Source organism: Ptychodera flava, chromosome 11 (assembly GCF_041260155.1).
Source record: "Ptychodera flava strain L36383 chromosome 11, AS_Pfla_20210202, whole genome shotgun sequence".
Taxonomy (NCBI): domain Eukaryota; kingdom Metazoa; phylum Hemichordata; class Enteropneusta; family Ptychoderidae; genus Ptychodera; species Ptychodera flava.
The window spans coordinates 7,078,072-7,150,160 of NC_091938.1; the positions used below are offsets into that span (position 1 = coordinate 7,078,072).

The following is a 72,089-nucleotide window of genomic DNA, read 5'->3' on the forward strand; positions in this document are numbered from 1 at the left end:
GTGCCCAGTGAAATGCATCGCGCGTCCAGATACGACGACATGAATTATGTCCATTGTGGTGAGAAGGGTCGTCTTTATCCCCGTTCGATGACCCGGTAGTTTGTTTACCGACCGGGAAAGGGAAAAAAGAGCACTAGAGTAAAAAAAACGAGTAAGAGACAAAAATTTACGACTGCTGGGGAACGCTGACAGGAACGCATGCTCGTGTAATAGATACGAGTTTGGGAAAAGACGAGCATGTACATATCATTGTTATTACCTTGTCAATTTCAAACGCGCTGCTCCGGCCGCCCCCTTTTGTATGGGAAGTCGTCCAGCAGGCCAGTTTTATTGAAATCTTAGGGCACTTAAAAGTGGACTTTCTCTTATCGATTCAGTCGGAGAAGCCAGCTTGGTGACTCATCAGGCATTTATACTGAGGATTTCTTAACGGTCTGCAAGCGTGAAATTTGCACCATGGGACGAGAGAACATCTTAAATATATGACGCAGATATCAGCCTAGGACAAGGAGGGGACAAGAGTTTCGTTACATTATCATTACTTTTTTTTCCTCCGCCTCCCGCGAGTGGTTCTCCAGCTATCATGCGAAGAGGGTGGCGATGCAGCATATTCACGTGAAAAGTCGTGAATTTTAATTACTTCGAGAAAACCTTTAAGGCTGCGCCCAACCAGCCAATATGACGAATCGTATGGTTGTTACAGTCCAGTCCTATTCTCATTGATATTACAATGATACTGTATTTCCAGTGGGTGTCTGACTTGTGAGTGTGGCCGCACCAACGGGACTGTTACTCCGCTACGCTGACAACGTCGCTACCGCTGACACGTTTTTTAAATAAGATAATTCGTATATCTCCGGTGTTAACCCGACGGATTTTGAACGTTTATCGGGGAAGTTCAACGTAGCCAAGACATGGTACTTGATCTGGTGTTTTTCTCGGCGCTACTCTGCTGGTTGCCTGTTGTGGGGGCTCCCAGCGCAGGCATGTGGTGGTATGTATTTCCCAACCGCTAATTTACGTGGAGCGTGTTTGCGTGTGTGTTATGTTTGCGTGTGTTGTTGAACTGGCATGAGGTGACCACCACTTAACTTCTTGGGCTGACAGATTAGCTGGCATTATAACTATCAGACAGTTCCAGCGTCGCGAATTTTTCACGCGGATCGACGTGTTTTCCGAATACCTCACTCATAAGGCAGTGTGATTTATGTACTAGGCAACCCGCCAATGTTTAGCTAACCCCAATTCTTCAGAGAAAACCCCAAACAACTAGCGTTACGTTTCTCCTCCCATATACCGTTCAATAGTACGTGAGTATATTTTATCATTTTCTCGAATGTGGTTCGGAAACTGGCCAGACTAGGCCCTGAGAAACACAACACTTCTGCAGGTAGGGTTTCACTCGAACCCGGCACCTGTGCGTGTGTGCCACGTCCGGGGTCGATCGGTGTTACCCCGTTGCGAATCGTCCGGTTCGGCAAGATGAAGAAAAACACGCTGGTCGAGCGCCGGGGATCAAGCCTCCACCACGTGTGCCTTGTACTTCTCAAGTAACGTTTAATTCGATACATGGCAAGCAGGTTTTTTCAAGCATGTCGTGTAATGATGAGATTTATTGCGCGTTTCTTGTACGCGATTAACCCGGCCCTTGCCCCGTGACGAGAGTACGCACGAAATCGATCGTAGGCTCCGACGTTCCTTGGACGCCAGACTCGGTCAAGAGAGATTCCTGCCTCTGCTCAGTGCGAGGAATGCAGACCCAAATCTATACCTTGTCGACAGGGCGAGCGCCGTCGACACTACCAAAGAACGCTGTTTAGATGGGGCACTTGTTAAAGCCTGCCAACTTGTTGGATGATCTGTCATCTTTCCATTCCCACACAATAAATAAAATGTGCCTGGGGAAACCGACTTGGCCACTCAAGTCAGCCATTAGGCAGCGGACCATTATGAGCCTGACATAGCAAGTGTTTAACGTTCTTTGGCCACCCATTATTTTTCCTCTTCGAAGATATAAAATAATTTATAGGCTTACATGCCTTCTTTATAAAATAATCACAAGAACTCTGCTTGTAAACAGTGATAGTATAACTTTCAATGTTTTCACCACTAACTTCTGAAGATAAATGTCGCTCAGCCCGGCGTGAGAAATGACACATGCCAGTGATGGCAAGGTCGCTTCTGGTATTGAGCGGGAAATGATAGAAGATCCCGACAATGTGGATTTCATTTTTCAGGAAAAGAGATATGGATAGACATCGAAAATAAAGCAGACTCCTCTTTTCCGGGAGTGAATAGTTGAAAACAACCTGAAAAGTTCTTCAAAGACAAGAGAAGGGCCCTCAGACGGCGACACCGCCTGAATAACGCATAAATATCACCAAAGGCACTTTAGTTCACTATACCATTTAAAGCCCCAGTGCTGCTAACTTTAAATGGTTTTTTCATTATTTTTATTTCATAAATCAATTGCAACTTCTTATTCTACTCCCCAAAGAATGTTGAAACACCCACTATTTAGCTTGTCAACTTAGCGTCTATATGTGTAAAATGCATGAATATTGTTTACATTTGAATTCTAGTCCGGACCAGAAGTCAGTTTTCAACAATAACAATGCACTTTACAACCATAGCGGCTGAGTTGACAAGCTGGATACTGTGTATATCAACATTCTTTGGGGAGAAGAACAAGGAATTATGGTTCACATTCAAAATAAAAATGGTGAAATTATCATCAAAAGTTAGCAGCACTGGGGCTTTAATGATGTATTGAAAACTTATAATGTCGCCTAATATTTGAAGAAGAATATATCTACATCTTTTTTCCTCCTTCGGTTGGTTGTCAAAGTTCTTGCACAAAAAGTTCCTAGCAAAAGATTGAGGCGTGCGTGTCAATATTCTAGGTCTACGCCTGTTTTCACTTTCTCTTTAGTACACGTGATATATGTTATTGTGTGGCCCGTACCGCATTGCAAGTTTCAGTAAGGTTACTGAAGTAGTTCATTTAAGTCCCTCCTATATATATATATACCGCAACAGTACTCTATATGAGTTTTCCTAAGGTTTTGGAACTCGATTTTGTTTACAGATACATAAGAAAAACGCTAAAAACAAAGCATGCTTGCAAACAAGCATCGGACAGAATGGACAGGTTGACATTTTACATCACTCGCCACCCTGATCTTTATACGTTCCCAAACTTCAGAGCGAACGCAAAGAACTAGCTTTAAAAAACGGTGCAGGAAAGACAGTGCTCTCAATGCCTGTGAACTTCACTGTGAGAGGGCGGGAGGGGGGGGGGGCTTTTTGTTTCGGTAAGGTTGAGTGGTGCGTGTACAAACATGAAATGCGAGAGGAAATTAACTGGAAGTGACGATATCTGTATTCTATTTTGTTGATGACTATGCAGTCAACTCGTTTTAGGGGACGTCATATGGGACCAATGATCTGAATAATAACCAGGTATCGGTGGGTTACGCAACTGGGAGCAATACGCTATAGATTGAACGTTCTCGGCGATTGTGCACTTTGAATGGGAGGAACTGTGAGGGAGGGGGGTTTCAGTGCCTCTAAGAAGTCTCTTTTCTATCGACAAACACTTGTAGCCGATAAGGCAAAAATCCTATTGTACGCCGGGCTTTTTACCAATTTGCACGATGAGGTGTCATTGAAAAGTCGATTCTATTCAAGAGACGTGGGAGACAAGCAAAGGCCAGAGCATTATAAGGGAGCATTCGTTATTTACGGGGAGGGGGGGGCCGGTGGAATTTGAGCGACAAATGAAACGTAAAAAGCGACCCCCCCTCCAAATCAAATTTCTAAAATTTGACCCCCCCTCAATTCATCAATTGTAAAATGTGACCCCCCCCCCATGAAAAAAAAAATTCATCAGATTTGATTCATTAACCCTTCGCACCCTGTGGCCCCGGGCTGAAAAAGTTTCCTCACATACTAGAGAATCAACATTTTTGGTGAAATGCCAAAATCAAATTTTCGCACACACATGAACTTGTAATCGCTGTAGTCTAATCAAGTACACTAATATCAATAATCAAGAGTACATAAATACACAGATTTACCTAGTTTTATATTGGAAAAAAATTATTCATAGTTTCCATATATACAAGATAGTGAATCAACATTTCGGTGACATTCCAAAATCAAATTTCTTGCACAAACATCCACTTGTTACCACCCTAGTCTAATCAAGTAAATTAATATCAATAATCAAGCGTACATAAATACACAGATTTAACTAGTTATGTTATGGAAAAAAATTATTCATAGTTTCCTCTGACAAGATAGTGAATTAACAATTCGGTGAAATTCCAAAATCATATTTCTGCTCACACATGCACTGGTAACTACCCTAGTCTTATCAAGTACATTAATATCAATAATCAAGAATCTATAAATACACAGATTTAGCTAGTTTTGTATTTAAAAGAAATTATTCATAGCTTCTCATAGATTATGTATGGAGGACCTGTGTATTTTCTATTTTGCCTGGGAGTTCTTGTGTGTTATCACTGTATACCTAGGGAGTCCAATACGGGAACTTTCCAGAGAGTACTGTTTTACGTTGCATGCTGCACTGGCACTGGAAGGTTTGAGTGTCAGCGTGTGCTTTTTAAGTCAGATATTTCTCTATTTTGAGTCTTACTCAAGTCAGCAGATATGTAAAGAAACCGGTGAGTGGCAGAGATCGAATTTTGTGCGGATCGGACAGTTTATTTAAACCCTACGCCATGCTCTACTTTAGTCGATGGAACGAACATTGCTCACACAAGTGAAAGCCGTGCCGTATATTTGCAATATACGCACTGCTAAGATGATAATATCACCACAAGTTGAAAGCTGATCTTTCTGCAGCAAATTGTGTGTTAACTGTGAACTTTATTCCGTTTATGAGTTCAGTCAGATGTCTGAGATTGTCATGAGAACATTATTTATGATTGTTCCACTGAACTTTTGTCGATGCGCGGAGTTAGCAGAGTAAGACTTCAGATAAGTTCGGCATGTCCCGACCGGAAGTAAACAAAGATCTAAGAATATTAGTAAGATGGCTGCTCCCGTGGTAGCTGAACTGGACGCTGCTTAGCAGTGAATTGCGTGTGTTGTCGCCGACTTTCATGTGCAGACATTACACGGGACTTACAATTGTGCTCATCATCGAACATTAGTTAAAGTCGCGTGTGAACTATTTGTGTTTCCCAGCCGCGTCGTCAAGTCTGAGGTACCTCTGCGGTACCGTTAAGTTTCCATAGAAATTGTTAAGCATTTAGAAAGGGTTTGAACAGAGTTTTGTTCTGAAAGTGTGTTCGACTCCTGCCGTCGGGAGGTCGATCAGTACGATTACTGTTACCATGGAGTAATATTTATAGTTTTGGGTACGGTTTTACTATTTTATATGTAGACCCCGATATTTGACACAATATATACAGAAGTTGTTTGTTACATTATATGACTGTGTGTTGGTTCCTCATTTCGGCAGATCGTCCATGTAGCCGACACGAACACGAAGTGTGTGTTACCGGCTATCAAAAACTATGAAAAATAGGTAAAGAATGAGCTACAAAATCACTATCAGTTTTAAGTTGCAGGTAGAATAAGTCTGTGCCTTTGTAAAAAATACTAAAAAAATAGTAGAAAGTGAAGAACCAGCTGAAAGTTAGTTGAGGAGACCTTGACCGCATATCATTTGCATCTCATTGTCGGCTACATGGACTGTGTGCCCTCATTTTGGCAATTTTTCATGCCCCATGCTGTGTAGCCCTGCGTACAGGTGTGTGCACGTGTGTTCCCAGCATTATATGGCCTCTACCACAGCCCTGCAATGGTCTTTGAACAGACTTGAGGTCTCTGCGGCCTGGATCTGGACCGCAATGAAGACTAACGGTCTTTTTGGCCGAAATTCTGCTCTATTGGGGCAAAATCCTTTCCCTGCCTACCTTTACCTCCTAACCGATCCCAGAAAAGATGCGATTGACTTCTCCTAACGTCCAAAACCGCTCATTTTCTGAAACATAACATACTCGACAAGTTGTTTACCCATGGCGATCCCCATTTTGAATCTCGCTGCAGAGACCCCAGTTATCTCCACAGACCGTTGCAGGGCAGCGTGGTGGAGGCCGTATACGCCAGGAACACACAGACCTGTACTCAGGGCTACATGCTCTGTTGCTGCTCTAGAGAGGTTAATGCCAGTCTCGGACTTGTTGGCCCTGCTAGAGAAATAAATTTGGCTGAGCTTCGGTCGGTTATTATTCTGCCGTCTCGAAACATCGGTTACACAAGCAACATTTCGGTGAAATTCCAAAGTCAATTTTGTTTTCCATAACTCAACACAAACCTTTGTAAAATTTGACCCCCCCTTCAATCATTGATTGTAAAATTTGACCCCCCCTGAAAAGCGGTTTTGTAAAAGTCAACCCCCCCCTGATTTCCACCGACCCCCCCTCCCCGTAAATAACGAATGCACCCTAAGGCGTTGTTTAAGTGGCCCTTTCAGAGTTGATGCGCTGTCATGTTTGTTTCTTGGCTGTTACAGTACCATTGTTTGTGTGTTCTGTCGGATTATAACCTATAGCTGATTGTTCTAAATTGGCAGTTGCACAAATACGCGTGAAAACACGGCCCTTCGGGTGGCTATAGGCCATTCAAATCAACTTGAGATGAACAGGCACTCCCAAACACATATAAAGTTACGTACATGTACATAACTGAGCGTTGAAAGAGACGAGGACTTTCAGGTGACACCTATGGTAAATTTCAAGGAAAATACGAGATCGGGCTTTTGCTGGGTTGAGCAAACAAACAGGTAAAACAAAATAAAATGCACTCTCAATAAAATTCCGAATTCGTCCTTACTCGTGATTTCGGCCCCCTTGCCGTAACTTAAGCTGTAGGGAAGAAAGAAAAGTAACAGGGTGTGAATGAGCGAGTGAGTGAGTGAGTGAGTGAGTTGGTAACTGGAAGTATGAAAGTGAAGTCAGTAGTTCAGTTAGCAAGCAAAGCGTTTGCATATGTATGTATGTATGTATGTATGTATGTATGTATGTATGTATGTATGTATGTGTGTGTGTGTGTGTGTGTGTGTGTGTGTGTGTGTGTGTGTGTGTGTATGTATGTATGTATGTATGTATGTATGTATGTATGTATGTATGTATGTATGTATGTGTGTGTGTGTGTATTTGTACATAAACTGATAACAGTGACTTCGAAAAGCATCGCTCGGCCTGAGTCAGCTATTCGTAATCTACGTGTTCCGTCAGACAGAAAGATGGAGTCAGCGAGCGGTACATGCATGTTATGTTTTGTTCCGTCAGACAGAAAGATGGAGTCAGCGATCGGTACATGCATGTTATGTTTTGCAACAACCCCCCCCCTCCGTCAATACGATTATGGTAGGACCCTAAAACTCACAATCAATGAAGAGAAACACGACGTTTGTACTTTATTCCGAAACATTTAATATAAACAGCATCGGGCACATCTGTGTGATTTAGGCCATCAGTCGAGATGTGACGGCTTGGTCAAGTCCCCTTTGATCTTTAGGGTTTACATATCTCATCGTTCACAAACAATTTAACTCCAATCTATGAAATACGTTATAATACCAGGCGTCCGTAGTCTCGCAAAAAGTACGGCCCCCAAAATAATTCAAATACTGACCGTTTCCATACGTAAAATATTCGTTTCATTCCGCCTCTAAAGGATATTATACACACTAAACCATATGAAACAAAGTGTGAATTTTCCACTAAGTAATGTAGACGAAATATAAGGAAATGTGCGAGCGAAACACCACTTAGACTTTTCACAACGCATATTGATATTTATGGGTGGTATCAATTATTTGGGGAATTTTTAATTTCATTGTTTGTGCGGAAGCTTGTCCGCATTCCATGTCCCTACTTGCAGCTAATGGTGCAAGCATGCAATGCATGTTAATTGTGTGTTAGTATTTACTGCACCTGGCGACAAAACCTCCTTTATGGTCGCCCATGTCAATTATATCGATACCTATTAATTCTATTATCTTACCGATGCAGATATGCGGTGAGTCTGTCACCGGACAACATTTCAACGAGTATGATAGCTCTTCACGTAGTTTTAAATTGGCCATCAGAATTTCACCTCCCTGGTTGCGGCACCTGGTTGCGATGAATGCCTAAATAGTTCAAATGTCGGAGTAGTGACGTTCGACTCGGGTGGTTTCGGGGAAAGAGGAATCGGCGACAATTGTTTTATTGTATTCCAGAAAAATGCGCGGAATATTTTAATTAAAATCTAGGAGGAAAAAACAAATGTTTCTAATTGTGACATGCTGATATTACGCTGTTAAAATCGGCATATCGGTATACCGTAGGAGTACCGTCCATTGTGTGCGTCTATTGCAGTTATTTAGTAAGCACAGTCTACCTAAGATAAGCTTATGCCTTTGACCCACTGACCCTTCGATACATCGCGAACTGTCAAGGTCGCAATCAAGTAAAGACATCCTACATGTACGCATCGCTACACGGCTTCTAGAGATCTTTACAGGAATATGTGATTGTCGAAAACGTGTAACATGATGGTGTGTATGTCTAAATAGTTTGTGTATCAAAGTGTTCTCGGGGCAGCTAAATCACGAAGACTCAGCACTTTAATATTATTCAATTTAGTAAAGATGCCAATGTAAGCAGGCAGCGGGACACTGTAATTGATACATACATACATACATACATACATACATACATACATACATACATACATACATACATACATACATACATACATACATATATATATATATATATATATATATATATATATATATATATATATATATACACACACACACACACACATACACAGAGGCAGGTAGTTAGCTACATAGTGTATATACGTAAAGACGTATGACACACACATACACTTTATATATATATATATATATATATATATATATATATATACACTTTATATATAAAGCGTTTGGTTGGCAAATAATATTAAAGCTTTAGTTGGCAAATACAATAAATATCAACATAGAACATGATGGCATACCGGAGATGCCTGTACAGCAGGAGAAGTAAACAGTGCTGGGTTTGGCACCCAGGGCAGGGCCTGGTACGGGCACCCAGCCGTTTAGCAAGAACACGTGAGGGCACGTAAACTGGTTTTGTTCCAGTTTTTTTTTCGCAAGACACGACCACCTTTACAGTGCACGTTTTATTGCACTTTTGGAGTTTAACATGTAAGTGAGTTGAACGAATTAAACAATGCACTTATCTACAGCGATTACCATTTTAATTAAGTGTATTCAAATTGACTTTGATGACCTCCTTAACGTGATAAGATCGTTACTTAATTAACTGTTTGTGTGGTACTTTTCCACTCTAAATCGCACTTTGTTGACTTCGAAGCTATGTCAGATCAATAACTTGGACATCAAGACAAGTTCGGTTCTTGCGCTACTTCCTCGGGTAAACTCGACTACATTCGGTTTATCTTGGTTCAAAGATAGGATATCTAGGGCAGTGGTATACGGAGGGTGTCTCACGTTTCTCCAACAGATGTGTTCCAGTTTTCCCGACTCGTCTCTCCGCATTGGTCGTTTGACGTCCATCTCCAAGCCCTCCCCCCTACACCTCAAATGCTCTCCTTATAAATACTAGTCTCACTGACAACCCTGTCGAGGCATACTGAAATTTGCGAGGGTTTGATGTATAAATCCGTGACACTCCACTCTAAAGTGGCATGTTCTTTATTCAGGCGTAATCAAGCCTCCCGTAAGCAATTACAAAACTTCAAGCAATTACGAAAGTGGCGCCTATTCGGAGTCCCTTTTCATCGTCTCAGGCAAGTCGTTCATTTGAATTTGTAGAAAAAAATTCTTTCGAACATTTTTTCCCCTTTCAAAAATAAAAGTTCATTAAGCAGTTGCACGAGTAGACTCCTCTCGTTACAGCAGCACAATCCATCAGCATGTGACCCCAGCTCCCTCTATAAACGGTTCCCACTTGACGTTATCTTGTACAAAACGAAGGCTGATGACTTCTGGTGACTAGTGGATTAGAAACGTTTACTTTACGCTCGGGTTGTCTCAGTTAGGCCGGCTAATATTCCCTGCCCCCCAAAATTCCTAAATGACAGGACCCGATAATATCACTCGCACCGAACAAAAGACAGGAACCTTTGAAGAAAGCAGCTCCCCTGGGTCCAATAAGGAAAACAGTCTCGCCCTTTGAGTTGTTGTTGTGCCTTTACATGTAACAAAGGGTAACTCGAAGCCCACGTGAAGATGAAGACTAGCCGTCTTACAATAACTGTTTTCCTTTCTGACGTTTATGTCACGAAGATTACAATTAACAAAGATAAAGCCGTTTGTCTTTACATGCCTCAACGGTCAATCACTTTGGCTCGGCCGACTATACTCTCGGCCTGCTGACTCTGGGTTGAGTCGGCCGGCAAACCTTGATCACATTACTGTACTCGGAACAGCAAAAAGTTTCGGTGGAAAAATTATTTCATGAAAAGACAAATCAAAGTTTTATCATAACCGAACAAAAGTATACAAATAACATGCTCCTGTTTGTGGTGCCTTTGTTAGCATCGGCGAGCAATCAGTTTACGTTCTCAATTATTAAGATGGGATGGACGCCCTGTATTAGCACGTAGACACATTTTTGAGCAAAAAATTCATTATATTTTGGAGTCCAGACAGCAGCTCTTCCTGACAACATCCCTGTTTGATGACTTCAATTCTTTCACATTCATGTAACGAGCACTATGAAGAAGAATACAAATTTTGCCATATGTCCCACAAATTTACTATCGACTTCAAGAGATTTATCGAGGATGTTCGTTTCATGCTGCCAATACATAACGTGGTCTTTCAAGGAGTCGTCGGGTGCATCGGGTTTCAGTCGATGTCGTTTTCGCATTTTTTGTGGCTGTAGATAGCTCATTTATCTCCTTCTGGCGAAAAAATATGTCGGACATGCTAAATCAAGTATGGAATGCGTACGTTGATTTATGCGGAGTGGTACGGTACTTAGCAAAGCTTGACGCCCGTGTGTGGATGACTTCAGCCCATCGGTACATCGATAGTTTTCTCTCACTTGTCTCGCACACTATCACCGATAGTAGCAAAGCGGCAATCGACATTTGCGACCAAAGTCGATCATCTCGGTTTACAACGTGACTTGTCGCAAACGAATAGATACTTCTGCCCCCTCCAAATTTCATGTAACTCACTGAGATTTCTGTTTGGGTCGACTTGCTTGTTAATCACTTGTATGCATGTCCTATGTGAAGATATCTGGCACGGCGCATTGTGCAAATGCTAGTTATACGATTCACATTGTATTTAAAGTAGTCACTTTTGATCTCTAACAAATGCAGGAGAGACGAAACAGGTCTTAGCTTTCGACCAAGTTGTGGTGACTTGATCGGCACGACACGTTACCGAAATTAAGAAGTCAGAGCGACTGTGCTCTCCACCCGTGCCTCTGACCGCCCCAAATATTATACTTTGTCATTCAACTCGATACCAATCTGACACCAGTCGATACTTTACGGAAATATCGACTGCCAAGTACATTATCACGGGCCTAAGGAAGAACGCAACTATAATATTTATACATCGGAACGCGTCGGGCATCTCGTAGAAACGCACATATCGAAAACGATTACCAATGTTTGACACGGAAGCAAATCTTTGATGCATGACTATTTTTACCAAAGTTTCCGCGATAAGCCGAATTTCATTGATGTTTCCTTGTTCAGTGTGATATGCGGATTTTGATTATGACCGTTTCCGTCTTCCAGTTTTTCTTTTCCTGTTTCAGAATATTTTGCTAGCTAACGGAGCATGCTAGGCTTATACAGCTGCCTGTGTAAAAGAAAAATATTTGCATTAATTATTGAAAATGATTGAAAAACCCCACCACTCTGCTCTGTCACAAAAAGGCTGTTTTTGTTTTCGTGGTCAAGCCAAGCCGAACGGCTAGCGTTTCCAACCACAACGAATGTACACACAAGTTTCGATATTTTCCCGCCGCGGCTTTGATGACGTTTACACATAATTTTGTATGCTTACGAAATTCTTCACAAATACATCTAGTTTGAACTAAAACGAGTCAATTCTTTAAACTTGGGAGCAGGGATAATTGGTTACATGCTGGCGTTAGATGCATACAATGGAACTATGGGTTAGTGATTACGCATTAGCGGCACAATCATTTAATTAACAGAAGCTTTTTAGAAATGGTGAAAATGGTGTGTATTACTTTATTGTGATTCTGAAGTCTTCGACAATTTTTGTGGAGTGACCGCCGATACATTGTTTTCGCGGTGGCTACTTCGAGGTGCCTGCAAAGGAGAAAACTGCATGACTTACGTGATGAGCAGAACGTTACGACATCATTTATGGCCTGCGGTGATAGATAGTTTGAGGCGGGCCGTCCTGAATGATTTTACGGAGCGCCACAAAGCTTGGAAGGTGAGGAGGTGAACGCGACACGCCAGTCGAAACCTGAAACTCGAGACAGAACCGTCAAGATCCTAAAACGTTACAATGGTTCTTAAATTCCTAACATTTTAACCTACTCGTTCAGGGAACATTATCCGAGGCTGCGGGAGATAGGTGTGAAAATACAAGAGTATGCATATTTCGCGCACTTGAAAACTTGTAAGGGAACTTGACACGCCGACACATATCGCGCATACCGATTTACTCCGGCGGTCGGAATCGGGTTGCCTGGTGCCATCATCCCGACGTGCAACAAAGAAGGTGCGACAAGGAAAGGGAAGTTCGGGGCCATGCTGCCGTCATTACCAGGTGAAGAGCGACTCTCTCGAAACTCCGGGAGAAGTGTTCGTCCTCACGAGTCGATGTTGTACCTTACAATCTGTAACAATACACACAACAATCGATTCTGTGTCGATCGCCCTGTTCAAATGCCGCGAAATCGTATAAAAACTATACACCAAGTTATTGTATGCGGACAAGAATCCCATCACAACCGGATAAATTGTTCGAACCCCAATGTAGCTAAAAGTCTAGACCATTAAAAGTGGACTATTTTTAGCTCTGTATATGATATTCCTTTAATGCGAACACGTAATAAAATTTTACATTTACTGTCGGTCGAATATCACATTTCGTATGGGGGATGTTAAACATAGGCAAGCGTTTAAATCTACTCAACGTTTGTCTTGGTTTCATAAAAAATAGAGAAAAGATTAACAAAGCCCTCTAACTTACAATTCAAGATTGAGATCACCAGGTTGAAGAACTCGCGCTCTTTGAACGCGACTTTGTTTTCATCCGACGTAGAAACGAATTTTAACTGCCAGCTGCATTGGATATCAGTCGCATCTTTATCAGGACAGTCAGCCTGTAGTTCAGCTCACATCTTTTACAATGTTCCTCAAAAAAGGTACGAACTCGGTTGCGTGTTCCGAAGCAACTGAATGGCATACTTATGAAAAAAATATGTAACCATTGTTGGATACCCCCAATCACAGGGGATTTGTTTAAAAACGATCATGTACGATAATTTCATGAAGTTCACGTGTGATACATAAGTAACACCTTCAGTTGCTATGAAACTGCACTGTCTTACAGTCACGATATCACGGAACCACTCTACCTGTTTCTACTCTATACGTGAAATATTTAACACGATTGGAACTATTTTGGGATAATTGGATCTTCATATTTTCCAAATTTCTCAAAAATCTTAGGTGCCCTACAGCTAAATGTCTCAATATTACAAATTACTCATAAAAACAAGTGTGTAACGTAGAAAGAAAACAGATGAGCTTACATTTGCAGATTTTCAAGACATTACTTCAGCATCTAATTATCCCAATCGTGTTATTTGTAAAACTCGGGAGTGAGCATGAATGAAGGTGGGGATATTTTACCAAAGGTTCCGATATTTGTTTTCTTTGTAGGGGGAGGGCAGTCGATTATCTAAGTTTACGAATTCAATGATGTATTTCATTTTTCAGAGCTAAAATATGTTACATAAATTTCTCCTGTGCCTGATTTCATTGTGTTGATGTGGTGGTCCTGAGTTATCGTCACTGGAACAGTGTGTTGGTATTTAATGTAGACGGGGAATGATTGAGAATTGAAAAATCAGACGGATGGATGGATAGATGGATAGATAGATGGATGGATGGATGCATGGATGGATGCATGGATGCATGGACGGACGGATGGATGGATGGATGGATGGATAGATGGATGGATGGATGGATAGATAGATAGATGGATGGATGGATGGAAAAGTGAGTGATCACACATAAGAAACGTTTATGACGATTCTCTGTGTTGATAATTGGTTTAACGACATACGGAAAACGGAACGGCCGAATTGAAATATAAACGTATGTAGGAACGAATGAAGGAATTGATAGATGCATTGAATGAATAAATTACAGAAAATAAATAAATATTGAAACAAACAAACAAACAAATAAATATTTACTTAAATAAATAAATAAAAATAAATAAATAAATAAATAAATAAATAAATAAATAAATAAATAAATAAATAAATAAATAAATAAATAAATTCATGAATTGATAATGTTCTCGACACAATTACAACACAACAGTCTTGGCAATATTAGGATACCAAAGCATGATTCCAAGTTCACGGAGACAGTTTCATACTGTTTGGTTCCTACTACATTCTAGTTTGGCAAACATTGTTTTGACCGCTTGACACCCATGATGTTTTATTTAATTCGCAAACAAGACTGCTGCCCCCTCCTATGTCCCCGCTGTTTACTTTTGTGTGAATGCACACATGCTGGGGGAGAAGATGAAAGAAATGGCGGGGTCGAGGCATGACTAGCCCTTAATTCTCCGCCATTTTGTCTCCTCAATGAGAGCAGTGTCTTTCTCAGTCAGCACAAAAGCTCGTATTGATCAACCACTGTGTTTCGGTATTAGACCGTTAAAACACTCAATACTTCCTGTGTTAATGCGATTTTCCGCTGAAATGGGTGTAATCCCTTAAGCTTGGGATTATAAGTCGTGATATTCACGTTGCAAGCAAGTCAGTCACTTTCAATGTCACCGGGCATGCGTCACGCGCCAAACCGCGTGCGCAAAAAACACATCGGAGCATCAGAAGTCACACAGGGTAACCTCTTAGAGTATCTCTGTCGTTTGATATAAACCATTTATTACTGATATGCTTTCTTAATTGGTTCTCTGTTGATTTATTCATCATATGATAAGTTTTGACCCACCTGAAGTTCTCTTTTTCACTAAGTCCAGCTTGGGTTTCCCTTTTCTCAAAAGAGAAAGGTCGGGTTCCGTTAGATCATTTTTCAAAGTCAGGAGAAGTGCGTCTCCAGCCTTTGTTAATGGAACCAGGGATTTCCGTTTTCAAAGTTTAGCTCTAATACCGCTATCTTGCCGTTGTTAAAGAGACTCTGTCTTGCCATCGAGTGCATTATTTTTTGTCAAGGATTACCACCAAAGAGAGGCAGTTCTCATCAGTCGTGAAATACGCCTACTGCCGCATCTCTACAGAAACGGAAGCATTTAGTCGGTACAGCTATGCTTTCTACCTGATTCCATCAAATGGCTGACGAGTTCGTTGCGCGATTTGACGTTAGTAAGTCTGGTAGCTCTTCGTCTGAGCACTTTCACTATTCAGAAATGGCTTTCATGGCACATATGATAGTCTGGCTGAATACCTGGGTAAGGGCTACTCAGTGTGGCAGTACTTTGGCGCCGCCAGTAGAGGAGGGTGTCTCATTCATCGGTCAAAACCTGTGTAAACTCAAGACACTCAGGAGAGCGATCATCTGGAAAAAAATACCGGGCCGCGTAATATGAGAGAACGCCGGTCTTGCAATCAAAACAAAACGCGAACAAACAAACAAAAGCACGATAAGAAGTGATGTGGTATGCGTTTTCGTATCCGTCGTACTCTTACACCTGTGCATTAATTTTGCTACTACAAACCCATGCACCGAGTCAATCAATCACGTGCAGACATATTCGGTCGCACATGTGCACGCGCCAAGCACAGATTCGCTTTTGTACGGGAGACCAGTGTCACAATATGTTCGGTATTTAAAAAAACTACTTTCTTTCGAAGGAAGATATAAGGAGTTCAACCTTCATCAAAGACAACTCTGTTTCTCTATTTCTTCATTATGTTTGATTATAAGATGCTTCAGCAATACCAAGCACACAACACATGTACATGACAAATTCAAATAAATCGATGTTGTTTTCGTTGAGAGATCTTGCCACCATTCTGGTCATCCTTGATAATACAAGGCAATGGTATTTAAAGTGACCAAGGAAATGTCACCTGGTGGCGTTACCAAACCACTAACACATTTCGTCTCCCCTCCCACATGCCCCGTCTCATACACGGCCAACATGCGCTAAAAACTTTGTGTGCGATTCGCCAGTCTAGTGAAAAAGTCTCCCAAATTTGACGCAAACCCTTTGTGACAACTTATCGTCACCTGTCGTAGAATGTTTAAAACTGTTACGGTAACAGTTTTAAACATTCTACAGAATGGTCGACCGGGTTATCAGGTTGTCAAGCCACTCTGAAATGACAAATTGTATTGCTAGCCTAATTTTGGGTGAGAAACCGGAATGTTTCTACGTTTTATCTGGGACAATGTTTTCATTATATCATCATTCGTGAAATTGTACGTGAAACCTTGGTCACAGTGCTTTGTGCGCGGGGAGATATATGTTATGTGCCTTTAAGATTAGAATGGTTCGCAAAAACGAACCAAAGTACACAAACTTTTATTGCGGACAGTCAAGGTCAAAGAGAGTTCAGCGGTGGCTTTTGCACAGGTTTACGGATCTTATTTGAAGAGGAGGAATTTATGTCTTCCTCTTCATTCAAATTCAAAACAAATTTGCAATTCACGAAGATTTTGTGACTTGTGTGTTTACGTTGACCAAAACAACACGAAGGGACTAATGTTGGATCTTGTCCACACCTGTGAATGGGAAAGTCTGTTTCATCCAATTCAGCTTGCATGGCAAGCTGTCTGATTACCACTGTCCTTTGTCAGAACATGTTCAAAGACCGTGATACAATCTTTGCATAATGAAAACGGCATGTTGTCAAAGTAGCAATAGGAGTGATTCATTCTATTTTTCGGCTGCTCATACATGCATAAATTCACAGTCTTGTTGTCTAGCCCCATATATGGGAGTAAATTTGAATGACGTCATCTGACTTGCCATTATCTTTACAGAGATGTTTAAAAATTACGTTCAATTAATAAGATAAAGTCAAATAAATACAAATTACGGGGCATGAAAAGACATGCCATTTTGAATAAACAGAAAAGTTCTCCTTAACCATCACTGCATCAATTGCATAAAAAGTAAAAAGAGTGCATTCCTCTGCCTGGAAGTCATCGATAATTTTGGCAATTTGGAGTCAACATTAAAACACCCTTCAGTCTAAACGGCGAGCTACCTTAAGTTTTGTTGTACCTCCAATTAATTTTACTGTATTTGCGCGCAGTTACACAGAATTACGTAAGAGCTACAAGAAATGTTATGTATATATATATATATATATATATATATATATATATATATATATATATATATATATATATATATATATATATATATATATATTCTTTTGGGCCAGCAATGATGTACTTGACGCGATAATTTCAGGTCTCAAATTAGTTTCTGGAGCCAATTTTCTAGGCAAGCAGCGTTTAAGTGCCTTCTGATTCGGGATGACTGCCAACAAAGACAAGAAAACAAATAAAAGTAAATACAAAGGGATTTGAGATGTGTCCCACGTGTGGGGTATCAGCAGTTACAAAACAAAATAGCTTCATCCGGTATTTCTGAGAGCAAAACAAAGTCGTTAACACCGAATTGATTGTTTAGTGTCAGAATACGAACAATTTGGACCACAGGGGTAACCTCTTGAGGGTCCCTCCATATATACATCCATGTATAGTCACTCGTCCAGAGTTGTCCGAATTTCACACCTCATCGTAAGGTACAACAGGTGACCATGAAAACCGAGCGTTACGCCGATAACGGGTGGCTTGACGTTCAGCCTCTCAACAATTGACCGGTGGTTTTTACCTACTCAGAGATAACTCCGTCTACATTACACTCGTGTTATTTAGTCATAAAGTCGGCGAAGGCGTGTGCCCTTTGATACATTTTTGACGACTGTTTTTTCACAAGACTGTTTTTCCTGCAAAAAAAGTAGAAACGGTCGCGAGAATGTTTAACAACAGTGCAAAAATGTCATGCTGGTGTTAGATGGCATTCCATTGTCTTTTGAGCGAACAAATATTTCTCATACAATAAACCACCGATGATTTCCATACATTTTGTTCCTAAAAACGATATCATACGGCCTCTCGGTACGTAAAGTAGTGGTTTTAGAAACAGAGGCGAAGTTTTTGCAGACCGTATCCCTCAGTAAAACCAAAAACCGTTTGGGGAGACAAGTGTGGTAGAACTATCCCTGGCGTCTTTAGATCATGATCGTTTCAAATGTGAATCCAAGATCACGCAATACGCGATCAAAACCTACATCTTGCCATTAGATAAAAACAACTTGTTGGAAAGACGTTATAAGTTAAACATACGTTGAACCGTGTAAAATTATTGGTGGTGAAAACCAGTCCATTGAGTTATTGGTTTACATATCAAATACGAACATGTTTATGCTTAAATGCTTTTAGTACGTGTAGACATTTTAAAACGATCTGGCTCCTTTTCAAATAAAATTTCCCATCCTATTTTCAACATACTTGGACGAAAAACAATGACTAGATAATAAATATCCACGTGGGTAAAAAGTTTGGTATGCTCATTATTAGGACAAACGGGAGAGCTAGAAACTTTGACAACAAAGTGCGTCAGCAGTAATCTGCAGGCTGTCGATTTGCGAAGTTGCACTGGTTTGACAGCCTTAAGTTAAAACTCAGGAAAAGCGTTGATGTAACAATCTCTACCTTTAGATCTTACTTATATAATGATATCATCCCTTCACTTCGGCAGCACTTGTCTTTGTTACCATTTTCAGATTCGGAGAGACTTCCCTTTCAGCTGTGAAAAATAGCATTTCTTTCACGAATATCCTGTGTGGTTATACATTACTTGATATGTAACATTTTACACAATTATACGTGCCTGTTTAATTAACAAGTGGTCCAAATTGTACAAGCTGTAGGAACAGATGACAATAACATCCACCACCATATATATAAGTGTCTGTCACCTTTTGTATACGATGTATATATATATATATATATATATATATATATATATATATATATATATATATATATATATATATATATATATATTTTGAAATGGGATTCATGACCTCCGATCAGGTTAAGCTGTGATTATATTAAAAAAAATATTATATTAAAATTATATTAAAAAAAACGACCTGGATCATGTCTGCTATTAGTGAAAGAAAATGAACAGCTTGCCCCAAAAAGTTACATTTCAAACGTCTTCTAATATTGAAGGCCCTTGGAAGGTGTTTGTGCCAAAACAATTAGTTCACCAACGCATAATAAGCGTTCATTATGTAAAAAGTTTATGTAAAGTCAGGTTATCGCACTTAAAATGTCTGTCATATATATAAACAAATAAAGTACTCACTATATTTTGACTTGTGCAACCTTTACAATATCTGGAAACTCAAAAACATATATAATTAGATCCCTTCAACATAATCTGCTTCATTATAGAGACGCAGGATAAAGCATAAAAAGGAGGAATTACATTGTAAAGTATGATAAAATTTATATGCGGCTTCCATGTTTTTATTCATCTCTGAGGGTAACAGAATTTTGCTCATGAAGCTAAACCATGGCGGTAAAACAATAGATTTGCCTTCATGGTGGTACATTTAATATCGATGTAAAAGGTATCCAAAGCATGTTATCTTCCGTCTCGATTTCATACACGGCGGAATAAACAACTTGTGTACAAGAATCAGCTGCATTTATGTACTTTGAAATTGCATATTGGTGTGCTATGAAATTTAAGTAGCTGTTTTGGCGGTTTGTCAACCGCAAACGATGTTCTTTTTCTGAATGACGAGGCAAGCTTGTAGAATACGGACACGGAGTTCCTCTGTTCTGGTAGACGCAACCATGTCACCAGCCGGTGGTTGCCGACGAGCGAAACCGCTCTGTAAACTGTGGTTTTTGTGGTCAGGCCGAAGAGATTAGCCTCGATGACAGGACAACAATACAGGGGTGTCAATTAATAACCAGAAGACTGGATCCAACGGCGAAGCTGTCATCGATCAGCGAGGATGAAAGAAAAATTCTCGCAAAATCGATAAAAACGTTTACCCCCTAAATTCAACTTACAAGGAGAGAGTTAAAGGAATTTGCTCGGACCCTTCAGACCACACAGAAGTCAAAGAAGGTCTCTTTCACATAGGACGACGCTGTCGTTTTTCCAGCCTTTTGTCTTGTCGAAAGAACGACCCTCTCCAGTGGCCCAAAAGGAAAAAACACAATATAATTCGAATGGAGAATGTTCAACTGATGAGTGAAATACTGACATATTGTGTTGCTTTTTGGAGGACACAATATCGATAAAAATGTCTCCCAAGTTTACTACCGCAATTTAATCGAAAAATAATGCTAAAGGAAACAGACAAACGTTTACATAAAATCGCTGATTGCTTGGGAAAGTAGCTTCTCTAGGCTTTCTTATTTTTTTATTATGGCATTAAGATAAAATTGAACCAGCCCTTTTAAAATCCTAGACAAAGAAATAGACCGACCTTATGGCCAACGTGTGAGGACGTTTAAATTCTGTTAAAATATCTTTGGCCTTCTTAAAATTACCGACTTCAATGATGTGGCCGCGTCCGTCGCAAATTAAGGTAGTATGCACCTCGAAAGTGAAAGACTTAAACTTTTGCTCTAACTTTCCTCAAGGAATCTTTCAACCATTCTTTCTAAATCAAGAATAAAAATAGGGGGTCACCGTGCAAATTTTGGTACTAGAGAAACAAATTACCCAAGATTTACTGATATTAGAAATTCAAAATGGCCGCCATCTCTGTGTTAACTCTATGGAGCAAAATAAAAATTTTCGAATTTCGAAAAACTAAGGCGGTAAAAAGTTTTCTTTCACCAAGAGCTTTAAAATGAGCCCCCACATGTGGTATATGAGAAGAGAATTGTAAAAGTTTGAGAGTCCGAATGTCTGTCCCCGAGGTGCGTTCAACCTTAAGGTAGTTTGCGCCTCGATAATGAAAGAGTGAAACTTTTGCTCAAACTTTCCTGCAGCAACCTTTCAACCATTCTCTTTGAAAATCAAGAATAAAAAGTAAAAGGAACACTATCCAAATTTTTGTATTAGAGGAACAAATTATCCAATGTACCGATATTTGAAATTCAAAATGGCTGCCATCCCTGTGTCATTACTTTGGTTGAAATTTCATCCCCGATTTTCACAAAACTAAGAAGGTGACAGCTTTTTTATACTCCATAAGCTTCAGAACAAGCCCCCACTAGTGGCAGGCCAAAGGAACGCTGTAAAAGCTTGAGAATCAGAATGTCTGTCCCCGGGGCGCGGGCGTTCTACCTTAATAAAAGACACTTTGAAGGAAGTGCTCTGTATTCTTCATCTTCCCAATGTTTCAGTTTCCGAAAGTAACCCTATTTTGGTGACTTTAGGAATAGATATATATATGCCTTACAAACTTGGCGAGGAAGAACGTTTAATTAAAAGACTGGAAACATTTTCATCGGTTTAGGTTACCCTAGACCCTTGAACACATACAACTCACACTCACTCATTCATTCATTTATCCCATCATTTACTCATTTCCCTTCTCCCTCCTCCTCCCCCGCCTCTCTCCCCCTTGTATTTCCATATAGTCACGAAAACAGGTATATTCCTTTGTAATATGGAGCCTCAATTTAAAAAATGAATTACGAGTCTGCAAGTTGAAGAAAAGGTTTAGCTCATGAGAAGACTTGATTGAAACTGTCAAACGCGATTTCTATCTACATAGAATTTATTTACATCAGACATTGACTCTCCAAAGAATGTTTCATCTGTTCAATAAACCGAGAACACGATTGGAACTAATTTGGGATAATTGGATCTTTATATTTTTCAAATTTCTCAAAAGTGTTTGGTGCCATATAGCTGAATGTTGCAATATTACAAATTACTCATAAAAACAAGTGTGTAACTTAAATAAAAAAGCAGATGAGGTTACATTTGCAGGTTAAAACGACCTTACTTCACCATCCAATTATCCCAAATTAGTTCCAATCGTGTTCGAGTAAACAAAAACAAAAACAAGATTCGCCTCTTCTTCAAACCTATCATTAAAACTATGATTCCAGATGACTGACTGGCCCAGAGGAAATGCTTTCCCCGTTGTTTTTCCCGATGTACATTATGTTTTATACATTATTCCCATAACATCCATTCATTGTGTTGGATAGTTGAAATTTATCGGCATTTCTCAAACGGCTTTATTAAAATGACTCCACCCTCATGGGCGACATTTCGCGTCGGGATGATAAATTTTGACACTTTCGAACACGCGGAACTTGACATCGGCAGCACAGAACGTCCACATGTGTGCGGGGCTTCAACGCTTTGGCCAAGACGCGGAAACTCTGTATGGCCACTGCTAGAGCAAACATGCCATTTAGCGTTCAGAATTAGAATGACTCTTAAGCTTTCTGAACTTTTGGCACCGATGGAAGAATGTCGATATGTACCGATTGTTCACGACTTTGGTCAGATACTTCAAAAGAGATATCATGGGAAGAACGTCCCTCTCAACAAGCTGTGGCACGAACTCCTTGCCTTCAGTGCGAGTCAAAGTTGAAAATACTTGAGCGCTCTTCAAACAGTAAATCGATTTCTCATTTATTTTGAATGAAAGTCGAAGCTGGTTCAAAGAGGCCTGATAATTCATTTCGCTACTGGGTTAAGATCGAGCCATCCTTCGTGAAAGCTGCAGAACGGAAAGCAAAAAAAAAAAGGGTCTTGTTTTTGCTGTACTTTTACTCTGCTTCACAGAGTTATAGAGATAAACGCTGATTTTTGTTTGCGCCATTTTGCTGACTTGGAAACTCACTCTACATCGGACGAGAAACTTTTTGTGTGATATGAACATGACCAATCATGGAAACTTTTAAGTAAAGGAAAACCTTTTTGCCTCCACTTATAAAATAAATAACGGACATCGAAAAGCTAAGCAAAGGCGTGTTATGCGTAGATTATGTGTGTTCTAAGTCTGTATCTTTTTCATTAGTATGAAGCAATTTACCGCGAAAACAATATAGAAAGAACATTGCCGATTTAATAAAAATGATTATTAATTATTTGTGCAGCAACTGTTAGCAAAACTTTTCGTTTGTTGGAGACTCTCAACCCTTTTCTTCCCTCTGATCAACATTTGTGACTTTGGCCCGCAGAATTTGAGGGTACCTTCATTCCATCATCCTTAACGTTAACTCACGGATGTTAAGCACATTTATCGGAAAACAAGTGGCCTTTCACATTTTAGAGCGATTGCCAGCGACTGAGTTACTGGTACCTTCTTGGTACTGCTGACGGTACAGTTCCGGCTACAATTACTGCATGAATCTTGTCGTGACTTCGAGGCGGAACATTCCGTGCGTAAGAATGTGCATCGTCGATGAGGGAGGGGGTTTGAAATTTACAGGGCACCGTGCAAAGGGTGTGTCATCATCTCAGAGTGGAATGCAAGCAATAACTGTAGCCTAACTAGATATCTGGGTTACCAAAGTACGCAAGTTGTTTGTCGCTCAATAATTGTTCTGTCGTTAATTTTCAACCCCTGAGACCAACGTATACCCAATGACCTTTTTTCCTTTTCCCCGATGGTGAGGGGGGAAACCCCAAAACAGAACCGAAAAAGAACTGTTCGGGTACCGGTTTCCGACACCCATGACATCGTGCCTGCAGGATTGGAGAGGTCGGCAAGATTCTATGTTGTATTTTGAAACACCATTTATTAGCAAAGAGACCCAAGGCAATAAACTTCGATAAAAAGGATCATCACAGCGAAAGTCAAACAGATCGCTCGAAAGATAGCAATTCGAATTAAACCAATTACGTCATTTGCCCCTAACAGTTCTACGCACAGAAGATACAGAGATGAATCGCAATTCAACGCTGACGCAAACCGCCGAGAATACTTTTAAGCCAATCGCATTACGCGGGGCATGCGCAGTTTTCCGAAAAAAAAAACTACCTGTTAACGTTAACGTTCTTCTGTGGTCACAATTAATCGCTGTATACACCCAGTACTGTTAATTAAGGTGAGTCATACCGATTTAACGAGCAGGCTCGGGTAAACGAAGTCTGGATAAAAAACAAACACGCCCGCTGTACGTAATATTACATGAGGTTTGATGTCCAGCTTAATGACGCCTTAATCGCGAAGATTCCTATTTTGATGGCCATTTCCTTGGTGAAGTGTAATTCGCGGGAAGATCCCAAGATTACGATTAACCGTTGAGTCATCGTTAGGGACTGACTCATGCTTACTCATCGCCGGTCGCGCGCGGCATCCCAGGCGAAAAGAGCGTCAACCCTTCCCATGATGCAACGCTGTTCTGTATTCAGTTCAAAGTGCCCTGCTCGCCGTTGCGGGGCGTGGAACACGTATTCTGGAATCAAAGACTTGTTTATTATTATTATTTGAACAAAGTATCACACCCTGCACAAGCTGGCAGCACACCTGTATTTCTGTAATGTCTTTCATTCCATCGTAGAGGAAACAAAACTAACCGTCTTACACACAGTTCATGCACTTAAAGTGACTTGCAAATTTACATGGAAAGATATCCGTCAGTTCACCGGTGAACGAAACTATTAAACAGAAAATCCAAAACGTTTTTATACTGTTTGATGAAATGACATTTCTGGATAACGTTCACGAATAGTTACGACGGGCATTGCAAAAGCGTGTTATTGTTTCCAAAGGCAAATCTACACAAAAGCGTTGTTATTTTTTATTTTAATTTTCAAAGAGAAACACTAAATGAACGAGACGAGAGAGGCTTTCTCCATTTGCTTCGCAAAGACTTTCAAAGCGAAGCTTGATGCTTTAATCGTGACGATTCGATGAGATAAGAAAAAAATTAATCAAACCTTTTCTATAATAAAGAGCCTGACTTACTAACATTCTAAATTAAACAAGGAAGTTTTTACGGGCATCACATTTGTTGTAAATGATCTGCCCATTACGCCATGTCAAACTCTTGAAGTATTTAGGAGCTTTTGACACTGGCATTGACACTGACCGCTGAATTCCAGTGAAATTAACATTGTGCCAATTAAAGCGATAGGATAAAGATTCACAGATAAATTTAAATTCGACGATCTATTCAGCCCCTCCACGGTCGGATTTCAGGATATTTTCCGTATTATCATAATGTTTTTTGATGATGATGATGATGATGATGATGATGATGATGATGATGATGATGATGATGTCGATGACGACGACGACTACAGGAGAAAAAAAGCTGAGGATATAGGAGAGTTGACGTTTGATATTTTAAACAGAGGGTTACTCCCTTTTTTATTCCGTCTACCTTTATGCTTTGACAGCACTCTGCTTTTCCTGGTACATGTAGTAGTATTGAGCTTCTTACTTACGAAGACGACCGCGGTCAACATCTACATATCGGATGTCAATGAACCGTGAACCCCATTCAAGTACGGTACAATATATCACTGTTTCGGTTTGAAATCAAAAAGCAAAAGTTTTGTATTACTATTCCGTTAATCGAAGCAGCTCAAGCGTTACTATCACGACAAGGACAGCATAATTACAAGGTCACGTCGCCCTAAAATGGCTACTAGAAATTACGCATTCAGACTGGAGGAATATTGAAGACTTGGCCGCTTGCGCATGAGCATTACTAAAAGATATATTTCGCTAAATCGACAGTAAAGCCGTGAGTGTCTATTCTGATATTTTACAACATGTTTGGCTACCTTGACAAAGAGTGAAAATATCTTGCTGGAGGACCGAAAGAAACCTATCACATCTATATTACAAACCACTAAATTAACTTGCCCTGGAGAACGCTGTAAAACACACTTGTAAAGCTGTTGTTTTGTCAATAAAATTTCTCTGGAAGCCGCTCATGTTCCTCCGCTCCATAAAGTTCAATGTCAATAAATATGAGTGGCCTTTGAAGCCAACTTCCGGCGCAACCTCGCTAGAGGGAGCGATTATACCAACGTTGTCGAGATGAAATTGCTCTTTAGTATGGAATTCAAGTACCATGACCTCGCCGTCCTTTAATCGTTTGCTGGTGATTTTTTGCCAATAAAGTTTAATGGAAAATCGTGTTTCGTAATTGAACTCTGGGGCCAGGCTCCGCGGCGCAACGCCTTGATTTATGTGCGTCCGCGCATTCTTCTGTGTCAGCGAAAAAGAAACAACACCCCGTGATATTCATATTCTTCCATCCTCGTACGCGTTTACATTTGCTGTAAACATAAAACCAATATTCCATCTTGCGTTTTCATGTTACAGATGTACTATATACGGTGACTACATGAAAGCCTGGGATCTGCTATTTAACATTAACCGATATTCATAAAGAAAGTGATTATAAAATGGAATCGTATCGTTTATTATTATCCATATATTTCGCTTGAGGAACAGAGCATATTGATATAAAGGCAGCTGCGAGATATAAAATTGCAAATAATCCTACATGGTTCATGAACCACTCAATGTATTCCTTCTTTGTACGGACTGCTCGTCAGTTTTAAATGAAGCCTTTTAGTGCTAACACATACGAACCGACATGCAGTGTATTTCCGGTACTTAAAATCGATCACCCGAGTAGCACAATTATATCAAAATAAATGGTTGGTATGATTTTTGAATTCAGTCAGCTGACTCTCACGACAAACATATTGCTTACTTTTTTCTTTCAGGGCGATGGGGGTGTCTTACTCCCCGGCGAGCACCGAGCAAATCCTCTGCGCCAAGGTACCTGGACTGGTCGCCAAGCAGGCCAGGTATTGCCGAAAGCACCTCGAGCTCATGCCGAGCGTGGCCGAAGGAGCACAGAAGGGAATACAGGAGTGTCAATGGCAGTTCCAGGGCAGAAGGTGGAACTGCACGACGATCGGAGGCGATCCTTCAGTCTTCGGCAAGGTTATAGAGAAAGGTATGAGAAATCGGGCTGGCTCAGCTCCCCTGCAGTTTCATCCCATTGCTTCAAAACTCGAACTCTCAAATGAATAAACATGGACGCACACAACTTTTAGCTAACGAAAGAAAATAAGTTGTGAGTGTCAGTAAACTTCATAAACTTAATGTGACATGTTTTCTAAGTTTCAACTTCTAATAATGCTTCTAAATATGAAGGACTCTCCACTGAACCCGTTAGAGCACATCGCAAAATCTTAAAAACCTGCAAGTGGCGCGCTAAAATGTAATAAACGGAGTAACTAAAACTGTATTTGAAGGTTTTCGGGCTTGCAGGCAGGGTTCAATCTAGGTGAGAAATAAGAAAGTGGTGTACACTATTGACATAGGACTTACGCATGCAAGAAGTGGCCGGGAATAATTAATTCGAGATGAGGGAACATCCGAGGGAGGGGTGTCTCCCGGTTTGAGGTTTGGTTGGGGTAACGTAACGTGAAGACGTACCGGGTCGACAGTTTTTTAAAGTGCCGTAGCTTTTTGAAGAAATAATGTCGCCTTCAGTGAGTGAATTACAGAGAGGGGCAGAGTGAAATAGTTGACATATGAGCAGAGGGAGGGGCGCAGGTGTGAATGGCCAAACTCCCCTCCCTGTCAAGTTGCAAATAAGTTCGAATGGTTCCGAAACAAGTTGAAATACTGTATAAATTTATTGAGATATAATGAACGTATATTAAATATTGTCCCTATTCACATACGGTTCTTTTTTCCGTTGCATATCTAGCTTCAAGAGAAAGCGCCTTCGTCAACGCCATTTTATCCGCTGGTGTGGTTCACGCCGTCACAAGAGCGTGTGCCAGTGGTGAGCCCTTATCCTGCAGTTGTGACAAGAGGAGGAAACCACCCCCTGACGACGAGTGGAAGTGGGGAGGTTGCAGCGAGGACGTCAAATTCGGCGTCCGCTTCAGCAGGAATTTCCTTGACCCAAGGGAAAACAGACGGAAGGCACGTTCGACCATGAACCGTCGCAATAACGAGGCGGGCAGACAGGTACGAAGTAAAAAAATTTGGAGTACTATCCTCTCCCAGAAAAGATAAAATTGAGAGATGAACGGTTTTTTTTAGAATGAAATCGCAACGTCAAAAGTTTTTTCCCTGCCCAACACAAAATGTCAGTAACTTAGATAAAATAAGAAATGTACAAATAGTCGTACAAGACATACACAGGTACGAATGCAGACAGACAGACAGAAAAAATTAACAGAAACAGAGATACCGCCAGGTTTGGGGAAACACAGGCGCACAGTTGATGATAATTAACGAACCAAGACTAAAAATGCACCATTTTGGAAACCATTAGGCATACCATGACTCACGTCCTCTTATCAATATCGGTGATCAGTGATGGGAGCTGGGCATGGTGCCTGGACCGCCTTATCTCGCAACTATCCACGAGCAATCACGTGACAAGATGTCGTTAATGGAGAATAATTGTGGTCGTACTTTCGTCAAGTCTCGGGAACGACGACTGAAGTATTACATGTTACATCGAATCGATCACATTATTTTTGCAGGAACTGTTTTTCGCCAAAACACACAACAAGTCAGTAAATTTAAATAATCTCGTATAACAGTCGTTAGTCGAGATGGATAATATCTCAAACCCAGTCGCGAAAAATTCTTGTCACGTGATCTCGGCTTTCGGTGACGAAAGAAAAATTCCTTCGCTTTTCAACACCCGAAGAAAATAATGTCACATCGCCCCTATAGTCTTGCATTGCTTTCAAACCGTTGTAAGCCCGTCTCCATCCATCTTGTTTTTGTCACTGGAAGTTACTAAGGGACTGGTCAGTTTCTTCAGCCTGGGGGGGGGGCCGGTGGATTATTTTTTGCCGACGTCAAAAACTGGTTGACCCCCCTATTCCAAATTTTGAAAACAGGGTGACCCCCCCTATTCCAAATTTCGAAAACAGGGTGACCCCCCCCCCCCGGCGCGCGACATAGGTAAAACAAAAGGTGGACATAATTATATATATATATATATATATATATATATATATATATATATATATATATATATATATATATATATACAAATATATATATATATATATATATATATATATATATATTTTTACATTTTACATATTTTTATATTTTAAATAGTCATTCTATGTTTTAATGAAATTGTTGACATGTCAGTTGTAAGATAGGAATTTCAAAATGTAAATCTTAAGTTTGAATACAGTACATTTTGAATGAGCTGTATTTTGAATGAGCTGTGAATGTATTTCGCACTTTCTATGCTTAACCAGATGTCCTGAACTGTTGTACAGAAATGGATGTCAATCATTAATATCAAAGAGGAAAAAGCAGTGAATCAAAAACTTTTATGGGTGTTAAGACTTGCCAACCATCCAATTAAATCTCCTGAGGAGCCATAGAGAGCTTTTTTAGCCAAATCTGATGTGTACAGTGTCTGAGAGGACCTTTTCTTGTAACATTGAAACCATAAAAGCACAGGTAATAATGACAAAAACTGCCTTTTTTAACTGTTATTTTGTTCATAAAAAAGCATCTTTCTACAGAAAACCAGTGACACAAAGGAAAATAATTGCATCAATGAGAAGGAAAGATATCTTGTCATTTTTCTATTTCTAAAATAAGTCACTGTATCAAATATATTGTGAAATATTTGTGCATGTTGCTTTCTCATACTGAATTCTCATAGAGAGAACAGAAAAGTATCAGGAATTTGTCATCCTTTTCATATGAAATGCAGATTTCATAATGGTACACTTTCACTTAGCGAACATCAAGATATCTCTGAAATATTAAAGTATGGCGCTCGAAGGGCGCGCCGAAAAATATGAACATCCTGATATCTCCGATATATATGCCTTGTATATTAAAGTCATGCACCTGAAGGGCATGCTGAAAAATGTCTGATATATAAAAGTAATGAGCTTGAAGAGCACGCTGAAAAATATTGAACATACAGATATCTCTGATGTATGTATGCTTGATATGTTAAAGTTGGGCGTGCTGAAAAATATGACTGATTATTAAAGTTACGCGCCCGAAGGGCGCGCCGAAAAATACAACTGAATGATGAAATTTGTGGCTGACACTAGCATTTTAGGCAATGATGAGCCTGTGTCAAAATTCAAAAACACACTGACCCCCCCTATTGGGCATTTCAAAAACATGGTGACCCCCCCCTATCACCAAAGTCAAAAACAGGGTGACCCCCCCCCCATGAATCCACCGCCCCCCCCAGGCTGAAGAAACTGACCAGTCCCTAACTTTGTATTTCTGTTGCCGCCCTCACACCACCTTCCCTCCATCTATGTTCGTGTCTCTCTCTCTCTCTCTCTCTCTCTCTCTCTCTCTCTCTCTCTCTCTCTCTCTCGCCGTTACCATAAATATGTTAACAGTATTATGTTGCAGTGCCATTTCATCTTTGTCAGAATACAAACTTACTTGATCTTAATGGCAGAAATACTCCTCTTTAATTTCTACTTCAACGATCATTTGCAGGCGATCTTAAAGAACATGGAGACTAAGTGTAAATGCCATGGACTGTCAGGAAGTTGTGAAGTGAAAACTTGTTGGAAGCAACAGCCTGACTTTAGAACTGTGGGCTATTTGATCAAAGAAAAGTACGACAGCGCCACAGAGATGGAAATCACCTTCCGCAGAGAGGATCGCGGGACTGTGGAAGACTTGGAGCCGAAAAATTCACATTTCAAAGTGCCAACGTTCTCAGACTTGGTGTATTATGAACCCTCGCCGAACTATTGTGAGTATGACCTAGACTCTGGCTCGTTCGGGACCTACGGTCGCCGGTGCAACGCGTCCTCCGATGGAATAGACGGATGCGATTTGATGTGTTGCGGGCGAGGATACAACACGATGTCCGAGGAGACGGTCGAGCGGTGCGAGTGCCAGTTCATCTGGTGCTGCAAGGTGAAGTGTAAAAGTTGCCAACGAATTTACGACGTTCACACGTGCAAGTAAAGACTGCGCCAACCACGACGAAGTTAGAATTTACTTTCTTTTGGCGAACAAAAGTTTTTTTTCATCGTCCAACTATTTGACCAGCGCGAGGGTGTAATTTTTCACCGAAAGTAAACAAAACACTCATTTAATATGAAGCTCACAACACTCAACACAACTCCCAAATATAAACATGGTCGCGCGGTTAGTTCAATGGAAACAAGGTATTAAAAAATTACGACAAACTTGTAAATAAGTAATTTATTTTCCTATCAAGTTGGAGATAGGCCAACGAATCTCGATACTACATCTTGCCGCGTTGTTTACAGGGTAGACCATTGTCAAAATTTCTACGCTACCTTGCAAAACAACAAAGTTTTAGCCTACAGTCTACGAACAAATATAGTATTTATTATTTTTAAATGAATTTTCTTCATGTAAATATTATCCCTCACAGATTACTCTCAGAAATTATCATCACAGGAGCAAAGAATACAGTCAAGGAGATACTGAAAATAGACAAACTAATATCCTATCGTTAATAGGTACTGCACATTTTTATTCCGTAGCTATAACTTTTTCAACTAAATATATGTGATTTTTAAAGATTACGATAATTATGACGATATTTTCTACCAAATCCAGAGTTACAGATTCGATTTCTTTTCAAAAATTTCAAGTGTGGGAAATCGGTGTTCGATCGATATGACGATAAAGCTTACAGGAATTTTCACACTCTTTATCACGACGATAAGCTTCCTCCAAGAGCTTACTCACAACGAAGAAAACTTGTTCTTTTGGATCAACATCGACGACAAACCGTTGAGGGCGCTTTACACCCCAACAAAGTTTAACTCCAGTGCTTATCCGTACACTTTGCCACTTTTTTATTTACTTCTCAACATTTCAAAGTATGATGTAAATTTCACAAGAAAGTTTTATTACAAAGTTAATCTGCCAGATATTGTGTATGGCATGTGACTTCAGTTACTCATCGGTCCGGTATTTGTGTCGTAATACTTGTCTGAGGCTCAAGTATGTAAACTTCCGTTTTTGTACCGTTTTGTTCCGTATTTAATAAAAGCAATATTGCTATAACCTGTCAGCGGATAGCAGCCATATATGTTATATCACTGTATGTATGTATGTATGTATGTATGTATGTATGTATGTATGTATGTATGTATGTATGTATGTATGTATGTATGTATGTATGTATGTATGTATGTATGTATGTATGTATGTGTGTGTGTGTGTGTGTGTGTGTGTGTGTGTGTGTGTGTGTGTGTGTGTAGGTAGGTAGGTAGGTAGGTAGGTAGGTAGGTAGGTAGGTAGGTTCGTACTTGGAAGAACATGCGATTGTACTCGGACGATTTGGATTCAAGTTCAGGAAGTTGTTGTTCTCTTTCGATTCGGGAAACGGGAACGGGTTCAAAATACTTTTCTGATGGACAACATGAACATTATGCTCAGGTCACGAATAACTCTCAAATAACTTTAAATAAAATACATTCAAATATAAGCCCACATGTGCTTGACAGATGACGAACATAATCTCCGGTGACTTAAATGTTATCAATGATAAATCTATAGATGTTTGCACAGACTCACAGACCAATACAAGTACACCACTGTTTTATTTTTGACTTTTGAATCATGACCAACCCTAGTCGAAAAACCTTTTGATGGTGTTGGGATGACATCACCGTGCAAGCCTTTCATCGTGCCTTGCGTCAGACTCTACTATTAACCTGGGTTCTTCGCTTCACATCTGTATACGCACAACAGCTATAGTATGTTCATTAATTCGTATTGTTGCCGCCAAGTATGTATGTTATTGTTGACAAATGAATTCTAGTTCGTACAAGAATTAAAGAGTCAACAAGGAAATTTGACATTTAACATGTACAGACCATGTTGACAAGTTCAAAGCCAACCACTTTCATTTGCTTTCAGAAAGAAATGAAAGAAACTGAGTGTTGCATAAGAGAACGAAATAATACAAAACACCTCAAAACTTTCAGCTCACGTACAGAACTTTTATCAGTTGGCTTTTTGATGTTGTTAAGGCGTGAATGTGTTCTATATTTCATATCAATTGAAAGGGCTGAAGAGCAGAGGATGCTTGCGAACAATAGTCGATTAAAATTCAGCCGAGGTCGGGGTTGGGCAGGGGAGGACAAGGCGCTCATAATTTGCACTCCCGTAAATATCTGTTTTATCTTTGAGAATCATACCTTGCTCTGGGTGCCAAAAGGTCGGAGGACGCTACTTGAAGTTATAGCCTACCCTGGACGATTCATGGAGTCCAAAGACTTGACATATATTGAACAACGCCAACGTTACAACTACGGCGTGTCCATGCACCAGTCTTAAGATGAGCCAATACATGTCAAAATAAATCATGATACGTGATATCATCCCCCTAGAATGTGTCTTGCGACCAATTGTTACCTGTCTTAAGTACTCGTGTCAAAATTTTACCCAATGTGGCTGTCAAGATGCATTCCTAAGCTTAACAAAGTAACGTATTTGAAATCAAGCATGGTGGATTACAACACAACGCTGATGATAAGGCCTTTTCAGACGAGATGAAGCGTTTGTTAATAAGAACCCTTATCTCGGTGAATTAAAGTCGGTTGAAAAAGCCACTTCTTTGACAATTGAAATGAAGTAGGGTTTTTTTTCCTGTCTCCCTCTCTTCGTCATACCTGTCTCTATAAGCCGCTATCAATCTGTCCGTCTATTTGCGTCCTGTCTGTCACTGTCTCTCTGTCTGTCTCCGTATCTGTAACTCTGTGTCTCTCTATCTCTCTTTAACTCTCTCTCTGATTCTCTGTATCTGCCTTTGTGTCTCCCGGTCTGTCTCCCGAGGGGATCCATCTATAGAAAAGTGTATGGGTATGTGCATGTGCTGTTTAAATGGGGCACTTTTTCATGAAAAAACCTAAACATGGGTAGACTTTTCATCTGTAACAGCCCTAGGAAATGTTCCTATGGTTTATGGAAACAAAGGAATAACGCTGAATGAGTCGAAGGTATTAGCAAAATATATCAACTCTTGCAAACTTGTTAGGTTGACGACCATGGGAGACCTAAGCTCATAAACTTTTTTGAGATTTGGCTCCTCAAGGATTGTACATGTAGTTGAAGAATTTACTAAGAATCCCTTACAATAGTTCGATTTTTGGTTAATTTCTAGAGTATAGATGGTAAGGTTTTTTAACTTCGGCGGCACAGCCACAAAGGACAACAATGGAAGTACCCTGAGATCTATCTGTCTGTTTCTGTTTCTCTCTATCTGTATCTCTCTATCTGTCTGTTTGTCTGTGTCTGTCTTCCAGCAGCTCTTAATCTCCCTCTCTTCTAACCGTCTGTCTTTGTCTCTATCTGTCTATCTATAAGTCCGTCCGCCCTCCTCTCTCTCTCTCTCTCTCTCTCTCTCTCTCTCTCTCTCCTCTCTCTCTCTCTCTCTCTCTCTCTCTCTCTCTCTCTCTCTCTCTCTCTCTCTCTCCTCTCCAAAGTCGGGGTACAAACGGACTCTGATCGTCCGTGTACGATGTCACCAGCGTCGTTTATTTCAATAATCATGTTTAATCTCCAGGTCACGTTGGATTTGCTTGAAAGGCGATATTAATCTCCCTGGATATTTATTTTAAGAATTGCTTGTACAGAGACTCCAAAAACATTTTCATAGTTGAGTATCCTAGTCACGTATAAACGCACTGCATGGGTTCTTGAACGTTCAAGAGATCACTAAAATTACAATAAGAGTCGAACAATCATTCCTTTCATAATGCAGATTGTTAAACTTGACCTCCTAAAATGAGTTATAAATACCGAGCTCGGACAGAGCGAAGTACCAGATGAAATGAATCTTTAAAATTGTAACAGAAAAAGCAAGTCTACATACGCCTTACATTGAGTGTCACGGCGCCCCTAGCAAAACTTGGCCGAGAAAGCCGCCCTCGGTTCCGTCCGCTTGTCAAGATGATACGGTATAAGTAAAACAAGTACGACAGTCTGAGCAATTCCGCATGTATCGTGCGATCGCATTACCGTATGTCTGCGACACAAAATTTGTGAATGTTTTTATACAGAGAAAAAGAATTAGTTACCAAACAGCATTCAACGCGATGAAATTTACATATTAGCTTTAGGAAAGAAATCTGGCGTCAAAACAAGGTCTTTCACAGACTTGATGTGTCACGTGAGAAAGTTTATCAAGTGGAAAAACAAAAGTCGCTCTTCTGTTTGATCAAAGGGTGGCGTCCTATACCATCTAGCGAATGAGTGATGATTTGTGATACATCTCTTTTGCATGACAATATATGTATAGGAAGCAACGTTTTCGAGGATAATAATCTCGCGATGTTGAAGTTGGCAATATACATCTAAACGCTATTCGCCGGGCCTTTTGCAATTCACAGTGTAACGACATTTATTGTTTACCATACTGTTGCTGGTTTACATTTAATGTAACCTCATTGTTCGCCTTATGCAGTTCGAAAGCGGGGAGTCACGCAAACTTCGTCCTGGAATTCCAGTTTTTTTGGGAGAAGCTTGATCTCATCCCGCCTAGAGGATTTAGGTGGTAGCCGTACTTCACGAACAGTCAGAAAGCTGTATCCGGTCATGTTGGCTGCAAATCGCTGAAGGGCATTTCCGTCCATGGCAACAGCGCACACGGCGTGGTAGTCCAGGTAACGGCCTACCATTGCCCTGGTTACCACTTGACCCATCTCGAGTGATAGCAAACTTGATTGTAAAAAAAATCTTGAGTACGGCTCTTTTGAGGCCGATCAATTTGAGATATTTCTGATTCATAAATTTGAATACCAGTTTGGTTTCACCGAACACAGCATTTGCCGGATTGGCGTCAAACTATTAATATTTCACATCGTTAATTCCAGTTTTATTAGCGCTTGTAGCTGTTTACTTCTAAGGAGCCCCTCATCTATATATAGAGATTGTCACGACCTTTGATCGGTAAGGCTATTTTTATAAAGATTTTCTTTTGAATATAAATTAAATCCTGATGGATTTACAAGATTTACGGATAGGCGCGGCAGCAATGAAAGGGTTCTTTCAGTGACTAATCATCGACAGACGCCCGGCATGGTGCCGTTTGCCGTGTAACCCTGTTTGATTGTCACTCCTTTGAGAAAGTCGTGACATCTTATGGTTCAAAAGTTTATTTCTGGAAAGAGGAGCCGGCGCAAAATTTCACAAGTTATGAAAGGGGGATTAAATGTTAAACCGCGGCTAAACCGTTGCATTGAAGAGATTTGATGACTGACAAAAATGGACTATCCGGACGGTCAAGAAAGCTTCCGTCCCCGATAGCGGAGTAATCCATTATTCCAAATCAATTTTTTCGTTGAAACCCATCTGTTATTAATTGCTACCTTACACTAAACACGCTTTCGTATTTTTATTGTCTATTTGAATTTGGCTCAATAGCAGCATATTCAAAAAGCCTCCAATTAATATTCGTCGTGGCCTTCGCCATTTTATAGCTCCTTTTGTATGCACGGTTATATATATATATATATATATATATATATATATATATATATATATATATATCATCATCATCATATTTCTATTACCTATATTTGTTTTTGAATATTTTATATTAAAAATCTCAATATGTTCAGTTTGTGTCAGAGAAAATAAATCACAACCATCCAAAAGTTGTTTTGGCGGAATTTGATTCATTGAAAGAAATTTGGCGCTAATTTTGGGCGCAAGTGTTGTCATGAAGAGCCAAAAAATCCATACCGTTATATTTCATGTCATGATTGGGTGATTGCGCTGCATCTCCTTAGCAACGGGATCGAGCATTTCCTTTCCAAATTCATTCGAAGATCGCCACTTTGATGATCCAATGGTTTGACAAGACTCAACACATTTATGATAACACCACACCTTGAGGCAAAACTCTGCGTGACTTACGCTTTGTAAAACTGGTGGTGTAAAACAACGTCAAGAAATCAATCATGGTTTTATCTCAGCTTGTAGAATAATCAAGCAGGATTCTTGATTTTTGCCTCCAAGGCAAGAAGGAAAGTTTTTACCCTTTGTGTCAATTTACTTCGAGAGTAACGGCAGCAGACTTATATTCCAAGTAATCGTACTCTGTATTCTACGTTTTCAGATGTGCATTCCCCTTTCAGTTCAAACAAGAGAGTTTGAGAGCAGAATATGAGACACACGCTCATTGAAAGGCGGCGGCGCGCTCTACACAGAGTAATTGGGGGCCGGTGAAATACCGAACGAGTGCCGTGAGATTTGTGCCGCCTATATGTTGAGGGACAGAGGCACTTGGATGTGTGCCAATGTCAATGGCATCATCTTTGACGTGTCATCGAGCATATACGCCTACGACTCGAAAATGTGATGTGTACAGTCCACATGGGGCAAGGCGCGTCAATCTCCGCATGTGCATTCGACTTGCTTTATCATAAATCACGCAAAGTATCACGAACGCTATGCTCTTCAAGCAAATAGCCGAGAACAACGGAACGGCGTTGGCCTGAATGTCTGTCAAAATTGTGACATCTTGCACACGTGGCAAGTTGTAAATAACGTCGTCGGAAGTCCAGTTTCGTGTGAGGTCAAAGCGAACTCCTCGAGAGCGCTTGGCTTGGGCTAATTCTCTGAAGTGGGTCAGCGGTTACCAAGGGATGCACGGCTCAAATGGCGTTGTTAGCCGTGGACCATGATCGATGGCAGTGTAAATCTTAACGTACTTGTTACGGAGCGTAATAGCCGCAATTTGGCGACGAAATGATAATACACCACATGCTAACACTTGATTAGAGCTGTGCACACTTACAGGACGTTTACAAACCTGTCAATCACTGGCCGGACGGACAATGGATCTCCTTGATTGACGGTGATTGATTGACGGTGCTTGAGTGACATCCTAAGCCTCCCGGTATTAACCCTTGAAGATCCGCGCAAACGGCTTCGGGTCGTCTCCCCGACAACAGGCTGCGGCGGGTCGTCACACGGTATCGCCACAAACATGGGGAGAGCACAATACCGTTCGTGTCGCGAGACCGAATCTGATTTTCCGGTCTGGATAAGCCAGCTATGTTTTCTTTGTTTTCCAATTTATTACAAAACACATGTAAACACTGTATTTTGGCAAATGTCCCGCGTGTAACAACCATTGTGGTTCTGTCTACTGAAAGGAAATCCTGTAAACCATGCTTATAAATCCGACGGTTTTCTCATGTTAGCTGATAAACGTTCAGGAAGGAGTCGCTCTCTCGCTGGAATGACGAATTAACAACAGCTTCCGATTGTGATTGGGAAGTACTGCTGAAATTATTTCTCGTTTACATTCAGGAGGACGAAAATATGTAAGTTTCCCGAAATGCTGCCTAGATAGCGGTCAACTAAACCAAAAGGTTGATGTTTTACCGCGTTTTTTACGAGAAAAAGAAAGGTTCCAAGCAGGGACTTAAATTCAGTGTATAAATGTTTGAAAATTTATTTTTTGATACAGAAATGTTACTGAAACAAATACAAAACTTACAAAATATAGACGATCCAAAAGTGTCATGTTTACACCACGAGAAAGTACCCACATCTCACAGCACCAAGACAATGTCAAGACAAACACGTGCATGAAGAAGAAAATATTGAAACCGTCAGGGTTGGATACCTGTACTAGTAAATGATTAACACTACTTACATGAGTATTTGGCAATTTTTGAAATGGTCATTTCTCTATGCTATGACCTAGAAGGCGGTAATATCGAATGGAAATATCAGTGCGCATGCCCACGAACAGTAAATTTAAAGCTACTTTGCATTTTCGTGGCGAAACAAAAACGTCACATATCATGATATCATGCAACTAATGCAAATAGAACTAGTTTCTTGGACTTGTGCCCTTACAAGTGGTGTACATATCAGATGAATAACTGCAAAATGTCTTGTTTCTCAGCATCGTTAATGCTTACGGCGTGGCCTTTCCCCCGGCCATCCCGTGACTATATCTACTGTAGCGGAATAATTACATTTCGGCAACATTGACTACACACATCATACAAACACAAATGGAAATTCGCTTTTACCCGTTATTAAAAAAACCTTTACATAGATTTTCCTCTATAAAACTTACTGGACACGTGTAAGGACAAAATACGTTGAATTCTAGGACGACACAGCTACTCCTATGTACAGATTACACATGGCAAAGTAATATTTACAGTTGATACGGACGCACACAAGTACATATTGCTTGGCAACAATCGCATACGGGAGGTCCAAGCTTTCAACTCGACACAAAGGCAGCAACCGAGTAAATTACGACATATGTGTCACTCTGCTAATGAGACAATGTCGACATATTCACTGACATATGAAAAGTGCAAAATTGCGTGTCAATATGACGGATAATCGGAGGGGGGGGGGGCTGGTCAGACTTTGTGAAATTCAACCAATCACATGATCACATTGTATAACTAGCAATATTGAACACCCTTTGTCCATGATTATGGATGTATACAATGATTTACTGCTAATATCAATCGTCTATTAATGATATTAATCTATAATCTATAATCGTCTATGCCACTCCCGATCTATTCGCTACCTAGTCAATTGAAAGGCAGTCCGTCGTGATACAAATTTGCCTACTATGTACAAACAATGTCAAGCTACCCTTTCATTCAGTGAGCAAACTCGATGGCACAGCAAGCAAACCCCACAAAACAGACAGAAAATCAGTTCCGAAGCTAGCTGCTAAGCTATCCATAAACACAGCTATCTTTAAATCTCCCTCTCTCTCTCCCTCCCTCCCTCCCTCCCTCTCTCTCTCTCTCTCTCTCTCTCTCTCTCTCTCTCTCTCTCTCTCTCTCTCTCACTCCGTCTACCAGTTTAAGCCACCCATCTTATTTATTAGTCTTTCTCCACTGTACAATTCTACCAGGCTCTATCTTTAACGCAAACGTTTTTAGGCATCTATCGATCGGGTAGACTGAGATACTCGAATTAAGAATCAAGTTGGACGTTGCCTATCAAAGTTACATATGATGGAATCATATTTCTGATATGTAAAACAATAAATTCAGTGTACCAGAAATATAAGACGGGAAGAGAAATCTGCCAAGAAATGTACCCATATAACACATACAACGCCCTTAAAGTATCGTATCCATATCGGCTGGTACTGCCATAATTTAGGAAATAAAAGACTGAAACTTAAAGTCAGAAGACCATGAGTTGTAAACAGTGTCCATCCAGTTGATTCATCTAAACTGGTTTAGGCGTCACAACTTTAACGAGTTTTCGGACAGCGAATAAATATGTGTGTTGCGAGTTGTCACATGTTTTCAGTGTAATCGGAAAATAAATGGGCCACTCTTAAATGTGATTTACAGAGCTTCATATACGGATCTCAAGTTGTGATATGTTTTTGGAACATGTATAGGGTGCCATGTGTTCTTTGCGAAATGCCATGCGCCTTTGGCAAATATAGTGAGCTTTTGATAGTTATCGTCTTTCTGGTCTGGGGGAAATCACTAAAATTTCAGAGCCATCCGAAATACCGACTAGTGTGGTCCTTGTACTAGGGGTCTCCTTGTCTGATGACCGTTGGAAATGTCAACAGTTAAACTTATACAGAGTCGTGTACCCTTCAACAAGGCGAGGGCCGATAGGGCTGTGGATACTGGTCGGCTGCAAAACAAAGTAACTGATTTTATGTAGACCCGAAAAGTTATATCATCTAAACTTCAACAAACCGCCAAAGTTTGGCATAATCTCTCAAGAGGACATGTCTGTACATATACATCTCAATAGAGTTAATCATTCATGGTCTCTCTGACAAACTGTATCAAAAGATACCTTAGTTTACTGCAAAAGCGTTCTACGACAGTACTTTTATGTCAAATTTTATATTTTGTTATATATGTTATATATATATATATATATATATATATATATATATATATATATATATATATATATATATATATATATATATGGGCGGTATTTGTAGACATGTTAAAGATATCATTAGCTGGAGAAATTACAGGTCAGAAAATATTGTTGAAATTGTTTTGGAGAGACTTTGCCAGCGCAAGTAAGTAGACTACATATCGTAAACAAGATTTTGGCATTGAATGAGGCATTGGTGATCCTGCTATCTAAATCTAGATCTGAACAGGTGCAAGGTCGGCTATTTTTAGCTCTTGGTATCGAGGAGAACGTCAGGGGTGTGCTGTTTAACTTGTAGTTGAATACAAGAATGCCTTGGTTGGAGCTACGATAGCATTCACCTTGGGCATAATTTTTCAGAAATTGATTTTTACCAATATTCTTTTAGTCTGCTGCTTTTGTGATATCATTCTGAATTCGTGGGAAAATTAAGTTTTTACGGTTGTTTGTAGGTTCGTTCAAAATTAGAAATCGCAATTTTTTCCATTTTGAATTCCAAATTATCGGTAAATTTTTGGTAATTTGTACACTTTGCACGACGATCTCTGACTTTTGTTCTTGATTATGAAAGAGGATATTTGAAGTTTTCTTGAGCAAGCAATGGGCAAAATTTGAGGCTTTCACAATTGCGAGGCGCGTACTGCCTTGAAGGAGCAGAAACTGTAACTTTTGGTGATTTTTTGTCTCTATTTTGTTTCTTATGTCAATTGAAAGTTTTTGTTCCGCTCCTCAAAACATCTTCGAACACCCACTATACAGCCTGTCAACAGAGCACCTGTACTCGTAAAATGTACCGTTATTGTTAACATTTGAATTCTTGTCCGGACCAGAATTTACTTGTCAACAATTACAATGTAGTCTACACATGTACAGGCAGAGTTGAGAAGATGAATGCTCTGTATCTTATCATGCCTTGGGGATTACAACAAGAAACTGTATTTGACATTAAATAATCAAAAACAGTGAAAACAAATCGTTGAAAAATACAACTACGGGCCCTTTCTTCTCAGAGACGTTAAATTATATACACAAGAAATATCAAAATGATTAGCTGCGGGGCTGAGCTCCCTGTCTAGATAAGAGCTTGTCTGTGCCGATATCCAGGGCGTGGTGTGAATAGCAAAGGAACAAAATAAAACATGAATTCTTTCGTTGTTGGGGAGTTAAACTCATATAGAAGGATAACTGTGGTGAGTTTGTATCAACACTATCAGTAAATCACTTAAAGATGAAGTATTTTACCGTGTCTTAGCATTCAAACTTTGAGGGATCAACCGCCCGATATTTGCGGGAGCTGTGTGCAGACACAATTCCTGCACCATGCTTCACCGTTTCCCGAACCGGTTCATACCTCACTAACTTTTCATCGAAGGCACTGGTATATTTCGCCTTAGACAAAAATGACTGTTTAATCGGCAGCATTAAAATATATCGCTCAGTCAAAGAGAACCTTTAAATTCGCTTTGTGGGACACGTGGGTGGAAGAGCAATCGTTAACTGTCAGAGCGCCCTCTATTGACCACTAAAATAATTTATACGAAAAATAATTTATACAAATGTTTGCGGAAAGACGTAATAATTTATGATGATAACAAAATAGCTGACGTTATACACACACTTTAACAAAAATATCTCCTGAATGCGGGAATTTCGAAAAGAGTTAAATGAGAACTGTCGACAGTCACGTGATAAGGAGAAACGCGACACTTAATGAGTTCGTCCAGTAACATTCGCCACGCGGGGTGTATTCGAGATTTGTGCCTTCATAGATTTTTTTACTGAAAAGTTTTTGAATATATACTTCTTGTATGGACTTGCTTCGGGGATATTACAGCTCGGAAGGCTATCACTTCACACAGATAAACGAATCCACGAGTCGACATACACAATCTACAGACAGTCATGTCTCAACGACATTTAAAACAACTCAGTTAATAAAATCGTAGTATGCATGACGTATTGTTGAGGATATTCATGATTTGAGCAAGGTTCCGTTACGACAAACATCTGTATCTTCGGTTGGTGATGAAAAAGGGGTAAATACAGAACCAGCGTCTTTGGTATCGAGCAATTCGCTACTTTGCTCCCTGGCTTCTTGCCTTGAATCATGCTCTAAGGGTCTCCGGGCTCACGCTTTCTACGCTGGATTTACAAAATCAGTCGAGAGCATAATAATAACACAGTTCCTCCGTCTTTCGTCGCCATGTGGCTTCACGGAGATTCAATGCACTATGCACTGACTTTTAAACATCTGAGAGCTTCTTGGACCTGTGGTGAGCTTACAAAATAGACCATAAAAATGTCCCTTCCAAGCCGCAAGATGATGAGTTTTTTTTTCTCTGGGATTTTGGGTTCGTCTTGTCTGTTGGAATTTCATTTACATAAATGAATTTCTTCCCTTTCCAAGCATTGGTCACAGTCGACATAGCAACACCACACAACGCGACATCTACATGGCTTTTGAACCTCGTTGCTTTTAATGTTATAGCCTCGTCCGCAGCACATGACTTTGCAGTTCGTTTCTTTGGCGCACACCCTCCCGGACGTTCCCGGGGTGAACTTACTCCGAGAACAGAAGTTGGGTGAATTATCGATGTACACTAAGTCGTTGGGCCCCAGCGAGGACCCCTCCGTTCTGTTGACAACCTCCCCTTTCGGCCTGGGCGTCACAAGCTGTGCCTGGCCCGTCGACTCGTTCGTCGTGCTCACTACCTTGTAAGCATGTTCATACCGGTCCTTTAGCAATTTGCCTATTTCCGAGAAGGGGCTCAGCTGCCTCCAGCAAGTCTTGGTTGCACACGTGCCGGACACGCCGTGGCATTTGCAAGTCTCCTTCACCTCCTGTCGAACCAACTGAACGTTGGGAAAGAGAATAATGAACAAATTAGAATATCATTTCAAAATTTTAAAAAATAGAACTACAGTAACGATAATACAAGAACAAATTGACAAGTACACGAGTGAATGACTCGCAATTTGCAATCTAAAATTGGATCCACTTTTGTTGATTGAAATGTTATGAGCGGACAAGATATCAACCGAACTTTAACCCTTTGAGTGCTGTAATTTTTCCCACCAAATTTCCAGTGCAACATTTTACCAACTTTTATAATTTTTTTGTAATTATTTGGATAATTTTGGACCAAATGTACCTTACATTTTATCTGCTACAGTTTTTAATCAAAACTTTGGCAGACATCTAAAACATGACTGAGAAATACTTAATAAGGCAACAAAATTGACTTTGGTGCTCATAAGAAAATGATCAGTGGAATAAGCGGGTACACAAAGAATTAGACGTATAATACTTTCAGCTATCTGCAGCTCCATGTTTACAATAGAAAGTAAAGTAAATACTGAGGGTTACTTTGAACAGAATCTGAACTTGATATTATCGAAAAGCGAAATGAAGTCCGTATCCGAATCCGTTTCTGAATCTTCTGCGTGGCTAAGAGACTGCGTTCAACATTGGCCATCCGATATGTTAAACCTCGTTCACCCCTTCTGCTGGCAGTGCACGCGCAGGCACGTGGCAACCACGGAAGCCGCCATCTTGTCGCGACTATCGAACATGGTCAGAGGAACTGGTTTCGGTAAAAATTACTCAAAAGTGATCATCGTATATTAATCATTAAATTCATGGAATATCATTCGTGCAATTTATACATGTAGAATCGTCTCATCGAGCACTCTTAGCGCGTAAAATGTGAAACCGTTGGCAGCAGACTTATTTCACATATTCGAATACCGAATTTCGTAGTGTTTAGGCATCTTGTCACTTCGAAAGACAAATTTCGGTTTTAATTTTGCCTTAACAACCGATTAGTTAGTGTGGAAATCCATAAACGTGAAGACGAAACAAAAAAGGCAAAGAAAAATAAAAAACAAAAACTTCCAAAAGAAAAAAGAAAAAAGAAAAAAACCAAATCCCAATTCAAAAGAAAAAAAACAAAACAAAACATGGAGCAAACACTGTCATTTTGTAGATCTAAAGTTATAATAGTTAAGCTAAATCAAGATGCCCTTAAACAGATCCCTTCAACCCTCCCCCACAAGGGGGGGGGGACATGAATATAACATTCCGATGGAAGAGAGGTTGTTCTTATCGAAGACAACCAAATCTGACCATTCGATAGATCATTTTTGTCTGTCGAATTGCTCGCATGAATGACTTGGAGGAAACTGTTCACTCATTCTGTCTCGCCATGAGGTCACCGAGTGCGCCTGCGTCACGTGGTATTTGAAAAGATGTGTTGAAATGTACATGCCACATTTGAAAAACCACACCGCATGGAATAAAGGACATGGAAAGTTAGCGGCAATCTGACCTGAAAAGGTACATTTTGCCCTCTTACAGTGCGCGAAAAACAAATTTACTTTTTGTACACTCGGTTATTTATACAGATAATTATTTTGGGGTGAAATGGTCTGAAAGACACGTGCGGTTTTTGTTGTCGTGAAAGCGACGCCTCCCCTCGACTTGACAGTTCGACACAGGTGTTTCCCTGCTCGCCTTTTGTCGATGTCTTTCTCGCTTTTCTACATTTTCAGAAAAAAAGAAACTGTAGTATAATGCAGTGTATGGACGGGGCCATGATGGATACTCTCATGAAAGGGCGGATAGAAAGCCGGGAAAATAGGCATCAGTTAAGCCGAAGCATGGCCGTGCATTGAGGCTTCGTGGTGCGTGAAGGTAAGCAACAATAAGGCGCTTCAAAACCCAATATGTAAATGTGCAAGAGGGCGTACGGAGCTGCCATTGTGAATTCGTATCGAATTTCGGTTCCCCTGTCAAAACATTGCAAATGAGAGAGAGAGAGAGAGAGAGAGAGAGAGAGAGAGAGAGAGAGAGAGAGAGAGAGAGAGAGAGAGAGAGAGAGTGTGTGTGTGTGTGTGTGTGTTTAGCTTACACAGTCCTCCTGACTCGCTGTTTTACTTAGAAACATCAATTTACTTCTTGAAAGAAGTAAACTCCTTTCGGAGAAAAGAATGAAAAACGGCAAAAAATGTATTGGTAAATGGGTTGAAAAAATACGTCTAATCTGTGAAAGGCCACTTAATGATTGCACGGTGTACGTAAAACCATTAAAATAGGACAGGGTTACAGCAGAATACAGCGGCACGTGAAGTCCTGCAAAACTTTAAAGCAATTATCTTGAAGACGTTAATGAAGCCTGTAAAGTTTGGATCGATTCGGCGGGACAGTCGCCGGACGCCGTGACACCTCTTTTATCAACGGAGCCTGAAAATTTGAGTGGCCTCAACGACGCATAAAAAAATCGAAGATCTATGAGGACCGCTCGCAATTACACCATCCGGTCTCTGGCAAAGAATAGCTGTCACATTCTTTCCCCCATTTCAGGGCATGTTCCATTTCGTTGCGAAATCGAACTGCGTGTTGTTGGTTTCACGGCCTTTGAAATGTGCGAAAAGGCCGACATCCTCGAGTGGCAAAAGTCAACAGGGGGACGTTTCAATATTTCCGAGGCAGGGTGATGGATGAACAACAAATCCCTTTGCGATCCACTGAATAATTTACTCTGGAAAGAACACAAACAAAAGTCTCGCGCCACCAGAGCTTGGCGGAACATTTCGGGATTGCACATTTTAAAATCCATAGACAAGGCGGAAAATATAATATGCAATAATATAAAGGCGGCCTTCTAGTGAATGTGACTCATAGTGTTGAAGTCGGATCGATAAGAGATGGGCAATATCAAATTTAATACAGCCACATTTCAGACTTGAACTAAAAGTTGTTATGAAAAGCTTGTAACTCAGAATCGATTAAGTTTCTATCGTGCTTTTCCATGGGAAGAAATTAAATAATGTCGGGGCAGGGATTAAGAGGTAATTCTTGATTATAAGAAATTATATTACAAAGAAACTGGTCGATGAACGACCCCATGGTTACAAAATGGCAGGAGAGTATGACCTGAACTGTCGAATCCCGTCACAAGAGAACGGCGCTCATTCATCTAACCGCGATCCGAACACATCCGACTTTGTATTATTTGTTTGAAATTCGATACCCTGTGTAGGCAAATTTGAGACTAAATCACCAACAAAAAAACAACAAAAAATTGGAAATGGGCAAATTGGATAAACACCCAAAATGATCGTACCAATACTGTGTTGAAAGATATTAAGACTAATATATTTTTACCCGGGTACTGTTAATAACAGAAAAGTGATAGTTCAGCGGACTTTAGAAGTTTCTTCAGCTTTATTTTCTGATAAGTTGTCGAGAAGTTGGTTTATCTACTCTTATATATGCAGTGTATTCTTTTTGACCTGCGGTTGATGCAGCTTGCTCGAGGCGATATTAAGTAGAAAACATACTTTAGACGTGATTGACGTTTAAATTGTTACCGATGAACCGTTGAATTTCTGAATCGATCAAACTACAATTTGTTTTTGTTGATGTAAGAAAAGAAGGGTTGTGTTTGAGGAGGGGGCGTTACTTCTTTGTAAAAAAGCCGGTGTTGGATATTACTAACCCCGGGTGAGGCTTTCCTGTAGCGTCTACTGTTGCAACAGTATCTTTTACCTACCGACATGAAGTAATAGTGTATTCCCGCCCAAAATTTACAGACCACAAATTTTCCAAAGTTCAAACATTTTGGGCAATGTCGCAAACAATTGACCATGACATCAAAGATGTAGAATTGCTGATGAGTATTCCTGTACAAAAACTTACTAAAGATGAGGAAAATACACAGGGAAAGAAAGGCTTGCTGGGCGCCGTCCTCCAACTTTCAAACATGGTGGTCACCTTCGGCAACAGACCGTAAAGTGGTTAATAGAATTCAAGAGATGACAGGGCGTGTAATGGGAGGAGAATCAATAAGACCGGAGAGTCGCAACTTTTAAAATTGTCCCGCAGTGTTTTGGGGAGGACAAATGCTACACTTTTTGAGTTCATTTCAGCCGTGACCTTAGGCCCAACGGGGATGGCACCCTGTTAAACCATCTGCTAATGGCTCGACGACTATGCTCTATGGAGAGCGAGCATATATATTATCGTGGATTGGTTAAAGCTGTGGCGTTTATCGTACGCTCTTGTTTCCCCCGATTTTAACAATGTCAAGTTGAGACAACTTTCGTCCCTTTTCCTGTTTCATAGGCGTTTCGCAAACAAAGTCGTGGTGTGTGTGAATGACGGAATCTCAAAGTTGTTCAGAGCATACGTTTGTTGTCAAGCTTGTTTACTGGAACATATCTTTCGGGAAAGGCGAACATAATATGCTGCAATTTTAACTTGGAAACGGAAAAATAAGGGACAAAAATCCTAAATCAACAAACACTAAAACTAAACAAAGAAAACGTGATCATACCATATGGAACATAATCCAAATCATTACTCACCCGAATTCCAACATCACTGTTGTGTTTTTCCACAAGGGCGCGCAAATCTTTCCCGCTCTTCTTCCCGTTGAGGAAATTTTGCACAAATTTTTGGCTGTATTTAATGTTATCCCCGCACCCTCCCCACTGCCACGTCTCTTTGTTCTTCTCGTCGTTGAAAGACTCGTCGCACGTGCACCTCTCGAGGACGTCGCGACTGCAGGCCCTCGCCACGGTGTGAGTGAGTCCCGCCGACGAGATGGCGTACAGAAAAGACGTTTCTTTAAAACCTGAGAGTGAAAAAAAAAGAAAAAGAGAAATCAACATCGGTCATATTCTGCGCAATGGCGAATGTCAGGAAAATGGTGTACGACCTATAGAAGATTTTCGTATCCCATACTTCTATTTAATGTTTCATTTTGAACCACACAGCTCTCACATGAAATCAATGATTACGAACTATATGAAGAATTAGCGATGATACATTTTCGGGTTGTTGTGAAAATTATAGCATATGAAACTCGGTTACAATCTGACTAACATTAAGACACATTAGTCTGATGATTTGCCCTCGGGGAAAAATTGCATAAATGCTCAGCATGTTCCCACAGATTAAACACGTATGCGACGAGCTATGTCGTCAAAACTAAGACACTCATTTGTACATTGTACCTTGTGTACTTTGTGAACTATAGCATATAACACAAAGTGGTTCAGTTACATGAGGAAGCAAGATGGGCCGCCATTTTTATTGCGAAATCAGGTACTGAAAATGGGCATTCTACGATAGGGATATTAAAAGATCTATCGGTTGTTAGAACGTCTCAAAAAATCTTGATTGAAACAACTAAAACAAATGGTTATGACAGAAAATTCTTAAAAGCTACCATTTCAGAATGTATGGTTTTCCCTTTCCATCGATGGAACGGCATGGCATAACTGAGAAAATCTCGACTGATTAAAAGCTAGGAACGGATTTTATGCAACCGATGATGAATAGAGACAAGTGTTGAATTCTTGAAGAATCTTCGCAAATAAGTCTCTAGAGATAGCGTATTTAACTTTGTGCTCTTCCTAAAGAAAGCTAATGCACGGCTGCAATTGGGATCTATCAATCAACTGTACATTGAGTGTTGAACAAATAAACGAAATTGCTTCAAACTTGTTCTTTCGAGCAGAGAGAGAGAGAGAGAGAGAGAGAGAGAGAGAGAGGAGAGAGAGAGAGAGAGAGAGAGAGAGAGAGAGATCAATAATCACTTTGCGTTCATCGTACTACATGGTAGCTCTCATATTTGCTAGTAATGCCACAAGTCCTTTTGTGTGCAGATGTCAGCCCCCGCTACAAAAATGATGGAGCGTTTTGCTGATGGACTAATATGCAGTCACCGAACACGAAATCGAGAACTATCGTGAGATGAAAGCATTCATCATAAGGGCAACACAATATCAAAAAAGTATATTTGATAACTTTAAAATGTATTTTCTCTAAATTGATGGGTTTTTCGCGGTGTTTCTACTCTGACAGCGGCTGTGGGGGTGCAGGTCGGTTGAGACCTTATTGATTTTTTGTCTACGCCGAGTTGATTGGCCTTTTCTGTCTCGCTGTCTTGCCGACAAAACATTAAAACTTGTCTTTCATTACGGAATATTTCAGCTACGTTAACTTTCGTCTGGACGTATTTAACACCGAGATGGGTGTTTTGATGAAATTTTGCCTTGTTTTCATCTCACTGTCTGGTCGTTGCCTGGCAACGTTGATAATAAATCACTGGTGCATGGGATGTGGAAGAGGAGGCTGTGTCGATTTCGCTGATTTTTCTCAACGGGTCACAAAAAAGCTCCGCTGGTGTCAGTTTGGGGTCATCTTTGAGAGACAGTTCTGACGTCACACGCAGACATATTGTCATGTAAATTGTGATGCAATTCGGCCCCAGAACGCCGAAGCATGCAATTTTGGCAGCTATTCCAAAATCCCTGCCTTAAGGATAAATCAGAAGAGGCAAGATATCGGAAAATTTACACTTTTTGGGTTTCTTTCTGAATATATTGTCGTCTTTCAGTTAGGTTTCCGCCATGCAAATTTTGGAGAAAAAAAGCTCTTCAATTTTGTATGCGAACACAACACAATCTTATCCAATCTGTCATCATAGCAAACAATATGTTTGACTGTCAGAGTTCTTATGGTCCACATCAACGCTTCATGTGTTTGAATCTTAGAGCTCAAGTAACCAAAACTTTTGATATTTTTTGTTCACTACATTCGTTCCATGTGTAAACTCGGTATACTTCCTGGGCATGTTGAAACACGCAGTCTTTGGCATGTCCATACCGCTTTTATATGTGCGGCTGGCATCGTTATTGTCAACAAACGAATTGATGTCCGGACGTAAAAAATCAATTATCAACAATTCCAATTGAAGCCACTTGCACAGAATCCGTTTTGACACGCCAAATACTCGGTATTTCGTTTTCCTTTTTGGCAGCACATTTTATAGATTTAGTTGCAAAACAACGGACAAAATTATTGACAAAGTTTGATGTGGTCGGGCCTTTTCCTCCGTCAACGGCGGATTCACTCGGGGGATATATATTTCAACATCACATACTACTTACGTTATGAACGACAGAAAACCATTCGTCCCACTAAATGACACTCTCCGCAGAACATTAGAAACGAAATTGGGAAAATAGCGATTTGGGGGTAAAAACAAAGCCAAATATCCAATAAATATTACTAATTTATGAACAAACCGAGGAAACAAAGGCTTGAGAATAACTAAAAATGACATGATTGACAGTTAAGATTTGAAGGAACCCGAGCATGATCGAGATACGGCAAATTCGTAAAAAAATATACAGTGTTGTAATACTCGATTTTTATTATTACATTTCAATATCGCTGTGTAATGACATGCGCGCGGCTCTGTCTGAAGGGAACATATAACACAACTCAGTGCACTTGCGAATCAAGAAAGAAGAAAATTGCAAATAGATGTAGTACCTTGTACAAATAATTAAGGATTTTATACTCCATTTTTTATTTTCTAACATTGCCAATTTTGTATATGCAACAAGTTTTTTGCTACAGGCATGCTCTGATAATGCTCCCTCGCGAAAGTTCGAACGGAATACCTTGCTTAATCCGGCATATGGGGATTACACGTGGATCTCGATTAAATCCAAAAATACTGAGTTTCGTCCATTGCAACTGATTTTATAAACAACCCAGTTGAACTTGATACGAATTTCATTTGGTAGCAATCCATTGAAGACAGGAGACATATGGTCGAGTTCACCGTTTCGACTGACAAGGCGAGCTGTACCGTGTTGAACAGATTAAAGACGACCAAGCTAACTCTCGTTGATGCGATTTTAAAGACTATTATCATAATCCAGAGGAAACGTGATGAAGTCATGAATAACATTTTTAGTATAGTAGCTACTGATCTCACCGAGGCAATGGGAATTCGAGCAGTCGTATTTGTTGTGTGAATGCACTTCTGTTGTGCGGAAATGACCAAAACGGTGTCAGTGTCCCATTGCCAAGATTGGTGGGTGCCGCCGTATCAGCTCTCAATCATGGTTGAATGGCCCCTAAATTTGTCAACGAGAGTGATTAATTTTGATTTTGTTTTATAAAACTCGACTTCAAAATCAGAATACCCATTGGCTGGTTTGGAAGATCATCCTGATGTTCAATCTCTCTACAAAAAGAACCACGGCGCAGTTTTTTGTACTCAAGTATCGTGTCATGCCTGAATTAAAACTGTATTTCACTGAACGGCATAGTTCAATACAGCAGCCCATATTATACATATTGAATTAATCCCATCATCAAAATCCAATTCTATATCTGCAAAGATGACTTTGCTTTAGTGACATGACGACATCGACTTTCCGTTTATTCGATAACATCACAGCGAATTCGTTAGTAAGATTACTTGTGTGACATCAACTCGCAGCAGAATAAAATGTGGTAGTAGCGTCACTTGCGGAATCGTAATGAGTCACGGCAGATCAGGAAATGATTACAATATCTCCTGTCTTGCCATTTCATGTACTATCGTATGGTATAGAATAGTATGGTATAGTGTCTTCTCGTATCATATCATATCAAATCATATCATATCCCATCTAATCTCACCAAAATCCACTTCATCTCACCCTGCCTTGTCTCAACTCACCTCACCCAATATCATATCATATCACATCATATCATATCATATCATATCATATCATATCATATCATATCATATCATATCATATCATATCATATCATATCATATCATATCATATCATACCATGTCATGCCGTGTCATGTCATGTCATGTCATATCATATCATATCATATTGTATCAAATCGTATCACGTCATATTACATCAAATTGTATCATACATATCATATCATATCACATAATATCACATCACATCACATCACATCACATCACATCACATCACATCACATCATATCACATCGCATCACACCACATCACGTCACACCACATCACATCACATCACATCCATCACATCCATCACATCACATCCATCACATCCAATCACCTCATACCATATCGCATCATATCATATCATATAATATAATATTATTATATTCGCCCGGTTAAAGCGGTGCATTCGTTGCTTCGCTTCGATAAAAGTTTGTATACGACTAGATTTCAATCGGGTTCGAACCCACAACATACGGCATCAGTCGCCTAGCGGAGAGGCCACAGAGAGAACCGCTCGGCTAAATCTCCACTCCCAAAAAAGAGTGGTTCAATAGCCGGCTAAGTTGTTACATTTTTCTGACTGAGACCGCTCCACACGTTGTAGAGTTCATGAAGCACTCACGCACGCATGCTCACTATCACACATCGCACATACAAACTTTATCGAAGCGAAGAAACGAATTCATCCCTTTAACTGGGCGAACGGTGTGCGATGTGTGATAGTTTAGCATCAAATCATATCACATCATGTTACATTGTGTCATGTCATTGAAAACCTTACCACAAATAATACCAAAACTAATCACAGGAAATCAAAGTATATCATGTCACGATATCTTACGCACTGATGTATCAAAAAAATTTGGTATGTCATATCATGTCATATCATAATCTAATATAATCTAATATCATATAATATCACATCACATCACATTACATCACATTACATCACATTACATCACATCACATCACATCACATCACATCACACTACATCACATCACATCACATCACATCACATCACATCACATCATATCATATCATATCATATCATATCATATCATATCATATCATATCATAGCATATCATATCATATCATGTCATATCATATCGAATCACAGTACATCACACCATGTCATGTCATGTCATATCGCATAACGAGATTCTCACTGCTGGTATATTTTATGACGTAATGGCAGGACATGATATCGAGTTACGAGGCATCATGTGATGCTACACGGCACACAATTAACAATTGTTTCGTCTGCATAAAACCATGTTCACTTTAATTGTGGTGTCCAACTAATAGTGGTTTCAAATACCAAATCTTCACATTTTCTTTACAACTAACTCACTTTATAAGTAGTATGGTAATGCCGTCGCTACTTAAACAAACATCACCAAAATGCTAGACTTGCTACAGGTCATCAAATAACACCCGATAATTAGAATCGTTCGACGAGATACATGTATTACATAACCTTGCAAAAAAGAGAACCTTGTATGACAACTGTCCCGTTGTCTAAATAGCATTAATCAAGGTTATTTACATCATGTTATTATAAAGAATATCAGTTTCTGTCACAACTGGCGATTGTCATCATAACATTCATTCTTTGCGGTGCCTCTTAATAGGGCAGGGGCATCTCATCATCTTACGTCGATACAAAATTACAGTTTATGCCACACCACACCATACCGAACAGAAACATACCTATTGTCTCATCAGAACAACGTATACACATGCTACATGTAAGTTGTATCACATCACATCACATCACATCACATCACATCGTATCACATCGTGACATCACATCACATCACATCGTATCATGTAAGTTGCATCACATCACATCACATCACATCACATCACATCGTATCATATCGTGATGTGATGTGATGTGATGTGATGAGGTATGATGTCATACGATGTGATACATAATATCACATCACAGAACATCACATACGTCATATCACATATCATTACAAACATCACATCACATCACATCACATCACATCCCATCCCATCCCATCCCATCACATCTCATCACATCAACTCACATCACATCGCATCACATCACATCACACCACACCACATCACACCACATCACATCAGACCAGATCAGATCAGATCAGATCAGATCACATCAGATCACACCACATCACATCACATCACACCACACAACATCACATCACACCACATCACACCACATCACACCACATCACACCACATCACATCACATCACATCACATCACCTTCATCACATAACACCACATCCCACCCCACCCCACCTAATCCCATTCCCTCCAATCCCATGACATCACATCATAAAATATCACATCACATCATATCACATGCCAAATCACATCACAAAGGGTCACATCAAATAATATCGTATCATGCCATGCCGTGTCACATCACACCACATCATATCATATTACTCATATCATGTATCATGTTATATAATGTCATGTAAGGTCATGCCACAAATGCCATATCATATCATGTCATACAATATCACATTATGTCATGCCATATCATATAACATTGGATAATATCACATTAGGCCTATATTACATCGCATCACATCACGTCACACCATATTATATCATACAGATCATGTATCATGTTATATAATGTCGTGTCAGGCTAGATAACATACCATATCATATGATATCATATATCATATCATATCATATCATATCATATCATATCATATCATATCATATCATATCATATCATATCATATCATGTCACATATTATATCATATCATATCATGTCATACCATACCTTATTATGCGAAATCATACCATATTTTGCCTTTACACGGTACATCATCCAATGGTACATATTGCCATATATGTCATTATCAATCACCTCACATAAAATCATATAAGCTGGCGCCAACTAATCACGATATTACTGCAAATTACCCATGATGCATTATTTTATGCTATCAAACATATTAATATTGAGGCTAAAATGGCGTCGACTGCTAAACTTTGTTTTCTGAATAGCCATACCATTGGCATTAAACGATGCCAGAACAGGTCAACATTTTCACGCATTATCCACATTTAATACGTTTCCCGGGAAATATGCCTCCAAACAACAATTCAAAGCGGTTTGATTATTTTTGCTAATTCCAGGCGAGATATGTTGTTTTAATAGTTGCCAGACATTCCGCTGAAGAGCTTTTCATAAGATAAGACGTTTGATTAAACGACGGAAAATCGTAAACTTGTCAAGATTGGGCGATAAACTTTTCAAGTCGATTTTTTTACTGCCTGTGATTTCGTTTTATGCACTGCTGTTATCGATGCGTTTCTAGGCACACATTAATGTCATACACAAGAAGCCCCACGTGTGCAAGACGTCTTCGGGTCCACTCTTCTCAAAGTACTTGAGTTGTTTTTACGCGTCTTTCTGCAAAATTTCCCACCAGGTGTGGGGTCATTTTGCCTCCACCACCTGCGAGTACATGCGAGGGAGTTTAAGAGGGGAATGCGGGGAGAACGCGCCAAGCGGTTGGCATGGTGATTCACTGCTGTCTGCAGCTATCGCCGGAATCAATATCGCCGGCTAGAATTTTTATGGCCCTGGCAGCAAATTTGCGATAAACACGACCCCCCTCTGTTGGAGTAGCACCAGAGCCCAAACAAAACGAACCATCAAATAAAGCGGACCCACGTTTTTTTTAATGTCCTCCTACCAGTCGTCTTCGCCTGTTGTCGCAATAAAAATCTGACACGTTTTGTGGGTAATCAAAAACTCTCGTAATTTTTGATAGAAGGACGTAGCCCCCGGATCGTCGGTCTTGGATCTGGTGTTTTACTTCAAACTAGAGGTCATTGCCAGTGCAAGACGGTTTACGAATACCAAGGAAGGTTGTGATAGCTGGATGTAGAAATCAGGCGGAATTTCGGTGAGCATAGCGCGCGTGTGACGACAACCGCCTTCACTGCGCGGCGATAATCTTTTCTCCTCCTTGAAGTCCCCCAGGAGAGTTCTAGATTTGCTAGATGGAAGAGCAGTTGTGCAAATGCACGTATATGGCAATAGATAGGCGCATCGAATACCTCAGCAGTCGAACACAGACCAAGGTTCGCAAAGATCCAAATGCGGCAATGGAATTGCGGAAATACAACAATAATCTCGCTAAGGCTAATGTCATTATGTCGAGGGAACGGGACTCTGGCGATACTAAGCCTTAGCAAAATTACGAATTTTAATCGGCATTTCTTCTATGCTTACGACCACTCTTTTCGCCCGCGCAGCGTTACAACAGACCGTCTCTGTCATTTCCACATAAAGTGACTCAAACAATCGAGGAGTTTTCGCCCCTTTCAATAAAGATACCCTTCCGAGGTTGCTGCGATAGAGCCACGATGTTTCACAACCCTTGAAAAAATGCGGCATTGCAATCGCCGACACGCCGTCATGATCGCCACTGTTACATCAACTTGTTCAGCGGCGCGAAGTACGAAAATGCGCAAAAAAAAATCTATTAAAATTGCCAGAGTGTGGAGTTAAAAGTGGCCAACTGAAGCTGTCTCTTCGATTCGGAATTATGTTTTCTCACAATTCCATTTGGAAAGACAATCCGTGCCTCATCATACTTTCATGTTCTCATATGATAAGTCCCCGCACTCTCATCCTATCTGCATCTTTCAATTACCACGCACTCTTCGGGATAAGCTAGGCCGACACCAGAAACTGATTATATCGCCTACACACTTCGTTGGACGGCAGTTGAACTGAGAAAAAATTCTCGCGGCGTTCCTATTTCATCACCTTGTCTGTGACTGCAGAACCCCACAGAATTAATATAAACATCGGTCATTGTATAAATCAGCAATTCTATATAATTATTTGCACAAAAAACTGTTAAGCGCGGGCAAGTTTACTTTGGGAATATTTGCGAACCCATAGCATTTAGCTTGATTATTATATTGGAGAGGTGCGTTAATTTGTAAGTGACAGACGACATTGTCATATGAAGTCATTAAAACGTAACGTGTTTTTTCTTCCCTTTTCGATGATGGTGGCCTACGTATAGATGGTAGGGCGGGCGGGCACGGGTGGGGGGGAGGTATTTTGGGAAATGTCGAGAGTGGATAGGGAACATGCAGAAGGCGACGAAGGATGTTCGGGAAACGGGGCAAGGTTGCGATCACCAGAACTGCACGCTTTGTTAACACGAGGCATGTTCAGTCGAACGGAGATGACGGACATGTTGGCAGCAGACAGACATGGGTTCGTATCACATTGCAGGTTAATGACAAACACAGACCACTGCAAGAAGACCAGAAAAAAACCTAGGTTAATTCTGCTTAAGCATTAAAACTAGATTGTTGACTAAAACTCTAGCCCTGAGCACCATAAAGTGACGAAATTCGAGGCCTTGGGGAAGGGAGAAAGCCTCCCCAAGTGAGAAAAACCTTCCTATTTATGAGGTGCATCTGTCTGCGACTTGCGGTTTTTCGCAACGCGGGTGTCAGATAGAATAAACTACCGATGCTCAGCGTACGGTTTACGATCAATGTCAAGGTGACTCCGCCTGTAGCGAGCGTGAAATTTAGCAGAATTTGTGTCGGGGAGAAATTTTAGTACAGAAACAAGCGAAATTTTGGTGTTTTCTCCTAGTTTTTACATCCCTCAAAAGACCGACCCTTAGCATAACAGACCACACAGTGTCACCGATTAGCGGTTACGTTAGACGGGGAAAACGGCGCGTTCCGTAACTGCGGACACCTGAAGACGAATCCATTTATTGTTGCATTTGAAATCAGTGATGGTCGTAAATTTTGTTTTTCATCGAGGAAGAACGGTCTCAACACAAGGCTCTTAGTCATCGCCGTCGGCACAGAAGTTGAAAATCGTTTTTGTGAGTTCGGAGTAAGGTCACGGTCATGTCGAGGTGCCGGCGTGGTCGCCCATACGTCCAAAGACGCTGTAGCGAGTATTTATTCCCCGAGGGAGACAGAGTTTTTACATCGTGGATTTGAGGAGAACACTGCTTTTCTAGTGAGAAAATGTTGCCGAAATTATAATGAAATCGCTGTCTTTCGTAAGCGAACCAAATCTCCGACGGGCTGAGTAATTATAACAGTGTTGACGAAAGGTAGTAAACAATTAGTTTTGTAGCAGAAAGTTACCAAACAATGGTAAGACTGGATTACGCAGCGGTTTATACCACCCTTTAAGCTCACTTGGACGTTAGAGAATGAAGTATTTTCGGCTGCTGCAGCTTCGACTCTGTGTCCTATCTGCCAGTGGTTTTGTAGCTTTGTACAATGTACTCATAACCTTTCAAAAATTTTGGACAAGTGTATTTTGATGTTAAACAGGCCCTACGATGCCGTTCAATATATTTATGGGAGCTCGTATGCGAGTTGTTAATACCAGACAATTAGTGGGCGACTGGTCAACGGATAAGTGAGCAGAGCACCGTCTTGCGCTCTGAAGTCCGTTCGATAGTTCCGCACACTAGCGTTAATTAACGCTCGTTTATTCATACTACCACGGTTAACCCTGCCGGGGATTCAAATCGCTTTTAGCGTCACGGAGGCTGACTTGCGGTGGATCTCATCCGAGGCAACGCGGATTTCCAACATCTCTTCGACAGGGGTCTTCACAATCTTGCAAAAACAGGTCGTAAACCATCTGACGAATTGCCCACTTGAAAAAAAAGTAAGTTTGAGTGCTTTGCGAAGGAATGGATCTCTGGCGTTTCGTAATTTATGATTGGCTTAAAGTGGCTTTCTCACAGTGAAAAATTTACAATGTTTAATAACGAATAAAACACTACCATTCTCCGGACACAGCTCGATTGTACACCAGCTGGGTTTAATAAAAAACCTCAATGTCTAAATCAATTCCTGTTCTCTTGAAGCGCAGATTGTGTCTGTTCGTTTACATCCCGATGGTCGAACACTGTCTCCCTATGTTCACTACCGACGAAACACGAGTCAAGTACCAGTGTAACTGAAACAATCATGTTAATTTTCCTAACAAGGATGGTCAGAAAGACGGTTACAAGATGATCATGTCACCTTCTTAACAAAGGGTCAAGGCGGGCCATAAATCTTCAAGCTTCTCCTTTACAACCGCTCCTCAGCCATATCCACTGATTTTTTTTGTAGGAAAAATATGAACCGATGAAAATAGAAGTAAGATAAAAAAAATATGTTTGAGGACATGAGGCTGTAAATCAGCATTTTGTGACATAGTTATCACCGGATACAGACAAGAATTGGAAAACGATGGCCCGTGCAGCGCCGGTAATTTATATGTACTCCGCCCTTGCGCATGGTGTAGATGTAGACGGGATTGAAAGAATTACGACGGTTGTTTGAATTCGACAACGGAGAACATCAACAAGGGATTAAGTTCGACTCTTCTTACCGTAAACACCTGGGACAAAAGCCACACCGGAATCTCGACCCATTCTTTTCTTTTAAGTGCGCGTTAACCTTATCAAAAAACAAAAACATTCAAGCCATTTCATACTCTCCTTTAATTTTGTTTTTATCGAATCTACCCCACCACCTGCAGTTTTTTGGCGAGCCGGATTAGCCGACAAAACCCCACGTCAGGCGACCGGGATAAGAAACACAATTACCACACGACGAGCGGGTCGTAATGGACACGAAAAATCATTTCCAGGCACTCAGACGATATTAAAGAAATTCCGCAACACCTAGCAATCCAAGCATCCCTTTTTGTAAATCGTCCCTGCAAACCCGCCTTCAGAGCACCGAGCGATGAGTTCAACTGCGGTCCTTTCCTGCGCGGAAAATACGACCCCCTTGATAATTAAGGCACGTTCAATTTACGAGAACGTAAATCCAGGAAAGAATCCTGGCATCCGAGTGCCCGCACCTGAACACTTTTACCCTCTTCAAAGGTCAAAGGTCAACCAAATTCCCCAACATTTTTTATTCTCTCCTCCGAGCGCTTTAAACATGGCAGTAAATTACGAACACGTAGAACAGACGACCTCCGAACAATATTCTCTTACACTGCCAACAAATCGCACATTTCGAGAGAAGAGAAAATTGTCACGTGACTTCAAGAATCCACTGTCACGTCAAGCCATTTTTCCTTATTTTCAGAGGAATTTGCCATGAGATCACTGATAAACAACTAATTAGACATTTCCAACTTTGTTAATCGGCAGACACGTACAGATCTTACGCAGGGACCATCGTATCTAGCGTATTCTAACTCCAGATTCCGTCCAGTGAGCAACAAGAGAAGACACGGTTCGAACGATCTGCATTCTGTGCTCGTGTTTCCAGTTCAATGTCAAATTTGACACGGTCCGTGTCTAACAGGAAGCCACAGCCAGTTCTATCACTTAGAACCAGCGCACTCACGGGCGTACTGGGTGATGATTGAAGGTGTATGTATGGTCTCCCACGGTGTCTGTGTGTGTATGTGCGTGTGTGACCGTAGAAGCCAATAATATGGAACTGGTGTTAATTTCTAATGGCCTGACGGTAACACCGTGTTGAAATTGATCAGCTCCAAGCACTTATTGTTATCTGTAAGTACCCTTGCCATTGATATGCCAATTAAGGCCAATTAAGATCGAACAATACGCATCGGACTCCAAAATGCCATCAAATTAGTACGGTACGAGTACTCCAGCGGACGTGAGAGAGCGTTAAGTTTATATTACTTACTCCATCTTGCATTGCTAATACCGTCAAGCGGGCTCATTGTATTCTAAACGATATCCTGGCTAATTATATAACATTTTAAAGAGCGACTTCGATCCAGTTTTGTTACGTATTTAAACTTTCCAATAAAAAAACAAGTGCATAGAGCAGACGATCGATTTCTTCTCGCTTTCAGGGAAAAAAATCTCTCAAGTTTACGTCGAGTATCGGGCGTCAAATTCAAACGGAGACCAGGGCTGTGGTGGGCGGTTGAACTTAGAGCCGGGACGCTTGTTACGTTTCAATGGGAACTTTAAAACAGAATGTCAGTAAACTAGTCATAACAACCGGGCTTGCCTTCCACCGTGGCACAAATTGATTCTGTTGTCAGTTTCGGCTATGCGCACAGGTCAACCCGAGAGCATGTCAGTATACAATGTGTGCGTAAAAACAAAATATAGCGAATGGAATATCGTGGTGACCTTAATTATCAATCTGTCAGTGTTTCTGGTATTTTTTATCACCGGGAGTACACATTAAGATTTTACATTTCGCTCAGCGTACTCCAAAAGTTTTCCTTGCTCGTAACTAGAACTTAATCGAAAATGGGCTGGTCATCGGTGCGGGCAACTCACGTTCGAAGTCGTCTGGAGAGGCTGTGCGGACTATGAATTAATTTCGCGACGCACACAGTTAAATGTGAGTGTACTTATTTTTTTAATTTCCTTTTGTTGCCATGGAAAAGACGTCCCCTTTTGTTGGACTCTCGCGCCTACCGAGGAAACCAGGCCGGGCTTGACACACGGCGGCGTCAGGCGTAAAGAAACCCCGGAGGTAGGAGGACAACGAAAGGTCGTAGCTCCCTCCAGGAGAGTTCCCACACCTGGGTGACGGTAGACGAGACTTTGAGACCGTGTTGGACGTATCATTTACGGTTTACCTGAGCGAACCTTCTGTGGCCAATGTCCCATAGACGGACACTTGGCGAGCACACTTTCGAGGCTTTTTTACTACCAGGAATTTTACGATTGAGCGAGTCACAGGGCTCGGCCAATCTGTCAATCGCATCGCTCTGATTTCACTATGACACATTACCCTGTAATTTTTTCACGATTTGTGTTCAGGTTAACGGGGCGACCTTGATTGTGGACGATATCACCTTTAGATACCTATATAGCCATTTTATTGTTTTTCAAATATTTAGAGCAAATATAATATTCAGGTACGAACGCTGTTTGTGACTCGGTATGTAAACCGACCTGGTACAATATACTCGTGTCAATGATTAGCACACAACGTTTGACATGAAACCTTGTCGAAACTTCACGAGGTAACCAGTTCGAACAACGGTCGAGAATTTAAGAGCTTGGAGATAGGGCTGTAGATAGCGTTTCTCCGGTTTCTATAGATGCGGGGATCACTCCATACAGCCTCGTTGGCCCACCGATAAACGGACAACCATCGCCGGAATTGTTGGTACTTGCACTAGTACACGCGGGCCTGTACCATATACTATCCAATTTATGTGATCGGTCAGGGTGAGTGTGCGAGTGGGGGTTGATTACAGCTCTCCCGCAGTGACTTCGACACCACGGTTTTCGCTCGAACAAGCTCCCAACATATATACACACACACTCTCACATACACATACACACCCAGCGACGTGCGACCGCACACTGTAAAACTCGTGCTCAGCAACGTTCGGGACAGACGTTAAAACTCGAGTATCAATGCAAAACATGTTAGAGCCACACACCAGACCAAGTAACACACGAATGTCCCGGCCGGGGAAACCCGGTCAAGAGCACTTACCTTTTTTCAATATATTTTCTCGATACCTGTCTGAGGTCGTGCAGTTCCAACGCTCGTTTTTAAATTGCATCTGACACTCCCGTTCGCTGAGACGTATCGCTTCGTACAGCGTTTCAGGCATCCCGGAATCACGTCGGCACATCTTTCGCTGTTTCTTCGACAATCGCTTGCAGTCCCATTCCGTATCGCCGTCCAAGTAAACATTTTTCCCGGTTAGTCTGCAAAGTGCACCAGACAAATGACTTGTTGACGAAGGGGCTGAGACTCGGTTATTGAAGTCGTTACAAGTGTCACAGCATAAATGCTGTGTCAGTCTAGCTCAAATAATATTAATAGTGTATACATACAGAACGTGTTCGCCACTATCCCACTATGGTGTGCCTCGACCCCTCTCTGACGGTTCCAGTTGTGCACGTCTCGATACCTACCCGAAATAAGACTCGGTCCTTTGGAGTGATACAGCCAGGATGATCAATCCGAATATCCCGATTTTCGACAACAACATTTCGTAGTTTCCTGTAGTACACGTTACCAGTACATGCCTGCGTTTAGGACTTATTTCATATTTGAGCAGCTTTCTTATCTACTGTACTGTCTGACATGGTGGTTGCTTTGCAAGCTTCGCCCTGATTGGTCGATACTCTACGGCCAATCGTGTAGAGGGAATTCCTTGTCACCGGCCAAAATTAAATTACCTTAGCTTTAAGTTTTTCTCCTCGGCTCGTGGGCGAGCGTTTGACACCCTCCGCCAGCGCTAACAAAAACAAGGCTCTCAAGGGAAAACAAGCGCGTTAGGGCAGTCTGGCCGCGGTAGCTGAGTGTTCAAAGACGCCAATTTGATTCCACTACACTGAGTCTGAATGGGGACAGCCAAAGTGTTCCTTTTGATTTTGAAAATGCGATTATTGGGCGATCGTTCAAACTCAAGTGACGTGGAATTTTCTGAATGCTTCTTACGGTATAAATATGGGTATGTGTTACTCAAACAGGCAGAAGTAGGGTTCCCACGTGTATTCAGGGCCGTCGGTCCCCGCGACCGTGCTGTGTCTACCAGGGAAGCAAGTAGGTGATATGATAGGGGCAAAACTCTATCTTTAAAGCGGTTGTGTTACGCATGGCTACTGCTGTCGGGTTAATTTTACATGTGATGCACTTCTGATAGGTACTTTCTTGGGGCGCAAATTAAGCAGGTTTAATGCACTGAATATTGTTGTAGCGGCCGAACCGATATTTATTTGACAAGTGCACGTGCGAATTCGATTGCAGCGAACCTCAATGAAATATGTTAATGCAATGAAATATTTCAATGAAATAGTCAAAAACAGATTCAAAGGATGGGGTGTTTTCTGCCAGGTAGTTGTCGATTAAAAGTGGTGTACCTACTTTACTGTTCATATTCATGAAGCAGGGGGACATATTTTACACCTGTGATAAGTGCCGCGGGTTGTCACGTGATGTCCACGGCTCCGACCAAAACAATGGTGTCTTTAGCGACGCTGCAATGTTCAGAATGTGCAGAGGGGTGAACGCTCCGACAAACGTGATCGGGCATCGCCGCGACCAAACAGACACCGATTGAGGCTTCTCAGGACTCACACGTCAATCAAAACGTGAATCACACAAAGGGATGAAGATCTAGAGGTTATATATGACCGTAGTTTACTGAGTTTCAGGCATGGAGACCGAATCCTAAGGGAAAAACGGCGGTGAGCCAGACAATTTTGTTGAAGGCTTTGATCAAAAAACCGATGCTAATGTAGTCTCAATCGACGGACTTTGATGAGGCGTATCTGTCATCAAAGAGGTGGGGAAGTATTCATCTAAACACAGCCTGCAAATACGATATAAGTATTAATAGTAACACTCGATGGTCCCGCACTGGACAACAACGTAAACGCAAGCCACTACACAAGGGCCCGTCGCGTCCCTGGGCAACCCGCCAAAATACAAATTTAGACGTGGTCTGTGGGTGTTCATAAATGAAAAAGTTCGATAAAAGAGCATCTCTGTTCCCTTGTTACCTTTGCTACCTCCCACAGTTCAGGGTTCAAGATCAAACCCACGAAAACTTGGCCTCACCTGTACAGATTTACGGTCACCCGTTATACGCGTCTTGACACGATGGCTATACGAACAATAGCACACTATATTATATGAGCATACCAGTGGTTCAGTAACCGAAATTGGCAACTTTAAGTCACAGCAAGTATTATGGCCGAATGCTTGACCAGTTTCATGAAATCGAAAAAAGAAACATTGCTCTATACCATCACAAAAGCATTATCTTCCCTTTAATTGTTATTTACAAAGATTAAACACGTTTTTTTATATCTCTGTCAACGCGACTTATCACTTGTCGATTGCTTCGAAGTGTTGATTCTAATACTCATACCACCTGTGTATCGTGAGAGCCCGTGGATTCCTCAGAAATAGCCAGGTGCACCTATCCAACGTAGTAAATGGAAAGTCGCCTCGGTGTGGCCATCATGTTGACTGGTGGACAATGTTTATTCAGCCCCGAATTATTTTTGATATACGTTAAGCTCCAGTTTCGGTTCAATTTTTTGAAAGACTATTTTTGATTATGCGTTATGCTCCAGTTTGGTTCAGTTTTTTAAAGAATTTCTAGCGAATCCGAATTCCTATTATCCAGAATTCAACCAATCATCGTGTTCATAGGGACTGAAACTGTAACTTTTGATGTGTTTTTATGGTTTTTATTGTTCTTAAAAACGAGTATTGTTTCTGTTAATCGGCTCTCCAACTTAAATACAAAGCATTAGTGTCATCGACATAACGCATTTTATGATATGTTATGTTGATTCTGACAAATGGATTGCATTCCAGGTTCAATTGTAACTGTCAACAGTAACATTGGACATTCACAGCCATACTACGCTAGGCAGTGCTGATAAAATGAACAGGTAGCATTTCGACTCGGACAAGAGTTTGGGTAGAATAAAAAAAATTGCTGTATTCTGGAGAAAGAGCAAAATACTAAAAGGCACTTTAAAAGTCGCTTTTAATGAAACTTTAACAGAAAGATCTGAAAATTTCTCCGTTATGTGTTCAGGGCACAGACATTGTTTCATAATTTGTACCGAGAACCGAAGGCAAAGGTCTGCCGAATAGGTTGAAATGAAACTTACCGGCGTTCTTTCCTATTTAGTAACATTGATGCAAATACGATAATAGCCAAATCTCGACAAGGCCTAGTCACAATCAACAAACGAGAATAGACGCCTGCGATTGTTGGTCACCATGGAAACGACTTCATTGACTGCCTCCTGTGAGGCATTTGTCGCGATTGCGAGGCAGAAGTCCTGCTTGGACAGATATGCCAGACGCTAATCAAAGAGCGAAAAAGTGCAGTGTATTGATAAACCAGCTGTACATCCAATGGGGATGAAGTAAAAAGTACACGAGGGGTGAATGACATGGTAGACAACAGAGTTGCGGGTGAATTTTGTTCAAAAAGTTTTCGCCGTTTCGACATTTGATTATCTCGTGCTGCATGCATCAAAATATTTGAATGAAATTATTTGAATATTGAAGTTCGGATAGGCTCTTTGATAGTCACAGCAGGGCGGAAGGGGTTTGACATTGAGCAGTGATGATGCAACGTCCTCGTGTGTATGGTCGATGTCCTTGTCCATCAACAGTTGCCTCCAGTGCAGTCTGCTCTGCGTTGTGAAATCGTTAACATCGCAGCCAATCAGAGACTTCGCTATTACCGTGGCCCCGGCCGCGGCGACTGCTCAGGAGTCGGGAATGGTATTTCCATTTTGACCGTTCAACGATCAAAATGATGGGGTGGCCTGCACGACAGCGAGAGGTCAGCTTTCCTTGTTGCAGGTTACAGAGGCCTATGTGCTTTCCTTTTGCCGATAGCTGTGTTTTGATAACAGTGTCATGTTGCCGTAAATTTTCGAATATTATGGTGGTTCGAATCACTTGCGGCCTCGTTTCATTTCGCCTTGAAAAGAAAAGGCAAATTTTGATGTCCATGAGCTCAAGAGATGTATTTCTGCTTTTATTTATAGAAATGAGTTTCATTCGATGACGTGTTCGGCAACTGTCAAATCCAAATAATTGATATAACAATCTGTACGTATGCTGCCAAAATCACTACGGGTTGTACACTAACCGATTATGACTGATGTCCATTCTCTCTCTCTCTCTCTCTCTCTCTCTCTCTCTCTCTCTCTCGAGAGAGAGAGAGAGAGAGAGAGAGAGAGAGAGAGAGAGAGAGAGAGAGAGAGAGAGATGTCACGGTCCAATATTACTCGTTGGATTCAAGTGTGACAGATCGTTGATGGATTAGAGCGGCACCATTTCATTTTGTTCAAACATGAGATTTTTAATGCGCTCTCATGTTTTTGTCACATCTCCCCTCAAGAACAAAGATTTACAAAACCTTGAAAAAATGAAAAGCTCTATAATTTTATAAACACTTTAAATTTTCTCGTTTGTATAATCTTGAATTGGTTTATCCTTATTAGGGATGGACCATTAGACCTTGGGAGGGGGGGTGGTCACAATGAAATTGTGAAAATTTTTTTTTTACTATTGTAAATTTCTGAATTTTTTTTTTCCAATTGAGATTAGCTGTGCAAATTTTTTTTTTCAGAGTAAATTTTCAGATTTATAATTTTTTTTTAGTTCGTCGCTGTCTGAAGATAAAGAGGGCAAAGATGTGGTGCCAAGCACCACAAGCGGCCACGAAGCGGTCACGGGGGGGGGGGGGGAGGTCAGGAGATGGGTGTCCCCCTGCTGCCGTTGGAGCTTTTGAAAAATAAAGGTTAAAATGGTGTTATTTGGTGGCACTTGGGGAGTATTTTTGCGGGGGGTGGTCAGGAGGGGGTTTCCCCCTCCTGCTGTTGGAGCTTTTGAAAAATTGAGATTAAAATGGTGTTATTTGGTGGCACTTGGGGAGTATTTTGGCGGGGGGAGGTCAGGAGGGGGTGTCCCCCTCCTGCTGTTGGAGCTTTTGAAAAATAGAGATAAAAATGGTGTTATTTGGTGGCACTTGGGGAGTATTTTGGCGGGGGGAGGTCAGGAGGGGGTGTCCCCCTGCTGCCGTTGGAGCTTTTGAAAAATAAAGATTAAAATGGTGTTATTTGGTGGCACTTGGGGAGTATTTTTGCGGGGGGTGGTCAGGAGGGGGTTTCCCCCTCCTGCTATTGGAGCTTTTGAAAAATGGAGATTAAAATGGTGTTATTTGGTGGCACTTGGGGAGTACTTTGGCGGGGGGAGGTCAGGAGGGGGTGTCCCCCCTCCTGCTGTTGGAGCTTTTAAAAAATAGAGATAAAAATGGTGTTATTTGGTGGTACTTTGGGAGCATTTTTTTCGGATAACACATCTTCCTCTGAAACATGGTCTTCTTGCTCCTCAGTAGCTTCCTATAAGTTTTGAAAATTGACTATTTTGGTTTCCTGGCTTCCCTTTCTACTGCGTGGTGAAATGCCTACATTCACCCCACCAAACATCATGCATATCTCATGATTTACAATTGATTTTGACAAGCTGAGAAGCTAAAATAAGCTAAATAATATAGTTAAATTTGCATATTTGTGTTTTTAGAGCAATTGATGGACTTTTTTGATCAAAACATCTAATTCGCTGTAGCAGCATGTCCAAATTGATTGGATGTGTATAGATGTGTTGAAATTTCAATATTTGTCTTTTTAGGGCAATTTATGCCATTCATGGTCAAAAAATCTGTATTCTCTGAAAGGGCTTGTCCAATTTCTTTGAAATTTGCTACACAAAAATGATTATTCATGCAGATTTATTCAGTATTTGCTATCGAGAAACTTTCAAAGTTCAACCCTTTTGTGTGTTTTTGTGTTGGGATTTGTTGGATAGATGGCATTCTACGTAGTGTATTGTTGAATGTTAAAACATGTGTTGCTGTTGTTTTTTGAGGCTGTTTTTTGAGAAAAAAGAATTGAAAATGCCTTTTTAAAAGCAAAATAATACATAATGACTTGATATGTTTTTTTTATTACTATTGACGTGTTTCTACTTGTTCACCCATTCTTGCATTCATCATTGCAATAAAATGCTGTGAAAAAAATGAAACTGATGTAGCCTGCATCTGTTTACCTTGATCTTAAAAGGCAAATACAACTTTCTGTCTTGACAAGCATACCATAGTTTCAATGTTTTACCTAGTGTACCTGCTTGGTTTGTACGCAGGAAACAAGTAGAAAACAGGCTCTATAATTTCATAATTTTCAAGTGATCAGAATACAAAAGTCCTGAAAAGCTAAGATAATCACAACTTCCAGTATAAGGGATACAGTCACTCTAAATGTATAAATTACAATTAAAAATGTGCCTGGAGGATGTACTAAAAAATACAGAAAGTTGCTTTCTGTCGGTAAAATCTAAAAAAAATTCAAAATTTTAAAGACTTTTGCAGATTTTTTTTTACGCCTTTGTCTTCTGATTTATTTTTTTTTATTTTGCAAACTAGTTTGAAGATTTTTTTTTCCTAACTTTTGCTCTGAAAATTTTTTTTTTTCTGTTTTGACCACCCCCCCTCCCAAGATCTAATGGTCCGTCCCTTAGTTTGTAAAATGTAAGCAATAAACATACAGCCGATAACAGTATATGCCCACAATTATGGAATGCAATCACTCGTTTACCTTAGCACGTATTCTTGTACATACATACATACATACATACATACATACATACATACATACATACATACATACATACATACATACATACAGTGAATTTATGTTAAACATATTATTATGTCGTTTTACATATATACATCTACACACGTGCGTTTGTATATGTGTATGGTTTTGATTGTGGCCGAATGCGGGTTTTGATGTACTGTAATTACGCATCTCTTCCCAGTTACTCCAAATTCTTCTCATAAATTATAATTCCAATGCTTGATGTGAAGCCGTACTAATAATAGTCATCTGTCAGATGTGTCACGTAAGTATGTTTGGAAGATTAGTGTTATGTGTACATACACTATGTACCTGTCAATGAACCAGTATTTATTAGTTTGCCAAATTGCCCGTTGACCTGAAATCATAATTGTAGTACATGACTGCCAAGGTCATGGATGACAATGCTTCCATTGAACTCCCCTTGGCTGTCGTGATAAATTATTGTCGCTGTTAGATGTCGGTGATTTGTATAAATAAGCATTTGTGCAAATTGCCAATCCGCAGAAGACAGTTTGGTTTATATACCGAGTCATGGGATTGAAATAGTTACAACCTTCACAATATTGTTTCTATAAAAGAATATTATCGATGAAAACGATTTTTTATTTATTGTTGATTTTGTTAAGGATCGCTGTGTTCTCTCCTGTGATGGCTTTTAGAGTACTTGTATTGACCAGGGCCCGGGGTAAGCGTGCTGACAGCACCACTACCGCGGCGTTGTTCATGGTGAATATTTCGACCTCTTTAATTGCGATTGACGATGATGGAGAGATAATCTGAGTCTCGGTAGCAGCAGCTAAGTGAGGTGACGATGACAGAGACACACACAAAGAGTAACGATCAAGGTTATTACAGTGATAATAACGACCCATAAGACACACCGGAAGACCATAAACTTGGCAAAACTCGAAGAAGACGCACATAGCAACGATTTTAGTAGACGACTTTCATGACCTGAAGTAGTGATTTCGCCCTAATCTCTAGATTTTTACAAATCGCTCGATGACGTGAAGAATACAATGCTATTCGTGTCAAGGTAACCTTCAAGATCAAACTCCTACGAAAGCGCGTCTATACTTACCTAACGCTGATATTAAATTGCTGCCTTGCTTTATGCGGTCGCCTGTACACGATTTTGAAAGCCTTAGCTACTTCTGAGTTTTCATTGAAATCATTACGACGCAATGGAAGAGTAAACTAAACGGCCACTAGCCGTGAAGAGCGTGGTTCTAACACATCTGTCTTTTCCTAAATTCATAATGATCCCTCTTTCGGAGCGCCCTTCTCCCTGCGAAACGCTTCCCTCAATCTATCACCTACTAAGATATCGCTTAAATGAATTCTAAATTTCCCGACCACAAAAAAAAGCGCTTACCCCTTCGTGAGAAGGCCATACGTGCGAACTCACGGGTCACGGTACGAGCACACCAATAAAACGAACAAGTTGTAAAACGCGCCAAAATTGCTCTGTCTCTTTATCCTGGTCGCGACTAGCATTTATACGAGTTATAGTGAAGTAGGAGAGCTGAGTAGAAGTAAATCATACGCTCTATTCATAATAGCTCTGCCGAGGTTGACACATGACATGTTCAAGTAGCCGGCCGTAAATACCGAACATAAATGTCCGTAGATTCTGCCGTTTATCACTTCTTCTAAGGGAGCATTCGTTATTTACGGGGAGGGGGGGGGTCGGTGGAAATCAGGGGGGGGTTGACTTTTACAAACCGCTTTTCAGGGGGGGTCAAATTTTACAATCAATGATTGAAGGGGGGTCAAATTTTACAAAGGTTGTGTTGAGTTATGGAAAACAAAATTGACTTTGGAATTTCACCGAAATGTTGCTTGTGTAACCGATGTTTCGAGACAGCAGAATAATAACCGACCGAAGCTCAGCCAAATTTATTTCTCTAGCAGGGCCAACAAGTCCGAGACTGGCATTAACCTCTCTAGAGCAGCAACAGAGCATGTAGCCCTGAGTACAGGTCTGTGTGTTCCTGGCGTATACGGCCTCCACCACGCTGCCCTGCAACGGTCTGTGGAGATAACTGGGGTCTCTGCAGCGAGATTCAAAATGGGGATCGCCATGGGTAAACAACTTGTCGAGTATGTTATGTTTCAGAAAATGAGCGGTTTTGGACGTTAGGAGAAGTCAATCGCATCTTTTCTGGGATTGGTTAGGAG

At 40.6% G+C, this 72,089-nt stretch overlaps 2 protein-coding genes across 3 annotated transcripts; one reads left to right on the forward strand and one right to left on the reverse strand.

Annotated features, from left to right (window-relative positions):
• Window positions 1–241: 241 nt before the first annotated feature.
• LOC139143393 (protein Wnt-3a-like) lies at window positions 242–32,304 on the forward strand. Its single transcript, XM_070713687.1, has 4 exons — window positions 242–994; window positions 26,987–27,222; window positions 27,985–28,250; window positions 30,741–32,304. The coding sequence occupies exons 1-4, from the start codon at window positions 915–917 to the stop codon at window positions 31,218–31,220; spliced, it is 1,062 nt and encodes a 353-aa protein (XP_070569788.1). The 5' UTR covers window positions 242–914; the 3' UTR covers window positions 31,221–32,304.
• Window positions 32,305–40,121: 7,817 nt separating this feature from the next.
• LOC139143395 (protein Wnt-9a-like) lies at window positions 40,122–63,945 on the reverse strand. Of its 2 annotated transcripts, none has more exons than XM_070713689.1 (4): window positions 63,558–63,699; window positions 63,211–63,428; window positions 48,528–48,796; window positions 40,122–44,012 (listed from the first exon to the last, which is right to left on the reverse strand). In XM_070713689.1, exons 2-4 carry the CDS (start codon window positions 63,350–63,352, stop codon window positions 43,533–43,535), a joined length of 891 nt encoding a protein of 296 aa, XP_070569790.1. In that variant the 5' UTR covers window positions 63,353–63,428; window positions 63,558–63,699; the 3' UTR covers window positions 40,122–43,532. The 2 variants fall into 2 exon arrangements, with proteins under 2 accessions (XP_070569790.1, XP_070569789.1); XM_070713688.1 differs by having other exon boundaries at window positions 40,124–44,012; window positions 63,639–63,945.
• Window positions 63,946–72,089: the final 8,144 nt, after the last annotated feature.

Excerpts from the sequence above, each read along its gene's own strand:
- LOC139143395 (XM_070713688.1), bottom strand. The coding sequence starts at position 63,715 with ATGTTGTTGTCGAAAATCGGGATATTCGGATTGATCATCCTGGCTGTA. Across the intron at positions 63,429-63,638 it reads AGGACCGAGTCTTATTTCGG|ACTAACCGGGAAAAATGTTT; the intron begins GTAGGTATCGAG and ends TGCACTTTGCAG. Across the intron at positions 48,797-63,210 it reads AGAAAATATATTGAAAAAAG|GTTTTAAAGAAACGTCTTTT; the intron begins GTAAGTGCTCTT and ends TTTCACTCTCAG.
- LOC139143393 (XM_070713687.1), top strand. The coding sequence starts at position 915 with ATGGTACTTGATCTGGTGTTTTTCTCGGCGCTACTCTGCTGGTTGCCT. Across the intron at positions 995-26,986 it reads CCCAGCGCAGGCATGTGGTG|GGCGATGGGGGTGTCTTACT; the intron begins GTATGTATTTCC and ends TTTTTCTTTCAG. Across the intron at positions 28,251-30,740 it reads ATAACGAGGCGGGCAGACAG|GCGATCTTAAAGAACATGGA; the intron begins GTACGAAGTAAA and ends GATCATTTGCAG.